At 33.9% G+C, this 72,089-nt stretch overlaps 1 protein-coding gene across 1 annotated transcript; it reads left to right on the forward strand.

Moving 5' to 3' along the window:
- The first annotated feature begins 2,307 nt into the window (after positions 1-2,307).
- Positions 2,308-47,435, forward strand: LOC123667420. The gene is made up of 20 exons (XM_045601323.1): positions 2,308-2,389; positions 13,027-13,159; positions 15,754-15,867; positions 18,465-18,550; positions 20,328-20,441; positions 21,500-21,621; positions 21,959-22,016; positions 27,085-27,236; positions 28,390-28,534; positions 29,751-29,881; positions 30,316-30,469; positions 30,931-31,025; positions 31,268-31,358; positions 31,833-31,946; positions 32,195-32,307; positions 32,821-32,998; positions 33,296-33,424; positions 33,497-33,583; positions 33,713-34,083; positions 46,968-47,435. Exons 1-20 carry the CDS (start codon positions 2,308-2,310, stop codon positions 47,433-47,435), a joined length of 2,937 nt encoding a protein of 978 aa, XP_045457279.1.
- Positions 47,436-72,089: the final 24,654 nt, after the last annotated feature.

Here is a 72,089-nt window from a genome sequence, read left to right on the forward strand (position 1 = left end):
ATGTGAGCCTCGGCTTACATGAGATTACAATTTACACGGCTTAAAAGGATTTTAGTCTTGAAAGGTGAATCTTTTTACGCGTTTACGGCTTTTTAATGAATACATTAAATTATCTGTTAAAATGGAGTTTTGTTTAGTTAAAGAGAAAGTTACTTTTTGTATTAATTTTTGAGAATTTTCTTGTGTTCTTAATTTCGAAAAAAAAAAGATAAATTCTTGCAGGAAATCTCGTATCCCTATGATTGTCCTCTGTTATAAAAATTCGGTTGACGGTTGACAAACACTTAAATTCGTGAAACGTAATAAAAGTAGTTGTATATTGGGTTGTTTTGTTTTATATGGAAGATAATTCTTAAGTCAAGCACACTCAATTCTAACTTTGATTTTACGCTTCAGCCTGTAATATCCCACTGCTGGGCATATGCCTCTTTCCCCATATAGGAGAAGGATCAGAGCTTAATCCACCACGCTGCTCCAATGCGGGTTGGCGATTATATCGGTGATTAACGATCTTATGAGTAACAATCGCTATCAGGTTTACATGATAACAACCGGGACCGACCGGGGTATAATATGCTCATTGAGGCACGGTGGGAAGACCCACAAGGATTGTACAAACACCCAGACCACGGCAAACATCTGTATGACCAATACAAATGTTTGTCATGTGCGGGGATCGAACCTTCAAGCGCCAGCTCACCAGCCACAAACCAGTGCTATGACCGTTGCGCCAACGGTTATTTAATTTATTGCGTCGATAATTTCTCGTATTAGAAGCCATATCACAACGGGGACCCATACTTATAAGGAAGGTAATAAATTTCCAATCACAGCGCCAGGTCTGTTTACAATCAAAACAAATTACGTTTGATTGATCATCTTCGAATTGGACCATCAATCATCGGATGTATCTCGATTTTTAAAGATAATGATCTCGTTAGCAGGATTTATCGATTGTAGTCGGAAGGTCTTAAGATCATATTTGCACCAATTGGTTCCCTTGTTTCTTCATCAATCAAAACTATTTGACAAAAGTTGTCAGAGTTATTTACGTAAAGGGATTTTAGGGATCAGAAATATCAGGGACTCCATTGTAAACCAGAAAAATATATCATAAAGAAAATAGAACATTACAGTAGCAGTTAGTAATGAAAGTGTTTTTTATATGGTTGATACCTGAAATAAATAAATTTGGATTTAAATTGGCCTAAGTTTTATCAAAGATTTATTTATCAACAACCACTAAAACAAGACTTAATTAAATTGAGTTTTTCCTAGTGTATTTATACTATAATTTTATTTGTCTTTCAATATTTTTATTTATATCACACTTATGTACCTAATGTCATCGTATATCCGTAGCATTCTCGATTTTGGTTCAAATTAGAAAAATGTTACTTGACTTTTGTTAGTAACCATAATTTATGTTCACCTTAAACATTTCTTTAGTTATATAGACATCATCCATTTACAATTAAATACACTGTTATATTACTAACCTATGATACACGATCACCACAAAGAGTCACTTTAAGAATGTTCAAAGAAAGATTGAAATTAAGCCAGTGGTTTTATTGTACAAAATAAAGATAGACGGATAGATAAGAATGATCCCGCTGCTTAATTTTTATTCTTTTAAATTATTCCATAAAGTTCCTCAATTTAAATTCCGAACACTTAAACCGCGGGCGGTCTTTAAATGACTTCATTCGAATGTCATTTGCGTTCTTTTCCTTCATTTACTAGCATAATGCGCTTTTTCATTGAAAGTATTTACATGTGGGATGTAAAGATTCTAAAAAAACGAGTGTGCTTCAGACCACACGACTGAAGTAAAACTTCTGCACGTTAGGCCTGCACTGTGTCTTAGATATACGAAACGTAACCGCCTATGGGAGAAAGAGAGACAGAAAATGTGTTCTCGCACCTCTCTCTTGCTCCGTTTGCCTCGCCCGATACATTTTTCGTAACGTTCTCGTCACGCATTCACCAGTTTACTTCCGTGCGTAAAGAAATTTTACTTTAAAAATAAAATTTTAATTTCGAATCAATAAAAATGAAACTGAAATTTGTGTGTGTGGGTCTTCCTGACAGGCCCGAGGGTCTGTCCGGGTACGGGCCTCGAGGTTGCCCTCTTTACTCGGGCTATCTTCACCGGAGCTTCACCTCCGGGGTCACATCATTTTGTCCCTATTGGGCCAGGGTCTCATTGCCCTTGGGGTCTTCGCCTTATTTTTTTTTAAACACTATCTATACCATCGGTTGGTCCATTTTGTAGGTATCTCCTTTATTTAGGTATACGACGGAATGTCCTCCCCCGCGTCGTCTAAATCGTCGCCACCGCTGTCCGCGCTGGGTCGGCTCGGCGGTAGTCGCAGGAGCTCGCGAGGTAGAGGACGCTCGCGAGGAACTGAAATTTGTAACGAAGAAATATTTAATTGACGAGTCGAACAATAGATGGCGTTACTAGTATTTCAATTTGATGCAAGAGCAATAAGATTGAATGTTGCACTATTAGAAGACATCATACCAAAGGAATGATTGAACAGTGAATTCTATTCTTTTAATAATTGTTTGTTAAGTGAAGTCTATCTGTCTGTCTGTCTGTTTGTTCAGACTAATCTGTGAAGTGGCTGGACCAATTTTGAGGGGACATTCACTGGCCGATAGCTAATGTATAACTGTAGTATAATATGTAGTAACTTAGGCCAGTTTTATTTCAGAAATTTATTTATTTTATAACTCTGTGAATCCAAAAATAACTTTTTTGTTAAATTCCACGCAAACGAAGTCGTGGGCACAGCTAGTAATTAAATAAATTATGAGTATCCCACATACATAAGCTACTTTTTATTACGAGATTACGTTCGTGAAGCCGTGAAGAGAAACAAGTTTGTCATATATTAATATGAAAGGACATTGGGAACAAAGTTGCCGTTGGGATTTTATTGTTCACAGTAGGGAGTAATTTTATGGTGATAAATAATATGGTCAGTCATTTTGAGTCCTTGTGGCGTTGGTTGTATTTATGCTTGTTTAATTTTTAATGTGTTGCAGGATATCTCAATAATTCGTTGTATTTTATTATCATTGATTTCATTCTTTGAATTGAATATGATTTTGTTTATAAGTGTTCTGTTGGACATGCATTCAAGATAAAAAATATAAATGTTAATGTAAAATATGAAAGGACGACCGCTCTGGTATAATGGTGCGAGTAGTTGCATAAAATACCGAAGGTTTGAGGGTTCGATTCTCGCTCGGGATGGATATTTGTATTAATACAAATATTTTTTTCCGGTTTGGATGTCTGTCTTTATGGGACTCCCCACCGTGCCTCGGAGAGCACGTTAAGCCGTCGGTCCCGGTTGTTATCATAAATATCTGATGGCGATCGTTACTTTTAGTAGGGAACATATCCGCCATCCCGCAGAGGAGCAGCGTGGTTGGATTAAGTTTCGATCCTTCTACATAGAAAAAGAGGGCTATGTCCGGCAGTTACATGTTACAGGCTATTTTATTTTAATACTATATTGCACAATGTATATCTACATAGATTACACGAAAGGCTATAAGTGTTATGTACCAACCAGCCTACAAGACGTAGAATGAAACGTAGAACGTATGTGAAATGACGTTTGTAGGAGTCCGAATGGAAAAAAATTAGTAAAATTGCTTTAAAATGGCAGAAAAAAATAATTGACATTCTAATAACCACAGAGCTTATACTTGTATTTGTTTTATCGAATACTTTCTTTTTGGTGGACAAAAGATTGTTTGTTTTGTTTTCAAAACAAAGGTAAACAATATTGCGTGGGTGTGGGCGTGGGCGTATGTGTGGTTATTCCTGTGTAATCGTAATAATTTATTGTTTGGCATTTTTATAAAATAATTTTTTTCAATTTTTTTTTTATCAAAAACACTTTGGAAATAAAGTATACTAATATCTATTTACGAAGCACTTCTAAAAAAATATTCTACACGTTCAAAAATCGAGTTTTAATTATTTGACAACATTGTGGAATGTCGTAAAGTTGTTACATTCGAAAATTATTTGAATATATATTATTACAATTACCTATATACCGTCCAACCGTTTATTTTCTTTTTGACAGCTCACGCCTATAAATTACATTTTTTTTCGGACTAATGTACCTACTATAAAATTCTACAGTAAAGTCATATTTTATTAACGGGTAGTGATTAGTAGTGAAGTGCCCCGTGTAAATCAAACAGTTCTTGAAATACAATAAATCGATCGTATGATAAAAATAATTTTACGCCATATAATTATTAATTATTGTTTCTATAAATTTATTGAAAAAAGGAAATAAAAATAGTATATATGACTCCAAGATTAATTATTTGGTTGGAATTTAGTTTTAAACCAAGAATAAAGGACAATAACTCATTAATAATATGTCATTTATTCATTTATTTTTTGAAATGAAACAAAACGACTAATAAACGAATCAATGATTAATATTTTTAACTAAAAATATTTCATTAAATCGATTGAAAATTCTTCTGCTATAAAATCGATTATTATTTCAGATCGAAATGGTAACGTGTGAGGGAGTCACTAATTTAAAATTTTCTTGAAGTGTCAAAAAGAACAACGAATGGACGGGATATAGCTACTAAACTAAAAAATAAAAAGTAACGAATGAACGGAGCTATATTTTCTAGTTCTTATATTAAGACCCTGTTTCACTGATTAATAGTTATTGCTTTTTTTCGAAACGACGTTATAAACAGATCATCATTACAGCCTATACAGTCCACTGCAGGACATAGGCCTCCACAAGTTTACGCCAAAAACAACGTGAACTCATGTGTTTTGCCCGTAGTCACCACGCTGGGCAGGCGGGTTGGTGACCGCAGTACTGGCTTTGTCGCACCGAAGACGCTGCTGCCCGTCTTTGGCCTGTGTATTTCAAAGCCAGCAGTTGGATGGTTATCCCGCCATCGGTCGGCTTCTTAAGTTCCAAGGTGGTTGTGGAACCTTGTTATCCCTTAGTCGCCTCTTACGACACCCACGGGAAGAGAGGGGGTGGCTAAATTCTTTAGTGCCGTAGCCACCCAGCACCCGTAGCCACCCAGCACCCGTAGCCACCCAGCACTATAAACAGATAAAAGTTTTTTATTATCCTTTTTTACCATAGAATTTTACTTTTATGAGATATTTAACCGACTTCCAAAAAAGGAGGAGGTTCTCAATTCGACTGTATTTTTTTTTTTTTTTTTTTATGTATGTTACATCAGAACTTTTGACCGGGTAGACCGATTTCGACAAATTTTGTTTTAATCTAAAGGTGGTGTGTGCCAATTGGTCCCATTTAAATTTATTTGAGATCTAACAACTACTTTTCGAGTTATATCTAATAATGCGTTTTTACTTGACGCTTTTTTCGTCAACCTACGTTGTATTATACCACATAACTTTCTACTGGATCTACCGATTTTGATAATTCTTTTTTTGCTGGAAAGAGGATATCCCTAGTTTGGTACCATGATAGGGAAACCAGGATCTGATGATGGGATCCTAGAGAAATCGAGGGAAACTCTCGAAAATCCGCAATAACTTTTTACTGGGTGTACCGATTTTGATAATTTTTAATTTAATCAAAAGCTGATGTTTATCATGTGGTCACATATAAATTTTATCGAGATCTGATAACTACTTTTTGAGTAATCTTTGATAACGCGTAGTTGCATGACTATTTTTTCGTCGATCTACGTTGTATTACTTGTCGATGTAATTGAAGTCGGTTTTTTTTTCGTTTGCGAGCAAACACAATTATTCTATCAACAAATATGAATCTAAAATTTTTAGTTTATTAATTGATGAAAAACAAGTCCTAATAGCCTATATACCTCTTGCTGTTACAGTCTGTTTGCAACTTATTTCCAGGATAATTTTTTTATCCAAAGCCGGTGAAACAGTTAAGGTCGATTCTTCTCACGAACTGTAAATGGTCGAACGTTCGAAGTGTTCGTTCCGGCTTCAGTGTGTGTGTGTGTCAGTACTTAATATATTATGTAGGTATAAAACTTATTTAAATGTCTTCATTTACTGGTTTCATTTAAGTTGTATTTAGTAAAAAGTTTTATAAATATGGCACTTACTGTAAACTAGAGGCTAGCGTTTACTGTTAAAAGGTTCATAAATTTTATTCCATATTGAGATTATTACGTACAGCTTTTTATTACAAAAAATGTTGGGAATAAAACGAATGTATAAGTTTCAAAATTAGTGTTTTTTGATTACCGATATATGAGTGTATTATAAAATGCTCTGAAATGTCTCTATTGCTCATTTCTCCTCCAATCTGTTGATTTTATAACAGGGTTGTACCAATATTAAACATTTGTATTATTAATTGTATAGTTATGATTGTATAATATAGTTTTTATCACATAAAACTTAATAGTATCCATTTAGAAACAAAACAAAAATTATTCTAAATCAACTAAAGCATGTCCTTATTTTTCTTATTTATTAATGAACTTTCAATGAAAAAAGTAATTCAACAAATGTTTTGAAATTAATAATCTAAGCTTATATAATTCTTAAAATATTTCATCAATATGTGTTCTTAATTTAAAAAAAATCGTAGTTTTGAATATATTTTTAACGTATTTATTTATGTGTGTGTACTTATACTAGCTGCGCCCGGCGGTTTCATACGCGTCAATTAAAAAAATAGCCTTTAGCCTTCCTCGGTAAATGGGCTATCCAAAACAAGAATAATTTTTCATATATAGATAGTTTATTATTATATTAGTATAGATTTTAATATAATTTGATCACAATGTCAACCCTGGGGACGCTAGTAACGAGCGGTCGTTATACCGACGTGAATTTATGACTCAGTCGTGATCACCGTTAAGGATCGAACAATTTAACGACAAAGGAAGCGGGCACCGCGACTCGGAATAAGGCCATATTTCTCGATGAAGCGATTGATAACTTTTTTGTATATCTTATTGATATGTAAGTTAAAGAGGATAAATTAACTTAAATACAACAGTCAGACACCACGGTCTTAAAGATGATACACGTTTTTTGAAGTTATACTTCTTTTGGCGCGTTAGGGAAAAATAATGAGTGATTTTAACGATGCGCGCGCACACCGTCACAAAAAACCGATAATCTGAAGTTAGCTAGTCAACAAAGAAGAAGTTAACAGCGTGAGCGTCAAAAAAAAAAACCGACATCCTGAAGTTGGCTAGTCAACAAAGAAGAAGTTAGCAACGTGAAGTTAGCTAGCCAATGAATGCGCGTGCACACGGTCACAAAAAACCGACAGACACCCTGAAGTTAGCTAGTTAACGAAAAAGAAGTTAGCAACGTGAAGTTAGATAGAAAATGAAGTATAACTTATTACGTGCGTACTGAGTACACACACACACACACACTTTTTTATATAACTATTCATGAAAATAAAATAAATATAATAGACAAATACATAGCTTAAACCCAGAATCAAGACTGACCAAATGCGCCAGGCGACAATAAGGCGCCACTACCTACTTAGGCCTAAAAGAGGGTAAATGAGTAAATGCTTACTGAGCGATTGACACGTTTTGTTTATTACAGTAGTCAGGTGTCCAGTTAGATTTACTTCTATGATTGAGGTTTGGAAAAACGCACTTAGAACAAACGCCCAGACTACGATATACATCTGAGTGCCTAGTGCGAGTTTTATTCACAGAAACATGACAGAAACGCGTTTATACGTGAAAATTATTTTGTATAGGAATTTAAACAGTGCAGCCTAGACGATAAAGAATAGAATACGATGCAATCGATACAGAGTCATCTAGCGGCAAACGCGAGAACTAGGTTGAAATACCGAATTTCCCATACAGAATGAAGTTAAAGTTTACGCCCGTTATTGCGAGACGGATTAAACAAAACTCGCACTAGGCACTCTGTATGTGATCTACGCAAATGTTTGTCGCGAGTAAGTAGTAGTGTAGCGGAATAGTTTCCGATCTTTTCTTACAGAAGCCGTTGTTCTTCAATATGATACAACCAGTTTTGTTTCAGTTCAGTTCCATATCAAATACCTATTCTGACATTTTTTTTAGTATTGATAAAAGCTTTTCTTTTGAAATTTTATACATTTGATGTCTTTCTTTTTATTTCGTTGACAGATGATAAGGACTTTAGCTTTTAGGATATCGCGTTACTTTTACTTTCGCTGTCTCTCTAGCTAATGGAACCGCTTCCTGAAATTTTTGAAAGCGAAGTGTGAGTGCTTGTAGATATCAATTTGTAAAGAGCGACTTAAAAAACAGTAAAATAATGACATTTTTCTTATAGTGTTTCAACAACAGTGTGAAACAACTTTTTCGCATTTTATCGCGGTTTATTAAGTTTTTAAATGTCCGACGCTTCGCATACTTTACAGCAACCATGGTTTCCCAACCGGCCCGTGCCAAAAACTTGTTTCATTATATATATTTTTTTTATATGTTTGGCTTCGATATTTTAACTTAATCATAAAATAAATGTAAATTAATGTCATATAACATACACACACGGTAATCTGTTCTTATGGTAAGCAACTTAATGCTTGTGTGTGTAAATATACATAGAAATAATACATATATAAATATATAAATACAAATATTACACACTTACTCAGGCATGAATCGAACCCGCAACCCGCCGAGCAGAAAGCAGGGCCACTACAAACCGCGCCAACAGGATAGTCAGGTTATTTAGTGTTGAGATGTGTACAATTTAGGTTTAGTATATGTATTTATAATAATTTAATTGTCTTAAGACGACAAGTTATTGGTCACAATACCGGTTGCTGAGTTAGCTATCATGGGTTCCGTCCCCGCTGATGACAAATAATATTATTAGCTGTTCATGTTTGTCGTGATCTTGGCGTTTCAGTTGTGTGTTTCCGGATTTTTGTTCCTAAGAAGGTCGTTTAATAATAAGTAGTTAATACGGTTCTAGATAAAATCGACAGTTTTTTTATAGAACCCAACTAGAAAAATCTATTAACCGTCCTGCTTGAGACATACATTACCAAGTCTGAAGGTCGGTTGTATTTACGACCCTCTAAACTTGGGGTCATAAAACATTTTTATTTCTCCACAAAGTTAATACTTATGTTGATTTAAACTTCTGTGTGACCAGATGTTTGGCATTGTTTTATAATAATTTTGTAACTCTGTGTAACATTGTGTAACTATAAGAGAGTTATTTAATGTATGTAGATAAATCTGTAACCCAGGGGTGTCGAATTCAATTTTGCAGAGGGCCATATATTAAATTTAGAATGTGAAGGCGGACCAGAATCAAAAAAAAAATGTATGCGCATTTTAAAACTTCCGTAGAGTAATCGAGTGAAGTAATGATTCTTTTTTCTGTGACACATTGCGATCGCGGGCCGTATCCTTGACATCCCTGATATAACCAAAATGTTAATTGTGTGTTCGTAGCTCTCGGTTTTAACTGATTTTAAAGTGGTAAGTTTTGTTTAGAATGTTTTGTTTATTTTTTGTGTATGCTTGTGGATGAGTTCGATCCTTTATGGTTTTAAAGGTGGTCTTAGTTTTTTTTTGTTTTGTAATTTTACTTAATTTTAAGAAACAATTTTTTTATTTTGGTTATACAATTTTGTTACAAAATATTAGTTTCAACATTATGTCGATAAAATAAGAATAAATATTATATTCACGAGTGATACCCTTTTTTGTAATAAATATTTAAATACTCTTTATTGTACACCAAATATAAACAAAGAAAGTAAAAAACATAAAAAAAAGTTTAAATATACAAAAGCATGCCTCTAGCCTTATCGCTAAAAGAACGATCTCTTCCGGACAACCTTTGGACAAAGGACAAAACAGCAAAAAAGCTGAAAATGTAAGCACTAATGATAAATAATTCATCAATTTTGTTTATTACAAAATATTTAGAATACTTTTTTTAAATTAAAGATAGGAAGATTAACAATCGCTCTGTCGTAGTGGTTAGCGGTATCGATTCGCGCTCGGGATGTATATTATATTTGTGCAAACATTTTTTTTCCGCTTTGGATGTTTGTTCTTGTGACTGTCTACACCGTGCTTCGGAGATATCCGCCTTAGTAGAGAACATAGCCGGCAACCCGCAGTCGAGCAGTGTGGTGGATTAAGCTACAATCCTTCTCCTACACGGAGAAAAGACCTATGTCAATGTGAATGTGACTTTTTATATAATTTATTTAAAATTTAATGCACACCTACCTATTAAAGCTTACAAAAGACGGGCTCAATTCTGCTCGCATTTTATTTTCTATTGTTCAATTCTCGTGTATAGATTTCTAAGATTCAAGTTTGGATTAACAACAGATCGGTAACACCTGGCGCGGGACGCATTCTTTGATTGTGATGAGAATTGTCGATAAATTTTCAAGTTGATTTAAATTGAGCTTAAGTCTATCATATTCGTAATAATAAATTAATTTAAATAATAAATAAATATAAGATTAAATAAATAAATACTGTTAAGACGACGTTCTGGACACATACCAACAAATAAATTTGCACACATAACGCGTAAAACAAAATTCCTGACAAATGTCCTGATTGTGACATTTATCAATGATGTAGGTTGCTGTTTGCACGTTTTGCTGGAGTGTGCAAAACCAGTCCCGCCTACAAAAGTGTAATAATAAGAATTGTAATTTGAGAATTTGCAATAGACAAGCCTTTCCGTTTTGGGAAGAGGCCAGAAAACTATGTGACCTATATCGTTTAATATGTAAAAACAGTACCCAATGTTGATTATGTATGCTTGATTGTATTCATTAATATATATCGTTAAGGTTATAGTGATCGTTACTGTTATATACTAAGGGGCGACATCGTCAAGTTGACAAAGTCCCTATAAAGAAAAAAAGAAAAAAACCCCAAAAAAGGAAAAAAAAGAAACCTTTGTCGGGGCTACAGAAATACATTAAGAAGAAAGACTAACGCCCAGACCACGATGAACATATGTACTAATGTGTAATGAACATATGTATGACTAAATCTTGTCTAATTTGAGGATTGAGGTGGCTATTGTTCATTTTTAATTATTACCAGATTAACACTAATGCGTTCTAATATCTAACTTATAGTGTAAAGATATATTTTTCAGACGAGAACACAACCAAACAATATAAAAAAAATGTGTGGCTATTTGTCGATCACAATTATTGAATTATATAGTGTCGATAAAAATCTATCGAGCTATTTCACATCACACCACTAAACCGGTCACGGTCTGACAATAAAATTGTACAAAAGCATTCCTCGGTCTCTACAAAATTGCAAAAAATGTTATTTGGACCACCAAATATGTGTTAACCGATTAAGTTGCATACAAAAATAGTAACTGAACTATTACAACTAATAAATAAGACTGGAAAATATTGAGGTCAAATTTTAAAGCAATATTTCCTTAATAGAGAGTCTTGTTATGAGGAATATCTTTTTTTAACAATATCTACACAATACACACACGGTCCTCTGTTCCTAAAGTAAGCAACTTAATGCTTGTGTTTATATGCAACAGCCGACTGGTGTAGCTACATTTTTTTTTCGATATACATACATATAAATAATACATATATAAAATAACACATATATATATATTACATCCAGACTCGGGGTGGGAATCGAACCCACAACCCTCGGAGTAGAAAGCAGGGTCACTACAAACTGCGCCAACGGGCTAGTCAAATATCTTTATAATATGTCATTAAACAAAATAAATCTATTATATTTCGCTACGTGAAAAGCAATTAAAAAAGAATATTATGTAATATTCTGTATATTAATATTTATAAAATTACTATCCTACGTGACATTGGTGATCATCCATACTCTTTTGGCACTATTAAAAGTCATTTAATCCCGGTTCCTAAATTCAAGAACTGAATCTGGTAAAAATGAATGAAATAATTTAATTACGTTCCATCGCCACCTGACAACGATAATCGCTATGAATGCTATTTTAATCTGTAGCGTGTAACCGTGACTGCTAGCGCTTTTGTGTTTGAAAAAAAACCTTACCTTTGGATTTTTTTTTAAATAGAATTTCAGCTTATCGATTTATTACTTTTTGTTATTCCGTACACAGAGGTTTTATAATTTCAAAGGAATTGAAATATTTAATGCATGATGTGTTAAATTAAATATAAAAGTTTTTGTGGAATGGATTTTTTTTAATTTATCTGTAAAAGAAGTTCGTATAGGAACATTTTTGTATACTCTTATTTGCGGTCACGTAGTTAAAGCTTATAATTCTTCAAGCGAATGAGAAATTCTAAATTGTTTTAAATTTTTTGAATTGTGTTAATAAAAGAATGTAGTAGGTAAACGAAAGTAGACAAACTTGTGTATAGTCGAAATGTAAGTTTGATATTAGATACAGACTAACCCTTTAACACATTTCATCTGATCCAATGACCCTGATTTCTGCTCCAAGTTTGTGTGTGTGATTCCTGTTCCGAGTTGAGCTGTAATATATTTAAATAATAAGAGATGATATTGCTAATTATAAATAGAATAATAAAAAATTTGAGATAGAATACGCTTGTAATATCCCACTGCTGCGCATAGGCCTAGGTAGGAGAAGGATCAGAGCTTAATCCATTCCGCTGCTCCAATGCGGTTCGGCGGATATATTCCCTACTATGAGTAACGATTGCTATCAGGTGTACATGATGACAACCGCAACCGACAGCTTAAGGTGCTTTCACATGCGGTGCGGTGGTTAGACCTACAAGGACTGCACAAACCCAGATCACGGCAAATATCGGTATGGCTTATACAAATGTTTGTAATGTGCGGGGATCGAATCCGCAACCGCCAGCGCAACAGCCACAAACCAGTGCTGTGACCGTTGCGCCAACGCGTCGTCAGTAAGATAGATTAAAGATTCTTAATACTAATTGGTTATGTTAAATATATTTATTTGTTTTAAAATTAGTAATGAGTTTAACGTTAAGTATTATATGTTTGTTACAGCGTCCATAGAGACGTTACACGCGGCAGTCGGCGGTGCTGTGGAACTACCCTGTGACGTCACACCCGCCCTTCCAGACGACAGTATGGCTCTGGTTATCTGGTACAAGCAAGGGCACGAAACCCCGATATACACGTGAGTATACACTGTTTATATTTTAATGTAATAAAATAACCGATATAGTTGTACCGCCTTCAGTACAACTCATAATATGACACGACTCGCTCGGCTTGACACGTGAATAAATAGCCTTTTAATCGACTTCAAGACAAGGGGAAGGTTCACAATTCGTATGTGTGCTTGTTGTGTTGTCTTATTTTAATGAAATCGAGATCAAATGAGTAATAATAATAATATAATAATAATACACTTTATTGTACACCAAAAAAAAGAAATAATACATATCAAAGAAAGAAAAAAAAATATTGACAATATATTCATTGTATTATTGAGTTATTCATAATAATATGACTTTAATTGATTATATTTTTACTGCATACGTTGTAGGTATTTACTTGTTGAGATAATTAAAAGTTGGGTTTTGTTACTTTAGGAGCAAACAATTATAAATATTTACTAAATACGGTAAGATTCAGCGTGCACCATACTACTGCTGGGCATAGGCCTCTTTTTCCATCTAGGAGAAGGATCTGAGTTAAATCGACCACGCTGCTCCACTGCGGGTGAGCGGATATATTTCCTACTATGAGTAATGAATGCTATCAGGTGTATATGTAAGCGGGATCAACAGAACGTGCTCTCCGAGGCACATGGGGGAGACCCACAAGGATAGACATCCAAACCGGATAGACATATTTTTACAACTACAATAATTGTGTTTGCTCGCAAACCAATAAAAACTGATTTCTTATTACATCGACAAGTAATAATTATAATAGTAAATAGACAAAAACTAGTCCAGGAAGTAAATATAAATATCAAAGACTTCTCAAAAACTAGAGTTAAAATCTCGATCAAATTTAAATGGGACTACAAGACAAGTATAGGCTTTCGAATAAACCAAAAATCATTAAAATCCGTATACAAAGTGAAAAGTTATGTGGTATAATAATATAAGTATATTATTACAAGGTGGACGACGAAAAATTTGTCAAGTAAATGCGCATTATTAGATATAACTCAAAAGCACTTGTTAGATCTCAATTAAATTTAAATTGGACCACATGACATGTAACACCTTTCAATAAAGAAAAAAAAAGTCAAAATCGGTCCACCAAAATCGGTCAAAATACAATCGAATTAAGAACCTTTTTTCTTTTTGGACGTTGGTTAATATCTATGCCGAGCAGGACTCGAACCCGCAAACCGCCGGTGCTTAGGCACTACATGGCACACGCACCACTGGGGTAAAGCAATTGTTTTCTTCCTTAAACGAATCAATAATTCTGTACACAAAAAGCCTTTTAAAGCATTTTAGATCGCCATTTTACAACACACAAAAATAAAAAACAACACACAAAGACAAAAATGTATGCCATTCTATTATAGTTGTATATTCAAATTAAAGTTATAATAATGTATTAGAACTATGACTATAAATAAATTTTATTGCTCGATCGCAACACGCTTACAAAGCGGCTATCGTTCGATTTTGAATATATTGACAATTTGTCAAATTAACACCATCAGGTATTGTGTCATGTTCGAAAAGTTCGTAGACACTGTTACAGTGAAATATTAACATTTTTCATATATCACTACATAGTATAAAACAAAGTCGCTTCCCGCTGTCTGTATGCTTAGATCTTTAAAACTACTCCACGGATTTGATGCGGTTTTCTTTAGTAAATATAGTGACTCCAGAGGAACGTTTATATGTATAATATGCATAATATAATATGCATATTTATGTATGCAATATAGTAGAGGAACACTGATAGTTTTAGAGGTTTCTAATGTGATGTCGTAAATAAACATATTTTTTGCGCATATTTTATATTCATTATATATTTTATATTTAGTATCAGCATTGACCCGTGCGAAGCCGGGGCGGGTCACTAGTAAATTATAAATAAAAATGTAAAAAAATAAAAATGAATTACTAACCTTGTTGCTAAACTAATAAGTAGATCTTATTAGTTTTCTAATACTTCGCTGAACGTTCTTATTGAATGGAAATTTAAGTAAATTGTTCAGATAGTTTGAAATTCGAGAAGTGTAACGATTATTTTCAACTGAGGTAGGGCACAGCAGGTAATATTCTGCTCAAAATCTGGAGCAGCCCGATTGGGGGTCTACCTCGACCTTACAGAAGATCACGGCTAAATAATACTGCTTTCAAGTAGTGTTGTGTTCCTGTGGTAAGAAAGGTGACCAGAGCTCGTAGGTTGGATTGGGGGTAGGGTCAGCTTATTATCGGGTGAGCCGTACGCTTGATTGCCGACCTAGTTATATGAATTGTTTTACTGGTCACCTAGTATTTAAATATAATTAATATTCCTTGCTAGTTCACGTACTAGCTTGTCGATTTTAACCCAGGAACTTTCTGTTTGTTCATTGTTTTCTAATGTTTACGCGAATTTCACCCATTATAATGAAACAACTTTTTCGGATTTTATCGTGGTTTATTGTTTTCTTATATGCTCGACGTTACGGATATTTTACAGCAACCATGGTCACGGGAAGACAGTCCAGAATCCGAAAAAGCTGTTTCATTATAATGTTTACAAGTAATTTAAATAATATTACTCATATTATTCTGTTACCAGTTACGACAAACGGGAGGGGGCGACGTCGCACTGGTCGCATCCCGTGACTCTGTCTACGCGTGCAGCTTTCCGAGCGGACGCAGAGCCAGCAGTGCTTTTACTCACCAGGCTTAGGTAAGATAATAATAATTTTAATCTATTATATCTGTACCGACGTCATACATTTTCCTCGCCGAGAAAATCGTCAGTAACTGTATAAATGTTTTATACTTTAAGAATTTTAATTTAATGATTTAAAGATATATAATACTTAATTATAATGCTAGATTGTTACAGCAATTAATTTTAATAAGGGTTAAATGGTAGTTAACCGGCTTCCAAAAAGAAAAGGTTCTCAATTTGATTGTTTTTTTTTTTAAATGTATGTTATTTCAGAACTTTTGGCTAGGTGGACCGATTTCGACATTCCATGTTTTTAATCGAAAGGTGCTGTGTGTCATTTGGTACCATTAAAATTTATTTGAGATTTAACAAGTACTTTTTGAGTTATATCTAATAATGCGTTTTTACTTGACTATTTTTTTTTTCGACCTACGTTGTATTTATACCGCATAACTTTTTACTGTATGTACTGATTTTGATGATTTTTAATTTAATCGAAAGCTGATGTTTCTCATGTGGTCACATTTAAATTTCATTGAGATCTGATTTCTATTTTTTGAGTAATCTTTGACAACGCGTATTCACTTGAGTATTTTTTCGTCTACTTACGTTGTATTACTTGTCGATGTAATTGAAGTCGGTTTTTTTCGTTTTCGAGCAAATACAATTATTTTGAAGTACAAGTTCTAAATTTTGACTTTTTACTGTTATTATTATACTTAGTTCTTACTGATGGTGTAAATAAACTAATTATGGCGACCGCCTGTGCATGCAAACATTTCTTTTTGTGTTTCTCAATCACCCAGACAAACCATGACAAACCACGAAACTAATGCGGATTTAATCGCAATCATTAGATTCACGAATCGTTAGATTTTACAATAAAAGAGTTCTAATCAGTTTTTTTACCAAAATTCCTTGAACACAACCTGAATTTCCAAACAGTTACATATGCAAGGGTAGTTTATGAAATCGTTTCGTAGAACTGCACCACTCCTATATTAGCTGATGGGTAACGGGTAAATGGCTTGGAATTCCTGAAATGTCTGAATTGTCTAATTATATTGAATGTTCCATGTTTTGACAGTCGTCGAGCACAGTAATAGTTTTATAATGGCTTTAGTTATTTGCTATTTTTGGCGCTTGATGGCGCAGTTTGGAATTTTTAACGACTTCAAAAAGATGAGATTCTCAATTTGACTATTTTCTTTTAATGTGTATTACCTCATAACTTAATTGCTGTGTGGCTGCGGCACCAAAGAATATAGCCACCCCCTCTCTTCCCGTGGGTATCGTAAGAGGCGACAAAGGGGTAACAAGGTTCCACTACCATCTTGGAACTTAAGAAGCCGACCGATGGCGGGATAACCATCTAACCGCTGGCTTTGAAACACACAGGCCGAAGACGGGCAGCAGCGTCTTCGGTGCGACAAAGCCAGCCCTGCGGTCACCAACCCGCCTGCCCAGCGTGGTGACTATGGGCAAAACACACGAGAGCTTGTGGAGGCCTATGTTCAGCAGTGGACTGCAATAGGCTGGAATAATGATGATGACCATAACTTTTGACTGCGTGGACCGATTTCGATGTTTCCTTATTTAATCGAAAGGTGGTGCTTGTCTTTATAATTAAACAATGATCTAACAAATACATTTTGATTTATCTCTAATAATGCGTTCTTATTTACCTGACTATTTTTTCGTCTATCTACGTTGTGTTGCTGGTCGATGTAATGGAAGTCTGTATTTTTATTTACGAGCCAACAAAATTATTTTTATAATAATAGGGAAGAAGTAAGTAAGCGTGTTAAATGCCACCATCGCCTATTCTGACTGCTTATATCTGCAAAAAAAAAATGGATGGATGGTCCTGATTTCTGCTGCGGCGGCTTTGATTCCCGCTCTCAATTTAAAAAATTTGAATCTATATCAACCGGCTGTCATCTAAAATGTGTATTAAGTTGCCTGCCTTAAGAACAGTCGGCGATATGTGTACGTTAAATATATTTATTTAAGTATTTATATTTATTGTAGGAACGCTCTTTAGCGATAAGACCGCCTTTTGGACAATTTTCTTCCATATTTTGTGTTACACGTATTGTTTCTGGTTGTACAATAAAGGATATTTGTATTTATATATTAATTTGTAATTTTAGACTACATTTCATTCAATTATACTAACATTAAATCAAGATAATTTCTGTACATTTTGATTAGATTCAAATATTAACTGAAGTAGGGCACAGCAGGAAATTTCCCGCTCAAAATATGGAGCAGCCTGACTGGGGTAGTACCTCGACCTTAAAGATAATCACAGCTAAATAATATTGCTTTCAATGAGTGTTTTGTCCTTTTGGTAAGTGTCCTTTTGGTAAGTAACGTGACTAGACCTCCTGGGGAGAATTGAGGATAGGGTGTTGCAGACGTCTGTGCGCTACGGTAATCGCTTGACCCCAAGTTATATATAAAAAATATATATTAAGTCATTTTACTTCTAAAATTTCCATAAAAATACGAAATATTTACGGATCTTCTGTAAAATTAAATTTAAGTTAAGTAAGTATATTTTAATATTCTATATTCAGAAAAAATTAAAAGAGTTTTGTTTTCAGGGCCGAAGACGAAGGTCAGTACAGATGTCGCGTGGACTTCATCAGATCACCAACGAAGAACACGAGGCTTAATCTTACAATACTTAGTAAGTACATTACTGAATTTGTAATCTTACTCTTCTAGTATCCTATGGACCTTACGCTTCAGCCTGTAATATTCCACTGCTAGGCATAGGCTTCTTTTCCCACGTAGGAGAAAGATCAGCACTTAAGCCACCACGCCGCTCCAATACGGGTTGGCGGATATATTCCCTACTATGAGTAACCATCGATATCAGGTGAACACTACGTACGATGTAGGTACGGTGTTTGTAAGGTACATATTTGTAATTAATTAAATTTGACTAACCCGTTGGCGCAGTTTGTGCTTTCTGTTCCGAGGTTTGTAGGTTCGATTCCTACCCCGAGTCTGAAGGTAATATAAATATTTATTTATATATGTATTATTTTTAAGTATATTTATCAATATATATATGTAGCTCTACCAGTCGGCTGTTACCCATAACACAAGCATTAAGTTGCTTAATTTAGGAACAGACGACCCTGTGTGTATTGTGTCGATGTTTATTTAACTTTATTTATTTATAATTGAATAAATACCATCAGAAATAAGACAAACTCTCACAATTTAAACGTTCCATTGTCACTCATAAACTTAGTTAAGATTTGGAGTGTGCCAGTTGAGTTTCTTAGTTATCATTACAGCCTATACAGTCCACTGCTGGACATAGGCCTCCACAAGTTTACGGCAAAAATAACGTGAGCTCATGTGTTTTGCCCATAGTCACCACGCTGGGCAGGCGGGTTGGTGACCGCAGTACTGGCTTTGTCGCACCGAAGACGCTGCTGCCCGTCTTCGGCCGGTGTATTTCAAAGCCAGCAGTTGGATGGTTATCCCGCCATCGATCGGCTTCTTAAGTTCCAAGGTGGTTGTGGAACCTTGTTATCCCTTAGTCGCCTCTTACGACACCCACGGGAAGAGAGGGGGTGGCTAAATTCTTTAGTGCCGTAGCCACACAGCACTTCTTTAATATTTTATATTATAACTTCTTAGTTATAATATAAAATATTAAATAAAACAACAACCGCTCAAATGTAGTGGCGTGTGTATGTGAGAAAAGATAAACAAAATAATTAGATGTTGCCTAGAATCTACACTTTATTAATTTTTAGAAACAAATTAAATTATTCAATTATAGTTCAGGTTTTATTTAATTGAAATATGTTTTATGAAAATGAAAAGATGGAATTTATATTTATTAATTTACTCGATTCATCAAATTCCAAATACACTTAAACGATTAATATAATTTAATTAATTTGTTTATGTTATTTAATTTTAATCCTTGTTTATTTCAAAGTCTCGAGAACATTCTCCTATATTTGGAATGAGGCTTATGGCAGCAGTGGAATGCTACAGGTTCAATTGTTATCTCTAGGCAGCCATGTTTTATCAGGCTTTTACATGTTTAACAGTTATTTTCATGTCCTAGTATTACCATATATATACAAAATTATCTATATAAATAAAAAAAATATCTCCAAAATGTATGTAATACTCATTAATTTCCTTACGTTAGTTCGTTGTAGTAATTTTTTCAGGAGACCCACTTAGGAATATTATAATTCGGACATAAGGCCTGTAAATATTAGGGATAACTCGAAAACTACTCGATTCAAAGCGGGAGGGTCTAAATTCGACTGTATTTTTTATGTAGGTATGCTACCAATTTCGACGATTCTTTATTATTCAGGAGCTGGTACTCGTAGTGTGGTCTCATTTACATTCGAGTGAGCTCTGAGAGGTTTTTTATTTATCTTTCATAATGCGTATATTAGTTTTAAGACAGTTCTTTTCTATAGTTCCACCTGAACGTCTACTGATCTTGGACCAGCGTGGAGAACAACTGGTGGGCGATGTTCTCGGGCCCTACGATGAGAGCACTGACGTCAACCTCACCTGCGTCGCTGTTGGAGGTCAGTAAACATTGCTAACTGTATTTGGATAAAATTTGGTAACATTTATTTTACGTTTTATTACAATTGTTTGTAAAAAACATCTTGACACTCTTTGGTTTGTCTACTATCACGACAAAAGTTGCATAAGTTTTGAAATGTATCATCTGATATTTTCCAACAGTCTCCAGCCCCTGGCATATGTCATACGCTTCTGTTGCAATTGCTGAAACGGTTGCTCTACGATTATTAGTTAATTTTGTTGTTTATTTGAGAATCTGTTTTAGATTTAAAAACGTAAATATAAAGGCCTTAGATATACTTATTATTACTAAACTTGTAAAACACATTTCATTTGTAATGTCCTATATCCATACATGTGTAAGTAATATAAAGTGTTTCAATTATATCAGTAATGTTTGACCTTTTCTAGTTGGCGTATGTATATTTTTTCGGGTAGGAGAATGATGGTATAAAATGGCTATTACAGTAATTACTTTACTATATTTAAATAGTCTAATAAATAAAGTTCGCAAAATAATCGTAATTACTAAAATTGATTAAAACGTAGTCAACCGAATACCTATTTGTGTGTGCACTACCGCCAAACCTCTTAGACTCTCTGTCATTTTCAAAATGTGGCCACCTAGCCAGTAATCGGTTTACGTTATGGACTTTAGCGTTTGTAAACCTACCTACATATATAAACATGTATATGTTTGTCGAAATAGCGTTATTCTTACTATCTTCATTCATCATGTAGGCGAACAGAGGGATAATCGAGCAATTCAACTACGACGTCAATACCACAATCTTCGTTTTAATGATTTTCACAAATTTCTTCTCAACCGTGCGACGCTTCGACGTCTTGTCGTCTTGACCGCTTAGCGCGACAGTGTTGCCAGCCTCAGGACGCTGCGCCAAACTTCCTTTTTTTTTGTTGAAGTAATCACTGTCTCATATGTATGTGTTTTTGAAATGTGTACTGCATTGTATAAGTTACTTAACTATAACTTTTCATTTCCTTGACTTTGTGTGTATTTAAACATATAATAATTTTTATGCGTATTTGTGTGTAGGTCGTCCAGCTGCTCGGGTATCGTGGTGGAAATCTCACGCCCTGCTCGCTAACTCGGAAGCAAGAACGAGCGTTTCCTTTACACTGCGACGTACGGACTACGACAGTGAAATTACATGCCAGGTACGTTCTAAGTAAATAAAATTGTAATTTTCCATTAAATATCATTAAAATTTTACACAATTATGGTTTTGTTCTTGATTTCAATTGTTTTGTATAGTTATATTTGCGAATCACTTCATAAGGTTACTTCAGTGTGTAGGCTCTCTCATTGTTGTATTTGCCGATTTAGACTTTAAGATTCTTTCAATTAATTACATTTCAATTTAAACATGGCGAAAAATATTAAAAAACAATAATCGTATAAAAATAAATAAATTAATAATTGCGTTTTCTATTACACAATAATATACATTACTTTTATGATCATAATATTATAATATTGTTTTGTTTTAAACAGGCCGTGACGGATCCCTCACTTCCACCAGTATCGAAAACACTGACGATCAAAGTCAACCGTACGTACATTTATTTTATTTTATTTATTTTTATATTTTATTGTACACCACAAATATATTACAAACAAAGCATACAGATAGTTACAGACAGTGAAGTACAATGGGCGGACGGTTGGCGGAAGAATGGCTAATTAGCCATTTCTTCCCGACAACCCAACAATAAAAAAGAAACTTATTATCAAAATTGGGTAGGTTTTCTACAATTTTCTACAATACAATTGCTAAGTTATATAAAGAGTCATTGTTTTCGTTGTTATCCAGAGCGCCACTCCTCACGTAACCCAAAAAGCAGAAATAAGTCAGAGGAATGCAAATAAATACTCAACACCAAAACAAACGTTTCGTCCACGTATATGCTTATAAAAATACTAGCGGACCCGGCAGACGTTGTCCTGCCCGGAAAACAGCTACCAAATTTGATTGCTTACATACCGATAGCAGCGCCACCTACCAGGTCCAATTGAGTTAAAAACTACCCTATCTCCCAAGTGGGACCAAATTACAGATGCTTACAAAATTTGATAAAAATTGGTTCAAAAGTTTCGGAATTTATCGCCGACATACATCGTGACAAGAAATTTTTATGTATATGATTTCTCATGATCAGGTTTCGAATTAGCGATCGCTAACAGCCTATGACCTCTACGCGAACCTGACGCCAAATTCAATTAATTCAATTTGGGAATATAATCAAATTAAATTAAAATTTTCTCAGAATATTTTAGATAATTGGGGTAGCAATTAATCTAATAAAATATAATTTTATGACTTTCCATCATCTAGAAGAGATTTCACGTTACATCATTATACAAATTAGATGCGAGCGCTGTTAAATATTAAAGTGATCGTGAATCCATTACTTTTAATTGAATTCTCATTAAAGATAATACATATATTGTAAGTACATTTTTATATAATATAGGTATAGATAATCTAAAATGAGTAGACTGAATAGTAAGATCCGTCCTGGATTTGCCTATAAATTAAATATATATACTATTATTATTTTATCTCTTACATATATATATATATATATATATACAAGTGATTTTTAGTTAAAATACCTGAATTATTTTTGGAATAAATACTTAATTAACGTATTTTGCAACATGACTATAACTATGACAAAAAAAGTTTTTGAATGCAAAGCGGAAACTATAGAATTTATACCAATACCAAAAGTAAGTATTTTTTAAAATTCTCACCTGTGAGTTTATTATTTTAGTTGATACGTGTCATTTATTAAAGAAAAACATACCTGCTAGAAATAGTTACATATAAGACATGACGTCCTCGGCTCGTTGGACCGACGATCTACGTAAGATTGTCGGTGTAGGCTGGATGAGGATTGCGGAAAACCGGGATGTCTAGCGCCAACTTGGAGAGGCCTATGTCCAGCAGTGGACTGCGATAGGCTGAACTCACTGATAGAAATAGTTACACATAAAATACCGATGAAAGGCTTAGTGAATGCTCTAATAAGATAGGAATGATAAGAAGAGAAAACATTTGTATCTGAAATAATTATGTATAATTAAGGCTTAGGGCATCCTGTCTAGGGGACTAGAGACGACCGAAGAAAAAAAACGAGCACTCGAAAGTTAAAGCAATTTCAATTCATTCTTTGTAGTTCACTTAAGGATAGGAAGGACGGGGAAAGATTGCTTAGGGCATCAAGTTACCGTAACCCGACACTGAGTAAGATACAGGTGGTTATAAGCAGCTATAAACATCTATAAAACGCCAAAAGAATCGTAACGGTATTGCTAATTCTTTCACCGCTAACCACGTAGTGTTTGTTACTCCAGGAGTTCTTTTTAGGAAGTTACCTTACTACAGGAATTCAATAATGTTTGAAAATAGTAATATTTGGGAACCCTTCCATATGAAACGCTGCAGAAACCACAAAAAGAAATATTTTTAAAGTAAATCTTCGTGAATGCGTGACAAGAGCGTTCTGAAAAGTGCGATCGGGCGAGGCGGACGGAGCAAGAGAGAGCGGTGCGAACACACATTTTTTTCTCTCTTTCTATCTTAGCCAGTTACGTTGCTATATCTATCTAAGAGAGTGCATGCCTATTGTTAAAGTTTTTTTTTTTAAATTAGATAACATACTGAAAGGACTAAAAGTTGCCGTACAAACTGATTTAAATATATATATATATATATATATATTTTTTTTTTTTTTTTTTTTAAATCAGTTTGTATTGTGTACATGAATTCGCTAGATATCAATAAAACATGCTTGAAATTAGGAATCTTAACAATGGTACAAAATTCTCAACTAACTTTTGATATTAAAAATACTGAAACCAAACTACAAGAGTCATACAACTTACTTATGATTATGAGAACACCCAACAAAGGGTCACGCATCGTATTCTAACTAGCGATGGAAAGAGAATACGGTACGACTAAACTAAAAAAAAAAACCATGGCTTAAGCCCGATCATTCATCAAAACGGCCTGATCATTGCAAAGCCCATCCACGGCCCGAATCTACTCCGAAGCTCGTAGGATCAATAGGGTGTGATTTATTATTGGCTAATCGAACAAAACTATCAGAGCATATCGCTTCTGACCGTAAGTGATATTTTCGTACTGGGTTTTTGCCGCTAGAGATTTGGCATATAAGCAAAAGTCGATAAAATCGGTTTTATTTCATTGTGTCACAATTATTTATAAGAGAACACCATACAAAACTTATAAATCAACCATATAATAATTATTATTGTTACGAAACTAAAATAAAATAAAAGTAAGTTGTCGTGTTTAGTTTACAAATAACTATTATTTTGACAACTACATATTTATATAGACTAGGCCGTTGGCGGAGTTTGTAGTGACCCTGCTTTGTGCTCCGAGGGTTGTGTTCGATTCCCACCCCGAGTCTGGGTGTACTATAAATATTTATTTATATATTAATATATGGATTATTTATAAGTATGTTTATCGAAAAAAAAAAATGTAGCTATACCAGTCAGCTGTTACCTATAACACAAGCATTAAGTTGCTTAGTGTATTGTGTAGATATTTATTTATTATTATTATATTCTAATATTATACATTACTAGCTGTGCCCGCGGCTTCGCCCGCGTTTAAATCAGTGAGTCACAAAGTTTTCCCGGCAAACTTCCAGTGAAACTCAAAATCTCATCAAAATTGGCTTAGTCGTTCCGTAAACCTTCCTCTTGAAGCCCTCTCTCCATTGGTAAAACCGCATGAAAAGCCGTTCAGTAAATTTTGAGGGAATCGATTACATACACGTTTGGGGCCTTATTGTTATAATACACTAACTGTTGCCCGCGACTACGTTCGCGTGGTTATGAAGATATGCATTACTATCAAGATGTTTAAGCAAATTATTTTTTTATTTCAGTCACTTGAAATGCTTATCACGCTGCATAATTTTTTAAGAGGCAAATTCAGTATAATTTATTAGTTATTTTTATAAAACCTCTCTATACACCACATTTTTAGTTTTATTTTCAGGCTGCAGTATAAATAATCTAGCAGGCGAACTTATAGCTGCTGTATATGTTTCATAAAAACTATCAACCCCAATCAAACGCCCTTAGCAGTGGAATATCAAAAAATCCGTTCTTAGCGGACGTTTACTAACTATAACCTACCTCCCTGCTAAATTTCATCTTTGTCCATCCTGGATGGATGGACCATCCAGCGGTTTTTGACTTGTCGTGATGAGTGAGTCAGTGACCTTTCTCTTTTATATATAAATATAGATTACGATGCATTATTTGGACTCCTTTTCACCATCCATAGAGCATACATTTTAAATTTCGTCTCTTACTTTAAAAACATAGGCCTTTCATACAAACTTCTGACCCCCGTTTTATCCTCTTAGGTGTCGAGTTTCGTAAAATTCGTTCTTAGCGAATGTTTACGTCCTATACTAAACCTACTTGCCAAATTTCAAGTATGTAGGTGTTATAGTTTCGGAGATTTCGTGACGAGTGAGTCAACCTAACATCCCCCGTTTTAACCCCAAAAGGGAGTTGGTTTTTAAAGATACATTATTTGGACATCTTCTCACCATCTATAGACCATACATTTTAAATTTCAAGTATCTTACTTCAAAAACATAGGACTTTCATACAAACTTCCAACCCCTGTTTTATCCATTTAGGGGTCGAGTTTCGTAAAATCCGTTCTCAGCGGATGTTTACGCACTATAAGGGACCTACCTGCCAAATTTCAAGTTTATAGTTGTTATATTTTCGGAGATATCGTGATGAGTGAGTCAACCTACCATCCCCCGTTTTAACCCTAAAAGGAAGTTGATTTCTAAAGATACATTATTCAGACACCTTTTCACCATCTTTAAAGCATACATTTTAAATTTCAAGTCTCTTACTTCAAAAACATAGGATTTTCATACAAACTTCCAACCCTCGTTTCACCCCCTTAGGGGTTAGGTTAGGTTAGGTTAGGAGTTAGGAGTTTCGTAAAATCCGTTCTTAGCTGATGTCTACGTCCTATAAGGAGCCTACCTGCCAAATTTCAAGTTTGTAGGTGTTATAGTTTCGGAGATTTCGTGATGAGTGACCTTTCGCTTTTATATATGTATAGATAGATAGATAGATAATAGTATAATGTTTGGGTCTGTGATTCAAATGTGAGTGTGATTCAAAAGTTGAAGAAATTTAATAAGATCGTCTCGTGGCGTACTTCTGTTCTTCGGGGAAGATAATTTTTTCAAATCTGGCGAAAAAAAAACGTTTCCGACCATGCCATATTTCAATAAAATTTTATAAAGAGATTGCTGTACTTATAGTATACATGTATAAAATTATTGTTTCACACGACTAAAGTAAAACTTCTTTGGCTCCTAGAGTAATATAAGAAATGTAACTCTTTCTCTTTCCATCTTCACTAACTTATGTCTCCCTCTTAACTCCCATTCGCGTCGCCGGATCCCACTTTTCGTAACGCTCTCGTCACGCATTCACCAGCTAACTCCCCGAGTTCAGTGTGCGTAAAGAAATTTTACTTGAATAAGCTTTCGTAAACTACCCTTCAAATACTAACAAAACGTTATTTTTCCCAGTACGTCCGCTTTGGGTGCGATTGTTAGGAGGTAAGCGTCCGCTGGTAGCAGGGAGACGTACAGAGCTAACGTGTCAAGCGGTAGGCGCGCGACCTCCCCCTAACATCTCATGGTGGAAGGGGGGAACCAAACTTACCACTGTTAAAGGAAATGTGAGTATTGTGCTTAATCTTGTAGAAAATTCTAGATTTTTTTTTGCTTTAGTTTAATAGTACTGTTAGTTATGAAATTTGATTACGTAATGTTAAGTGCATTTGATTAATTTTGACCAGAAATTTAACTTAGACTAATACTGTAGGTAATTAGAAATAATACAATGGTACAAAAGATCAATTTGCCTTTATTTTATATTTTTATATTGCTTTCTAATGTTTACACGAATTTTAATCATTATAATGAAACTATTGGATTTAATCGCGGTTTATTAGCTGAATCAAAATATTATTTACGACTCTGAGCGCCAAGTTTTTTTTTTCGCTAAAGATCACTACACAATATTTAATTACGATTAAAATCAAATGAAGCTGGTGAAATTCAGTAATTAGTTACAGCACTAGTGTTTAAAAAAAAAAGACAGAATGTAACTGTTTTTTGAGACGTTTCGTAATAATTAGAAATTGCATGCTATAAAGTTAGCACGAAAAGAATACTTCCAATATATTCTATCTAATTCTTTAACGCGCCAAAAAATGTATGTATTTTTTAAAAACACTATGTTATTAATAATTCTTTTATTGTTTCTTACAGTTTCGTACCAAGTAAAGTTCTAGGGTATTTGTCAAATATCTACTTCTTCTTCTTCTTCAAGTTAAAATGGCTTTCAATAGCGCCAAATGAGCACAGATGATTTCGCCAATGTCACGTAGAATGTCAAATGCCTAAACCGGCCTCTTATTTTGTGACGACTATAGTTATTGATATATGTATTAAAGACCTTACTATATAATTGTGTTATCAATGTAAATATTGTATTTTTTTAGTATGCTTAAGTAAATAAATAAAAAAAAACTAATATTTGTGTAATGTTCGTGTATTTAAGTGTTAAAATAAAAACAAATATCTATAAAGATGTAGGACATTAAAATACATGTATGAAAATTAGCTTTTTAGAAGAGATTTCTCTATACAATTTAGTTTTGTTGTTTAAGTATAGTTTTTATTATCTTTATTTACTTATTATTAATAAAAAAATAAAGTAAGTAACACAAGTCACCGTTACTATTAATTTTAAGTCCTTAAAAAACTTACGTGTATCATATAAATTTCGACCTTAATAAATATATAAATAATATTTCTCCTTTTTAGACTTCACCGGATGGAAACATCACCAGTAGTACACTAAGCTTCATACCCAGTATCGAGGACTCCGGTAGAGTGATTTCCTGCAGAGCAATGCAGCCAGGACTTTCATACCCCGTGCGAGAAGATGGCTTCCAGCTTGAAATACAACGTAAGAAATTTCAAGGATTCATTTGCTCATTTGGCTTAATTTCTTCCTTTTATATTATATTTTTTTTTTATCGTATTTGTTTTTTTTTTTGACATTTTTCGCTTAGCTAGTGTTTTCATTTAATGTTGTGTAAACCTGTTAACGATATTAGAAATGAACCTAAAATATAAATTACTATATCAATTTGTATTGGTTAAATAAATAAATAATACTAAAATAACGCGGACGATTTTGCCAATGTTACTTAAAAGGTGTGATTAACGCGATCGAAGTTATAAATTTCGCTAAATTGTAAACAATAATTTAGGCCATTATAAGCCATTTAGTTTCAAAACACTTCACCTAAAAAAAAGTTGAAGTTAGTAATATCCTAGTCGATTCCCATAAAGGAAATGGCAACTCATCACTGTCACTCAGCTTAGCCACGCTCCTTGACCAATTAAATCAAAGGAAATGGAAATTCCGTGTTCGTACTGACCAGTTGAAGTAAGCTACTCGGACTGTGTTTCAATGACAATTTTTAATTAGTGCATTATAATTTTACAACAGTCGGACCAAGAAGAAAAGGCGGCTCAAAGTTTGAAATTAAATTTGGACTTAGATCACAAATAATGGAAATTAGACAAAACTATCTTATAAAAAATAGAAAAGCTTTATGGTTGTAAATTCCGTTCATTGTGATATTGTAATTATGTCACTGTCGTCAACCGAGTGATAAATTTTAGCTATCTAATGCTCGCTATCTAATCTGTTGTTCCATAAATGTTTAGAGAGATTTACGAATTCGTTTGACTTAAATTCGTGACTAACTATAATTTTATATCTTGTAATTAGGCATTCCTACAATATCGATCGTGGATTTTGGCATTTGTGTAGATATTTCTTAAATAATGATTTTACGTATAGCTTACACTAATAGAAATAAAATACTGTTTGATAGTACGACCATCGTGGTCATCTGGTGTCATTGACCATCTGGTGGAAGACCACAATGGTCATGACATTTAATGGAAAGAATGGTAAATGAAGATGATTAATTTTTCTCTTTATTTTTTTTTAAAGAAATCACAATCCCTGATTTTGAGAAAAGAAAATCCCAAAAAGTTTTCCAGAAAAAAGTATGAAAAAGGAAACAAATAATACTCGTATATTTTCAACTGTAATCTCGCGGAAATATCAAACACATTATGACCTTATATCGTCTAAATTTTTGTAGATTTGCCAGTTGTCAAGTTAGAACTTGGTGCCAATTTGGACGCTTCAAAAGTTGTTGAAGAATCCGACGTTTATCTGGACTGTATGGTGCGCGCCAATCCTTGGCACACGCATGTCCACTTTACTCATAATGTAAGTATTAGGATTTTTTAGAGTTATTTTTATGCCTTTCTAGACTTAAAAACGATATTTATTTGTACTGTCTAAGATCATTCTAGTGACTATGAAGCTGAAAATTAAGTTGTTAATTAGACAGTATTATCCTCTGAAACTATCAGATCAACCGTATATTTTTTTTTCAAAACATCATTTTTAAGTTCATAGTCTAATAAATAATTTGTAAATGTTTATAATGTTCTTCTCTATAACTCTACGTCTAACAGTAGCCGGGCTGTAATCATAAATATCTGGCAATCTTACTTATGTCATTTTACTTAGATATATAATAAGCATATAGTTACATTACACATATGTTCCTTAATACCTAAGACAATTATAATTAATTTGTAAGCACAACTAATTGTTTTCTGAACATAAAAAATTTACATTAACTGATATGTGGCCAGGGTTCGACAGTTCGCGGCGGTAATGGCGTGGTTGTCGCCAACCAGAGCCTCGTGTTACAACGGGTATCGCGAAATGCAGCGGGTGCATATGTATGCGTTGCGCGTAACGTCTTAGGAGAGGGGTATAGCGAGCCACTCATGTTGGATGTCAAGTGTAAGTGTGATTTGGTTTTTGATTGTCGTCACTTAGAGGTGAGGTGGTTGTCGTCAAACAGAGCCTCGTGATACAAGTGAGTAGTGACGCGTGGTGAATGTGTATATGTGTGTTGTAATTTACACACAGACATACCCCAGGGGTACAATGAGCCGCTCGCGTTGGATATCAAGTGTCAGTGTGATGTATTGTGCAAAGCTTCGTTTTGTAGCGTGCGTCACGACATCCGTTGGGTGTGCTCGTAATGCCCTGGTGGTGGGGTACAGTAAGACGCTCGTGGTACGTAAAATGTAATTTTGTCGTATTGTTTGATGGTCATCACTTAGTGGCAAGATGGTCTCCAACCAGAGTCTCCTGCTCCAACGCAAGTTGCGATGTGCGTGGGTTAAAATTTTAAGTAATAAATAAAAACGTTCAGTGTGTCTAGCTCTTAAGATAAATAAAACGTTTGATGTTCACAGACAGACCTAGATGCAAGTCAGAGCATGCAGTGACCTTACGAGTGGGACGCGGGGAGACTGTTGAGATTGTTTGTGATCTTGATTCAAATCCGAAGGTACATACATATAACTCATTAAATCATACCACACATTAGTATACATTCCATTCCAAACCTATGTACGAAAAAATCAGTCAAATAAAAGCAGAAAGTAGAAAAAAAAATGTTTTCTTTTTTGGTTTTTCGTAAATAAAATACTTGATCCGTCTAATCCGCTTTAAGTTACTGAATTCTGTGGTTTTTACTAAATGGATTACAAGAATTCGATTCATATTATCGATTGTTTTTTTCCCCATCAGGGTCCAATTACATATCAGTGGTGGTTCAACAACACGACTCATTCCAAATTCGAGCTTAACACTTCGATCGCTCACGAATATGGTCGCTTTGGTAAGTGCAAATCCTTATTTACACACTAAAGTTATAAATAATAATAATATTTTAATTTGATCACAATTTATAGCAATAAAATTTACACTGCATAAAATTACATTCAATACTAAATTATGCAGTAATGGAATGCTTATAGTAGTGTGGCCAAACATAGATCTGCCACTCTGTATTATGCTGCAGCGCTTATTTTTAGTCAAGTCTAAAACGGACTGTTCTGTATCAGTTCTGAATTAAATAATAAAAACAATATTGTATTAATAATCTTAAAAAAAAAATGTATAAAAATTAATATTATAACTAAGCAATGAAGCATTCTAAAATTCCTCTACCTACTTATTTTCTCTTTGCCCGATGTTAATATTTATTGCCCAAACACTTGTTTTGTCATTTGTTTTTTAAACTATTACAAATCTTAAAGTAAAATGTAAAGTAATTCAGGTATACAAAACTCTTAACAACACCAATGTTTAGGTAGATACTTGTTTACGGTTAACACTTCGAGCGACTACGGCGCGGTGCAATGTGCCGGTACTAACTCAGTGGGTCGACAGAGCGAGAATTGCATGTTCCTAATTTTACCAGCCGGTTAGTATGGATTTGTTTCTTAAATATTGCTTGAGATTATTAGGATATGTCAAATGTTGTTTGAAAAAAAATTGTGTGTTTTGTTAGTATTTTACTAAGAAAATAATAAAAAGTAACCTGGAATTATTAATACCCGTACATATTATCTACGTTTAATATAATTACACAAATTTTTTGGTTATAATTTCTTTTTATACTTTATATACCTATATATATATTTTATACATAAATGATTTATTTTGCTCTAGAAAAACCATCTCCGGTCATAAACTGTGCTATTAGTAACGTAACCGAAGATTCATTGTTAGTAATTTGCGAGGCTGGTCATGACGGCGGTTTAAAGCAAGACTTTTTACTTGAGGTTAGTGATTAACACAATATACTATTTAGATTATTATATGATTGCTTTTTACACTTCCTTGGCGTTGAATAAAGTGTGCAAAATTCGTTCATACATTGCTGTTTTATTTATTTATCTATTTAACACTTTATTGCACATTTGAAATCACATAGGGAAATTGCAATATTATAACTTAAAAATATGCTACAGCGGTACAAATTCTAATAGTGATCTCTTACAGGCAACCTCCAAAAATAGAAAAAAAAAATGTTGAAATAAACAACGAAACTTAATTATTTTTCTAAACTACATATTATATACAGTACTCGTAAATAAAGTAAATTAAAATAAAATAATTCATTATACGTACAATAAGATATTTACATATACATTTAATATAAAAATAAATAATAAAATAAATGTACCTATGTAACATATAACAAATATTTTCAAATTGTTATATATGTATTTTTTATGAACATTTGCATATTTTTGTTTTAACTTCTTTTCTTAATAATATTATGATATCATCAGGTATTTGACCTAACAACAGGCACACTGCTCCGTAACATGAGCAGCGAAGAACCAAAGTTCGCTATGTGGGGTCTATATGGCGATATAGATGTGTCTGTGCGCGCGTATAACAGCAGGGGGTCAAGTGAGCCTGTGACGATATCGGCGAGCTTGATGAAGCATCCGCAGCAAGAGACGGGTTAACATTTTTATATTAGACTTTATTAATAAATTAAATCTTTCTCAATTCTTTACCTTATTTATACGTAGGAAAAGGCATATGCCCAGCAGTGGGATGTTACAGGCTGGATTGTCAATATTGAATTATAATTGTGTTTTTGGATGATCTTTGTGGTTTCATCGAAGGGGATAAAGGGTAAAAGTGCCACTCAGAAAAAGGAAAAATCAAGAATTGATGAGGATATTGCTTAAAATAACTTTGATTTTGAGATGTGAGATTTGTAATTTTTTTTAAGTATTTTATTTCATTTTATAGTCACTTTACCAGTCCGAGTGGAACTGTCGACAGTTTTAGCGACAGTACTTTGTACTGTTGGTGGCATCGCCGCTGTTACTATTGTGTTCGGTTTTGTCTTCTGCTGGAAACATTGTCACAGAAATAATGGTATTAACATAACTAATATTGTTATTTTTTTTTTATTTGTCCAGTATATAATTATGTTATGATATTTTGTAGATAAAAACGAAAAGAAATTAAAGAAAGATGAAATATTAAACACTCCTTTAAACTCTTCGAAGGAATGTGAAAGCATTGATAGTTTGGGTGAGTTAAAATCATTAAGGAATGAGTTTTTCGCTAAAAGGAAAACAATTTAGTCGTTACCAACTTTGGCAATTGTAAAATTACTCAGAATAGAATGTTTTTAGAGTTTTATTTGACTTTTTTTTTCAGACAAAAATCCAGACATAATACCAATAGAAAACAAAATTAATGACAATATTTCGAACAAATCGTCTACAGCAGACTACAGCTCAATAAGACCGTTACTCTCAAAGACAGAAGCTGATACATACGATATGAACTACGAGAGACATGACCACAACCAAACTTACAGCCAATATGTCCAATTACATCCATTGGATTTCCGAGTGCATCAGTATGGCTCAAATATGCCCAACGTTGGGTCAAATATGCCAAATATAAACAGCTTCAGACCAAACTTACGTCCAAATACAAATGTCGGTGGTTGCCGTGCACATGACAAATTTTACGTAAATTGGTTGAAGTATAAAAATTCATTACCGCTAAGTACTAACGGTTTGGTAAGTTTTCAGCACTTGAAAATATTTTTGAATTGCAGCAAAATGTGCGATAATTATTTTACTTTTTATTTGAGCTATTTAATAGTTAGTAACTCCATAAAGATATTGTTGAGGTAGCTTTACAAGTAATAACAAAACTAGAATATGTAAAAACATCTTATTAGTTGGAAATATATCTCGAATTTTAAGCTTAAGTAGCAAAACGACAAATATTTTTATTATTCTGTCAGTTCTTGAGACGAATTACTAGATTAGAGCACACAGCTAAAATATCCACCTTTTCAGCTTCCAACGGAGCAATGTGCACCTTCAGAACTTTACCCAACATCTGCCTATGGTACTATCAACAGGAGGCCTATTGTCTCAAGACAAAATCCAGACCTAGAGGCCTATGGGCCACACTCTTTGACAGAGTTCCATAGGGCTTCGCCCCCAGTGCGAGTCAATGCTGATAGCAGTGTTTATTTTAATAAGAGTTTGTTGCGAGGAACAGGTACAGGTGAGTTGTATAAACACTAATTCGAAATGATTCCGATTATTTTCTGTATATTTTTTTATTAATATTGTGTTTTATTTTAACAATTTATTCCTCGGTAACTTTTAACATCTTTAAGTTTAATTTTGGATTGGTTTTCATTCAGCTGTATAATTTTTTTAACTAAAAAGTTTTTGTATTTCTCTTCTAAAAATATAAATATTTTGGCCATCGTGTGTTTAATAATATCATATATTTCAATTTTTAATCACGTTTTTTCAAAATTCTGGATATCAATTATTCATACTGATTAAAAAAATTCACAGGAAGCTGTACACAATTAAACACGAGTTTACCGATTTTAAAAACCGATAAAAGCAACACGACACACACTGCCAGTGAGTCGGAATGCAGATGAGATATCACTGAAGACAGTTCACAACTAAAGACAAAGTTATAAATTAAAAAGTGACTAAAAAGTTTTTATTAAATAAAGTGTTAAATAAGCGTTTAAAAATTAATGTATGACCAGTGAATACGTAAGCGCATTTTAATAAGTTAATTCGTGTTAAAAAATAGTGAGTTGCCAGTGCAAAAAATCATGTGTAAAAAAATAAATAAATTTGTGTATATTTGTGTATTTTCAATCATACATACATACACAATATTTTTTGATTACTCTCTTTTGATTCCTACTAATAAAGTACATTATGTTAATATCCTATTTTTCATGTAATTAACTATACCTATAGAATGTTATGTGGATAAACATTTGTATAAATTTTGGATAGGTTAAATTGTTGATTATAATTGCAAGTATAATTTTAATTATTTTAAGTTTAAGTATCAAGACTGATATTTTAAATTACAATAATAATGTTAGATTTTCTTATATTTCAAATAAGCATTTATGCTTTTTATATTAATGTTTAAAAAATTGTAAATATACAAGGTGTTATTAAACTGGCGTCCTTCCATTTAACTGCGACATCAGAATGGATATTAGAACGTCAATATGTAATTTACTAAGCTATAATGCTTTAATAAAAATAATAAAATTAGTTTTAAATTTTTTTTATAAAATTATCGTCGTGTGTACGTTAGTGTCGTGTCAATGACCGAGTCATCTGAATTTTACAGTTGTTTGTTGGTTATGGCTAATTTCCCATGTCTTCTAAACATTTTTTTTTACAAATTTGCCCATTTTAAATTTACCCAATGAGCAGTACTTACAACGCCTTAAAATTTTTTTTCACGTATAAATCGGCTATGGTATACCTCCATGTGTCTATATGGCCATAAACGGAAGGACGCCAGTTTATGAGTTTAATATCACGCATAATTTCCACATTATTGTAAATAACCTAATTTTAACTAAAAAGTTGCCATTAAAAAATCTATGTCTGTTAAATAAATAACAAAAAAATATGTTCGGACTTTTTTTATAAAAAATCGGAATAGTATATACTTACGTAATAACGTTTTGTAAAAATGCCTTTTCTTTTAAGAATATGTAAAAGTACTAACCTGTTTAAAACAAAAAAAAAAACAATCGAAATATTAGCGCCAAAATGAGCCAACGTGCTACGTTAACGATAAAGAAAAGATCCCGTTTAAAAATAAAATAGAAGTAAATAATATTCCGATTAAAAGTAAACGACGTTTAAATAACACATATATAAGATGTTTAATTTAACAAGTATATTATAGACATGTTGTACATAATCAGTGGCGTAGCTAGGGGGACAAAGGCCCTGGTGCATAGGGAAAGAATCGGGCCCTCCTCCCCTCTTTCCGCGTTGTTTGAACTTGTATTGGCCTTTTTTTTTTTAATTTATTTTATTTTATTATTTTTTTTTTCAAAGCTGAGGTTAGAAGGCCCCCTGAGCTCCGGGGCCCTGGTGCACTGCACCACCTGGCCCTATGATAGCTACGCCACTGTACATAATATATTTATCAAGTTATGCTTTACTATTGAGAATTATTATAGATGTGACTTTTATAAGTATATGTTTTTGAAATAAAATGATAAATTTATGTTTGTATCATTTCTTAAAACAAGAATTATTTCAAGAACCTTTATAACTGTACTAGCTGACTTGGCAAACGTTGTCTTGCCGCTAAACGCTATTTAAAAATAGGGGTTGGTGGTAGAAGGGTGAAAATATAGGGTTGTATGTATTTTTCAACGCCAAATCATAATAAAATAAAAAATAAATAATTTATCTAAAAATTAAAAAAATATATTTAGGGGTGGACTAAAAATAGATGTTCGATTATCAGACCTACCCAATATGCACACAAAATTTCATGATAATCGGTCAAGCTGTTTCGGAGGAGTTTAACTACAAACACCGCGACACGAGAATTTTATATATTAGATGAGTGAGATTAGTACCACAAACGTCTACATGGCCGGTGCAAATACTTGTCATGTTCGGGGATCACACATACCCCGGTTTCGATTATTGTTCGGCATCAATTACTTGCTGAGACCATTATGCGTTGTCATAGCTATCAATGTTGCCAGAATAGTATGAGTGATTTCTCGCCAATGTCACCAATTGTCACGCCGCTTTCAACATAATGCGTCCCCAGGAACTCTAATACCGGAGTTCAAGATTGAGTTCGTATAGATGTACAGCAAGATATAACTTGCTGAGCCGTTCTTCAAAAATGATATGTATAGGATTATTTATGACCGGATTATATATTCTTCCGGAAAATTAATTTATGGGTACAACACTATTTGTATTATTATTTTTTTTGGTTAATTCATTATGGATTATGAAATCAACTCTCAGAGATGAAGCAATAAATATGAGCATGATAACAAATACTTCACAGTAAAAAATTAAATAATTTTTTTATTTATTATTAAATTTTATTTTTATATTAACGTTTATGTCGCAGTTCTTATTGAGTATCGGTTACTGTTCACAAAATAATTTACGGAGTAATTAATTATATTTCATAGAAATACTAATAAAGATATTGTATTCGAAAACGATATCGTTTTTATGGGCTATATAATTATCGCCAGCAATAATGCCTTTTTTTTATTACAGTTTACTTTCTCTAAAAAGCATGGTTGGGTATTTTATGGAACCTGATACGAATATTTTTTTTGATATGAAAGTTATAAAAATCAAAAATTAGGATTTTAAAGAAATGAAATTGTTTAGAATTTTCTAATGTGTGGGTAACACAAAAATAAAATCATACAAATTAAATGAGCGATGTTTAAAATAGTTCCTAAATCTGTAGGTTAGGAATGATTTTCGTAAGTTTTGAATATAAAAATTTTCTTTTCTCAAAATCGTTGGTCCTATCCAGCCAGTCTTGTAATGTTTGTAAGTATTTTTCTTTTTCATATTAATAATAAAGTCTGTCCAATGCGTTGTCGTTTTATTCTTTCTATAGTACATTTTCGATTCATTTTGCACTACACTCTGGTGTAGTGGTGCGTATAGTCCTTAAAAACACCGACGGTTACGGGTTCGATTCCCGGATTGCATATTTGTATTTGTATTAAAAAAAAATTGTGGTTTGGATGTCTGTTCTGGTGGGTCTTCCCACCGTTCCTAGGAGAGTTCGTTAGGCCGTCGGTCCCGGTTCTGATCATAAATATCTGATATCGTTGCTCATAGTGGGGAACAAATCTGCCAAAGAGGCCTGGGCCCAGCAGTGGGATGTTCAGGCTGAATCGTTGCACACTGAATATTTGTACGATATTCCCCTCATATTTGCAATGCAGTGACCATATTTGCTTCCATTCGTATTTGTTTTGCCTATTTCGAATATTCGCCAATATTTGAGTCTGTCGTTATTTCGAGCTTAAATTTTACATTCATTAATCAATGAATAGTAATCCTTTTGTTACCAAAGATAAAGATATTGCTATGTGCTTTAGGTAAATATGAGATAGTGAAATTTTTCAGACAAACCAAAGAGGAAGGAATTTTTGAGTTTATGTTAGCGAAATACTTATATCGCCCACAGCGATATCTACATGACCGCGTACAATATAGTATTTATTTTATATGTATAGTTTAAGTTATGATAATTCATTATTTGTATAATTTTTAAATAATCTTTATTTATACAAAATATTATACATATTTACAATTCAAAACTTAAGAACTAAATATTTACAGATAGTTTTTGTATAAATCATGTCCGCGCGGAATTGTGCCAAGAATGCTGGCAGCATTTCCCCGTTGAATCGCTATGCCAATTCTCTGGGCAAAAAATGCACCAGCCCTCTTGTCACCAGTGGAGGCAATAAGGCGAGGTGTTATCTCATTTAAAAAAAATTTTAGCACTGCTACTCCAAGGTCCAAGTAATTTATATTTATATTTATTTTTATTTTTGTATAATTATTGTAATATAATAATAATGAAATATTTCTTAACGATGAGTAATTTGCATTAAGTTATTAAAAATAGATAAAATGTTAATATTATACTAGTGGTCGCCCAGAGGTCGAAATTCGACCATAATTAAAGAATTAAATTAAAGAAAACAAAAAAAAAATATATGAAAATAAAGAACTTTTTTTTTAAATTTTTAACATGACTACAGACTGACAATCAATAAAAGAGTATAATATGCGTGTACCATGTCAAATACATGGTAGTGTATGTAATGTTTCTTTATTGATTTAGTATACTTTTATGCATAATTTAAAAAAAAGACATTAGCATTCTGCACTCCTTCTCTATATAAACTATACCTAAGTGTGCAAAATTACATACCCCTCCGTCCGCGCAATTTTCGTAAAAAGTGGCAGAGTTTTTGCTTCACGTATTAATTTATAGATATTCTAAATGACTCGTCATAAAATAATTTTGAGGGTGACATTAAATAACGAAATGTTGTATAAACCGATTCTAAGCCATATAAGATTGATTTTATATTTGTGAACTTAGTGATATTGATTACTACGTGAAAACTCTCTGTGGAATCTCTGAATATAACCCATAAAAGTAAAGATTGCTTCTCATTAATATAGATTGTCACATTTAGCATTGGTATCTAGTTATGCATGCACTCCAGCTCTTCGTCTTAGATTAGTAGGTAACTGTTCCGCTGCGGTGGACTCTGCCCAGCACACCCTCGAGGTGTGCTCGAGATGGGCGGCGCTACGTCGCGATCTGACGACAGTCCTCGGAGGGGACTTGTCACTGCCGAGCGTTATCACCGGTCGCTCGGTGACGACGAGTTCTGGAAGGCGATGGTCTCCTTCTGCGAAACAGTAATGTTCCAGAAGGAGAACGACGAGCGGATGAGAGAGGGGGCCGCCGACGAGGCCTCCGTCCGCAGGCGACGAACGGGGGTGCATAGGAGGCGCTACTTAATGCGTTTCCAGTAACGCCCCTGTGCCCATGTCGGGCCGGGATGGGAACCCGGTCCTGCTAGACATGGCGTCGTCGGGATTGTTCAGAGGTGAGTCGGACAGTCCCATGGAGGAGAAGTCTGGTCTTTTCGCCGAGGCCAGCCTGTCGCTGGAGGGATCCTGTTGCCTGCAGACCCGGGACCCTCCAATTAAAGCGGCTGAAGGCTCCCGCAGGGGTTTTGGTCGGTAGTGCACCCCCAAGTGCTAAGCCGACATACGGTCTAGGAATGCCTACCCGGGCATCCTGGATATCACCCGTAAATGGGTTACCCTGCAATATCAAAAAAAAAGGTAACTGTTCCGCTGACTTAGCATTGACACCGGGCAGTTCAAAGAATTAAGTACGGAGACAAACCATAGATATAAATTAATTCTTGGGTTTGTTTTGAAGAGACATGAATGTATTAATATATTTTACGGGAGTCAGAAATATAATAGCCTCCAAATCGGCAACATGTTTCTCGTTTCATTTTTTTGAAGTTTAAATATAAAATAGTTTTTAAAAACCCTTTTGGCCAAAGATAAATTTTGACTACCTAATGTTTGTTTGCTTACATAATTCAAAATTTAATAAATAAATCATTTTATACCTTCACTATTTTTTTATTTTATGTAACTAACACTTTATTATTAAAGCATGTACATAAGTGACGTAGTTCTCAGCTAACACCATAACAACAGTGATCGTACATCTCGTTGATGCCTTTGAAAGTTACGCTGCATTCTGTAGACAGTATTTATCCAGGCATTGTATATATACTACATGTTACTATGTACTTATGTTAAGTATATTCAAGCATTAGTTTGAACTTTCTTATAAATAGTATTAAATTTGCAATATATTCTTCTGTGGACCTTTCATCTTTCATTAAAGTTAATTTAAACAAACTTAAAGGAAGGAATTTTTTTATATCAATAATATTTTTAATAAAACTATTATCAATTTTCGAATTATTATAAATCAAAAATGATCACAAAGTAAGATTGTTCTTACGTATCGTGATCACTACGTCATTAAAGGAGGCTTGAACATCTGTTACGGAACCGGTGAGCGCACGTGACGTTATCCCACCCGCATAGACTTGAATGGAGTTGATGGAGTGACAAAGATTTAACTTGAATGAGTTTTTGGGGATTCATTTATTTCCCAAAGAATACATACTCTTCACTTACAAGTAAATATGAAGCTTAATATGGGTATATAATATTGCACAAAAATAATACTGCTTATGATTTGGAATAGGTGTGATAAAATGAACTTGTATAATTAGATGTTTAGATAATTTAGTTTTTAGTCGGTTTATTTTATTCTTAATCTATGTTTATATGTCTACACTAACCTTAATTCATTTTTAAAGAAATAAGATAAAAGTTAATACGGTAACCGAACGTAGGATTTGTTTGACTTCAAACTTTATCGTATCCTATCCGCCACCCGCAGTGGAGCAACGTGGTGGGTTAAGTTCCAATCTTCTGTTACGAGGAGCAAGAGGCCTATGGTAGGTGAGGTAAGGGCACAAAAGAAAATAAACTACTCAAAATCTGGAGCAGACAGACTGGGGAAGTACCTCGACCTTACAGAAGAAAGAAGATTACAGCTAAATAATAATGCTTTCAAGCAGTGTTGTGTTCCTGTGGTGAGTCCTTACTCAAACCAGGGCTCCTGAGTGGGGGTAGGGTCGGTAACGTGCTTGCAGTGTTTCTCGTGTTGCAGGCGTCTATAAGCTACGGTAACCGCTTACCATCACGTGAGCCGTACGCTTGTTTGCCGACCTATTCGTATAAAAAAGGGTACATCTAAAAAAAGAAAGGTTTGCCTGAGATGATCGCTATATCATTCATACCAATTAATAAAGCTTCCTAATTAACTATTTTGAATGAGATAATCGACCTAAACGCTCGTTCACGTAGTACTTAATTTCTTTGAAGGCATTTTTGTTGAAAGTAGTAATAATTAAACTACTTGAAGTATAATGGGTTTTTATTACCATAATGTGAAAGAGAAGAATTTAAATTAAGCTAACTTTTTTATTTTAGTCATGCCAGTATAGACGGTGTCCTTTGCAAAGCAAGTTCTAAATTACAACGCCATCTACCGTAACCTATACTGTACTTTATGTAGAGTTGAGTTTGTACGACCAAACCCACTAGATGGAGCTATGAGATACACGAATATGGTACAGTAAGCAGTAAACGAATGTGTAAGGTCCATACTAACCAAAGTTATCATATTTTTATTTTTAAAAACATATTGAATATCCAATAATTTCACTTTTATTTTATAAGTATTCCGACCAAGCCATTTATATCTAAATTAATGAACACAGTTGGTAAGTTTCGCAAATTTTTGAAACATGAATGCGAATTTTATGTTAAGTTAAAACTTTTAGACGGTGCGTAAGGTCACACCATTGAAAAAACCTAGTCGATAATTATTACTACAATATTGTAATATTAAGCGATCCATAATCTCAATATATTCTAGACTTAGTATTAAGTATTTTTATAGTTTGGAAATCAAACAGAATATCATCATAAAACTTGAAGACACGTTTCATTACACTAAAGTTACTGAAGTAAACAATCGTAAAGTAGGATATGCTTTGCATTATTGACAAACTTCGTTAGTTTATCGACAGTATGGCGTGAGTAGACTTGTGCTCTACGTATATCGTAGCTTTAATACTGTAGTTTTAATACTCTGAGTGTTACGTCAAAGATGTAGAGCTACGAACTTCACCTACTTCTATACAAAGCAATAACAGTTTAAACAGTGTAAACAGTTTGACTGTTTTGTTTGTGTTATTATTATAAAAGAGAGGATTATTATAAATACATAGGTTTTATTTATTGATATAATTTCCGATTATAATTTAAATTTAATTCATTGTACTCACGACTACTACGATAGCAACATTCAAAAGACACAAAAAGTTGATAAAAGAAGAAACAATATAAAAATAAAAAGAAGACTAATTACTTCAACATTCGTATATTTAGGACTTTGAGTAAAATTTATTGGTCCTAAATTAGAGTTAGACTTAAAAGTTTTGTGAACGGTGTGGCTTTGACGTTTGATGAATGTGTATGTGACCCTAATGTGGTTTTGTCAAATATATGTTCTCGTATACTTATAAGATATCTTTAAATAAAGTATTTTGATGTTATTTAATTAATTACATGAAATTATTATTTCCGAGGACTTTATTATAACAAAAATAAACATTTTTTTTTTGGATTTTATCGTAGTTATTTTAAGTTTTTTAAATGGCCGACGTTTCGGATACATTACAGCGACATGGTCACGGGACTCCACTGGACTCCTGTAAGTAATTTTATAGTTGTGCTGTAAAGTGTGTTCAATTTACTGTCGGCAAAAGAAATTGTGTACACTAAATGATTTGTATCTACTGTATTTTATAACGACAGATGATTATTTTATTTTAAAAATGTGCGATGCTATGTGTCGTCCTAATATCAATATTTCTAAACAAATGTTTGAATTTGTATAATATTAAACAACAATCACAATATGGGCTAAGATTAAGCGATTTACTAAAAATATATTTTTTTAGAGCAATAAAATAATAATAATAAATCATACTACGCAAAATAAAAATACATCAAAATACAATATTTAAGTAAATATAATTACTCATTTAATAATATCCAACAGAGTCAATATTACTGCATGAAGAAACGCGAACACGGAAGCCATTAAAGTAAAATTATTAACGATGTTGGTAGAGTTAACGAATCGTCCTTGATTACACAATCTCTTCCTAATTTGTATAACAAGACACGCGGAAACGATTGACTGATAAGAAAAGTATATCTACAAGTATATAGATAAAATGAATAGGAGAAATTTATGTACCAACATTACATCCAACTGACTGACTGATTGACTCCATAGTTTGAAGTTTTTTATTACAGTCAGGATATATATGTACCTACATTAGTTTTTTTTTTTATGTCACGAGGTCGGTAAACAAGCGTACGGTTCACGTGATGGTAAGCGATTACCGTAGCTTATAGACGCCTGCAACACCAGAAGCATCGCAAGCGCGTTGCCGACCCAATCCCCAATCCCCCCAGGAGCTCTGGTCACCTTACTCACCAACAGGAACACAATACTTCTTGAAAACAGTATTATTTTGCTGTGATCTTCTGTAAGGTCGAGGTACTACCCCAGTCGGGCTGCTCCATGTTTTGAGCAGGAAATTCCTGCTGTGCTCTACCTCAGTTAAAAGTTAGTTATACCCGTGCGAACAATTCGCACTAAATAAGAATATACATGAGTTGATTTGAAATTGAACAAAAAATGTAGCGACCATCAATCCTGTCGACGTTGTTTCAATATTAAAACGTCATATAAATAATTTTAATAATTAATTAATTTACAAAAACAAAAGTAATAATAATTAATAATAATATTTAATATAAAATAATATAAATATTTAATTTTAGTTACTGATACCGGTAGAGAAAGTAATTATCTATAAACTGATATATAATTGATGTGGAGTAATTGTGAGGTTTTTTTCTAAAAAGGGAGGCAAACATCTTAACCTTAGCATATTAATATATATGACATATCTTCTATAATATAAAAATGAGTCGCTGAATGTGTTGCTAAGTGCAAAACTCGAGAAAGGTTGGACCGATTTCGCTAATTCTTTTTTTAAAATATTCCTTGAAGTACGAGGATGGTTCTTACGGAGAGAAAAATTCTAAAAAAAAATAATAATAATAAAATGAAAGAATCGACTGTTAGGCGATACGAAGTTCGCCGGGTCAGCTAGTCTTGTATATAAAATTCTCGTGTCACAATGTTAGTTACCATACTCCCCCGAAATGGCTTGACCGATTTTTATGATTTTTTTTTGTGCATATCGGGTAGGTCTGAGAATCGGCCAACATTTATTTTTCAGTTATATGGAGTACCAATTAAATTGTTTTTTTTTTTTTGACGCGCCCAATAGGAGATCCACCAACTCCCGTGGGTAGACTCGCTAACCTAATATTGAGTTGTAATTTAACTGTATGTTCCATGAAGGAGAAGTCCGGCTTTTTCGCCGAGGCCAGCCTGTCGCTAGAGGGATCCTGTTGCTTGCAGATCCGATACCCTCCAATTAAAGCGACTGAAGGCTCCTGTAGGGGTTTAGTCGGTATTGTGCCAAGTGCTGAGACCAACATACTGCCTAACCCGGGATGTTACCCGTAAATGGGTTCCCCTGCGATACCAAAAAAAAGTAACAATGTTATAAGATGTTTATTTATTATTAATAATTATTTACTGAAGTTTATGTGATTTTTTTCCATAGGGATACACGTCGGTAGTTAAGGACCCCGAGATCGAAAAAGGCTACCTTTTAATCCCGAAAATGTGGTTCCTTATAGATTATGAAAAATCGTTACATGTGCGACTGTACGTCATTGTATCACTTTTGTATAAAAGTATATGTATATGTATATTTAGACTGAAAATCATATGCACAGGTATACTACTTCATCATTTATTGATGAAGAACTTTGCATCAGTTCAAATCGAAAATAAATATTTAGATGTCTCTGCTGAAACTCCTACAGTACAAGTTACAATTAATTTTGTATCTTATTGCAGAGAGTGGAACAAATTCTAAATGGCGTAGTTAACAATTTTAGTTAACAATTTATTTCTTAGTAAATGGATTTATACGATAAATTAAACAAGCCATTTTCAAATTGTGTACAATGAAAATAATATTTTAATACAGTACAAATATTAAGCGACTAAAACGCTTATTTCGTTAACACTAAGAGCTATTTTTCAAACAACACTAGACGCAAGAAAATGAAATTCATAATTTACTCTTGTACACTTCTAAAATATCTAGAGCATGAAAATGTCCAGAGAAGTGGAAACGGTAATTTCGATTGAACCAAACTATATGGTCGGCTTGAATTCAGACAATTATTTTTTATACATTTATATCGAAACTATATATACAAAAAAACTATATATACATTTCTATAGAACGTTATAACGTTATTTCCATCAAGTTAAGTGACCAAAAAGACTATTTTTTTAAAGTAAAACAGTAAAATTTTGTACCAGAAAGTGTCTGTCGTTAGAAATTTATTTCATTATTTTGAAAGCACCATACATCTAAAATAAATAATGCAACGTTAAAAATTAATAAAATGTCAGATGAAATGTCTTTTAAACTTATTTCATTGCTGCAATAGTTTGCAAATTCTGAATTGTGAACAATAAAACGCAGTTGGTCACAATACGGACGGTCTGATCGTGAGTACCTTTATTCATCATTACAGCCTATACAGTCTACTGCTGGACGTAGGCCTCCACAAGTTTACGCCAAAAATAACGTGAACTCATGTGTTTTGCCCATAGTCACCACGCTGGGCAGGCGGGTTGTTGACCGCAGTATTGGCTTTGTCGCACCGAAGACGCTGCTGACCTTTATTCGAATGCTGGGAAAGCTGTATTTTATAGTATTTTATTAGGTTCTTTACGTTGTAAGGATTGTATTGTAGATTATCTTCAGCTAGTTTCGATCTTAAACCAACATTGATAATGTTTCGAAATCAATAGTAAATTAAATACAATTCGTTTTAAATTATGTAACTAGCTGATTCCACAGACCTAGTCTATTTTGCGAGATGTCAAAGACATAAAGAATACTATATCGTTATTTTTTTCTGAAATGTTTCATTCCCTAAAAAGCTTCTACGATGTGTTAAATCTATATAAATAAAAATGAATATTGCTAAGCGCATAATTCGAGAATGGCTCGACCAATTCGGCTAATTTATTTTTTGTATGTTCCTTAAAGCCCATGGAAGGTACAAGTATACATACTACAAAAAAATACTATTTGTTTTTGACAGAACAAAGTTTGTCCTGCTAGCTAGTAATATTAATATAAAAAATGATTAAATATACGAGTAGTACTAAGCTGGATCAAGTTGCAAGTTTGAAATTATTTCAATCGTTACGTCATTAGAGGTTGTTAAAATCTCTGGTGGCGGCGATTCGGCCCTGCCTGCGTGAATGGGTTGAAAGGAGACACGGTGCGGTGTCGTTCCACTTGGCACAGGTATTGACTGGGCATGGCTGCTTCGGCCGCTACCTGTGCCGAGTGCTGGGGCGGGAGCCAACGTCGAAGTGTCATCACTGCGACGTCGGCGCCGAGAACACGGCGGAGCACACGCGCGCGGACTGTCCAGCGTGGAGTGAAGAGCGTGCCGCCTTATCGGCAGTTGTTGGGCTGGATCTCTCGCTGTCGGCTTTAATTAGGGCTATGGTCGACAGTGAGGAAAAATGGATAGCAGTTTCCTCCTTCTGCAATTCCATTATGCTGCAGAAGGAAGCGGCAGAATGGGAGCGAGAACAAGATCCAAACTCGCTCCTAATTCGTCGCGGAAGGCGCAGTCAGCGACGCAGGGCCTACCTGGCCAATCTGCCGCCGTAACGCCGGACTAGTGGACGATAGGTCGGGGTATGTATCGTCCTCATTGCACATTGCTCCTGAGAAGGGGGGCCACCTTTGTTTTCAAGGGAGCCTCTCAGGAGTTACGAATCGCGTCGAGCTTGTAAGGCAATCGCTAGCGGTATCGCGAAAGTGCAACTGCGTCCCAGTGATTCCGCCCAGGCGTGTCGAAGGAACACCCCAGAGGTTTTAGTCCGTGCGACTCGGACATACCCTCCAGCTGCCCCGGGCTGTAGGCATCCGTTAGGGACTTCCTCTGGGTAAAAAAAAAGAAAAAAAAAAGGGTTGTTAAAATCTCTACATAATAGAATTGACAGATTTCGTATTTTTAAATCCAGTATATACTTGTAGTATCGACAAATATCATTTTTAATATAGTTGGGGAAACATTGTTATTAACAATGATTTCATTATTAATTAGAAACCATAATAAAAATAAATTCAATAATCGTAACAGTGTGGAACTCGTGAATGTACGTCACCATTCGTTTGACCAAAAATTTTTATTACTATAATTTATGTTATTATATTTGACGAAAGTTATAAATAAAAAAAGTAATAAATAAAATTACATATGATTCAATTTACATCAATAAATAAAGAGTTATTAAAAATTTAGTATTTTGTGATATTGAGACGACCACGCAAACGAGAAGTGTCCCGTATTTTGAATCGCTACTTAAAGGCGGCGCGTCGATCACCCCACTACTCTAACAGCTGACAATAATTGACAACTGAGAGTGTTGTCATTATCTGAATACACCCACGTCAAACACTTGACGTTCCGTATTCACTGCGACATATATTTATGTTATGTTATTGTAATAACATGGGATCATGCTTTTAAAATAACAATAAAATGAGGAAATCAAAAAATATACATACCTATCTAATGTAATTTTTCGGTTTGTGGATTCACGAATTTTTTGCAGCATTTTTCGTATTCGTTGTAACCAACATCTGCATCAAAGTCAATCTGTTATTCTAAAAACTACTACTTTTACTTTTTATTTATTATCGTATCCAATGTTAGTATAAAATCTTTTTTTGAATAACACGAGGACACATCAAGATATATAATACTCTGACCCGTGATATTAAGCTATATGGCAACATCTGTTGGACATTTTAAGGGTTCGAATTGAATCTAGGGTTCGAGAAACAATAATTTGGGAAGATTATGGGGTTTGTATAAACTAAAATGTTAAACGCAGTTGGTATTTGTTGATCTACTGCTTTAGTTCTACTCTGAAACTTTATTTGTTGCCAATTATTATTTTACAAAAATATCATTTTTAATATAGTTTTAAATTTTATTTAAACTTTTCGAGCATATGTATAAAATCCTGAATAGCGCTCTCTGTTTCCAGCTTCATTGAAGCCACAAATTGCCAAAAGACTTTCATAATCCAGTCAAATTATTTGGCATCTGTTGAGTACGTACCTAATCATATTAGTGTTTCAGTACATGTTGCAACATATTTGACTATTCTCTACTGTGTCCTGTATGTCAACAATCTCTCTACGTAGTTTAAAGTCAAAGCCTCGTAAGTCAAACACGGACTACGCGTTCACTGTTTCTCCCTGCAATCACAGGTACACGTTAGTACGAAGCGCATCTTCGTGAACATTGCAAACAGTGTTAACAATATTATAGAGTTTTATTAAAATTTCAAATATACTAAATTTGTATATGTGACATATTGAGTGTAACTGCTTATTTATTAGAATGAACAGTTCGTAGATGTCTAATGACTAATTACTCTGATATCATTACTCGAATTAGATATTCGTTTACAGCACTTAGTTGACAGCGAGAGGAATGTGTTTGAACGTCTGTCGAGTTCAATTTAATGATTTATGTAAGATCGTTCTTTGTAGACAAGCGTCTTGAATTGCTCTCAATATCTACGACCTTATTAAATTTTAATTTAACTGCTGTTTATTTAATGCTTTCAAATGTTTTAATGCTTATTATGTCGCTTAGCTTCTTCTTTCTTAGCTTCTTAAATGAAAGATCTTAAAAGTGCTCACTAAGTACTTTATTCGTGCGTATTTACATACGTTTACATTCAATAAACGATATTAGAAAAACACTTTTATTAATAAATTAAGAAAGTAAACTTTTTATGAATAAAATAATTTTATTTTGAATTTTTATTTATAATAAATATGTTGTTGCAAATCTACATTGTGCATTGGTACAAAGTTTTACAAAGTCGATGTTACTCGTATAAAACTTTCGATTAGCCCGTTGGCGTTTTTCAGTTCGTAGTGGCCCTGCTGTTCTATATATATATATACCTATATATGTACATGATTATTTTAAATATTATATATATTTACTATTTAGTTACCTATATCAGTCGGCTGTTACCTATAACATTAAGTTGCTTATCAAAGGAACAGACGACCGTGTGTGTACGTCATAAGATATACCTATTTTTATTAGGCGATTAAAATGGTTATTACCTTTTTTAAGGTTTTTCAGCAGTGGAATATCTTACTTAGCAACTTTTACAATCTAAGTTCAACTTTACAAGTCAATTACTATTTTATACAGAATAATTACACTTATCATGAAATTTTGCTTCATAAACTTTTTTATAAAGCTCGTACTTATGTGAGCGGAAAGAGAGCAGTAAACTCATAATGTTTCATTTTGAATGATTATTGCTTATTATTATAATCTCGATGTAGATTAGTTGCAGAAACATTGTTATCGCAGTAGCCAGTAAAATAACCGTCAAGTTCGAGTTGTTCTTTGTATACGAGTAGTGTTCCGTAATGGTGACAAACACAATTACTATATCCATAGATGTTACGAAAAATATGTTTTTTTTTCGTGTGTGGATATGTCAAATGTATGAAAATTAGCATAAATTTATTACACTGTTAATTAGATTGATGTTACAATAGTAGTTATAAGATGACGCCGCGTTGGCGGAATGGTCACAGCACTGGTCTGGGTGTTTGTGCAGTCATTGTGGGTCTCCGCATCGTGCCTCGGAGAGCATGTTAAGCCGTCGGTCCCGGTTGTAATCATGTACACCTGATAGCGGTTGTTGCCCATAGTAAGGAATATATCTTTTTGTACTATTATATTTTTAGTAATTTTGTACTATATATATATATACATACGACCTTGACATGTAAGACCGCCTATACACTAACAGCCCTGGTTTTGTCTTGGTGGAGTGATTTGATGGATTTTTTTACATATTTTTTTTTATCAAACCTTAAAACAAAGAAAAAAAGAATACTAAACATCCCTGATTCTGTTTAAATTTTATAGCAATAAAAATTACTCTGAAAACATCTTGTCTGAGATGTTGTTGAAACCTAAAAATGTTTTCATCAAATTACTTTAATTGCAACCGTCGTTAACTTTTATGGCGAATATTGTAGGTGATCGTGTAATTTGTATAAGTTAAATATATTTTCTCAAACAAGCGCTCTGGTGTAGTGGTGCGTGTGCCATGTGAATCGACTAGAACTTTAAGTGGTAAAGTTCCGGAGATGACAGACACTGCTTCCTCTGAAACTGTGCGGAAGGCACTGGCTACTCGTAAGGCGCCCCGACGGTACACCGGTCCAGCCTTTCTCCATGACTCCTGGGTGTATAGTGCGTCCGCCCAAATGGATACCCCATATGTGAGCACTGATTTGACCACTGAAGACAGTAGTAGCCTCCTACTCTGCTTTGGGCCTCCGATGTTAGGCATCAGCCGTGCCAGGCTAGCTACCAGTGTTGATGATTTGGCACTCACGTGTTCGACTTGTTGCTTAAAGTTGAGTCGGGCATCAACCATCACTCCCAGATATCGGTTGCGATGTGATTTCTTGCTCGCCGACTTTCAGCGTAATCGTTTCCACCACTTTCCTTCTGGTAATTAGAACAGCTTCAGTTTTCTGTTTAGCCAGTTGCAGGTTCATTGACTCCATCCACCGGTCAATTTGCTCGAAGGTGATACCGAAAATATTGTTAATCTCATCAAGGTGCTTGGTGACGATCACCACGGCTACGTCGTCCGCATACGCTACAAGTTTGACGCTTCTTGGAAACGGTAGTCTCAGGAGCCCGTCATACATGACGTTCCACAGCAGTGGGCCAAGAACCGAACCCTGTGGCACACCTCCAGTGATACGATACTCTCTTGGGCCGTCCTTCGTGTCGTACCTTAGGAGTCTATTCGTGAAGTAGCTTGCTACGATTCTGCGAAGATATCCTGGGACACTTTTTTCGACGAGGGCTCGCATAATGCAGTCCCAGTTGGCAGAGTTGAAAGCGTTTCTGATGTCTAATGCGGCTACCAGGCAATACTTCTTCGTACTACCCTTCTATCTGGTACCTGCGATTGCCTTCTTGGCCGTGTCAACTACCAGCTTGATCGCGTCCAGAGTTGATCGTCCTTTCCGAAACCCATACGGGTTGTCGGCCGGAAGTGGATCGACAACTGCTTCTATTCTTTGATGTACAATAGCCTCGAATATCTTACCGGCTGTATCTAACATACAAAGTGGGCGGTATGATGACCGTTCTTCCGGCGGCCTTTTCCCCTTAGGGAGAAGCACTAGTCGTTGCTGTTTTCACTTCCGAGGAAAAGTGTATGTATGTATGTACGTGTGTGTGTTTACCAACTTTCTTTATTTCTTTTTTGTAAGTGCAATAAAGAATATAATATAATATGTGTGTGTGTGTGTGTGCGTGTGTGTGTGTGTGTGTGTGTATGACACATTTTTGCACAACACGAAATGAGTTTTTAACCTATTATACTTAACCTTTATTTAAATTTGTATTTCAGTTAAACTCTACGCCCTGCACTTACTTCACTGTCTCGGTTGTACAAAAATTTGCGGATAATTGTCATAATTCTAATAATTATCGTAATGAACGGTGTTTATTATGATAATCTGTTTGCGCTGTTAATTCGCCGTGCATAACGACGTTAACTAACCAATTTATGATATACACAATATCGAACTAGTAGCTTTGTTACAAGCGCTTTTGAAATAAAAAAAAATATTCTTTTAATATCCCTAAATCAGCCAATAATCTGATGAGCTCTATAGTTTGATTATATTAACGAAAAATATAGGCCACAGTAATCGCTTGCTATTCAATGTAGGTACAGTAATATTTTTTCACTTTAGTGGGTGAAAAAATTGATAACAATGCAAATTAACCTCTAAGAATATGTCACATTCTTCCTCTAATGTAATTTAACCCACTATACGCACTAAGCGATTCGCTGGTACATTCTTGGTGGAACTCTCTACCAAGGTCTGTTTTTCCGGATAGCTACAATCTGGGGGTCTTTAAGGCGCGAGTGAATAGGCTACTTCTAGGTAAGCGTGCTCCACCCTAGACCACATTCTCACTTAACATCAGATCCTATCTAATTATATAAAAAAAAAAAAATATTGAATAGTTAAAATATTAAGCTAAATAAACTACGGTTAATCATTATTTCATTAAATTGAGATAATTAAAACGTTCAATGATCACAATTAAGAGGTATAAGAAAGCGGCTAAAACGAACTCATTTCCGTTTTATTATTTAATCACGTTGTAGGAACCACGTTATTCACTGCAGTGAATATTAATTCCTCCTTTAGAGTCTGACTACTACTGACTGCATTAAATTTATTTTTGTCTTTCTTTTCTAAAACCAGACCCCCAATTTTCTGTCCGCCAACCCGCAGTGGAGCGGCGTGGTGGATTAATCTCCAATCCTTCTCCTACACGGAGAAATAGACCTATGCCTAGCGGTGGGATGTTACAGGCTGAAAGCTTTCCCTTTCTAGTTAAAAGTTAAAGACATTTTAGAAGCTAGCACATTTACAAATTTAGTGAATTTCTACCATTGTAATTTACTTTGTGGTCGAAAGTTGCTAAGTCTCTACAAATTAATAATAGTAGTAGTATGTAATCTCAAAACTAAGTTTAATTTTCTCTCATATCCAAACTAGTGTAAAACTGTAAACTTATACGACATTGTTTCAGCGTTAACGCAGCTGTCGTGTCTGGTGTAACTTCTTGTTTTTTTTTCTTTATAGAATAATGAGTATAGAATAATGATCTTGTATACAATAAATACTTGTGTAGCATAGAAAATGGGAATATATTTTTTCTGTCTATTAGAGAACAATAAATATAAGTCATTAAACAATAACCCGAAGACAGAGTTGTTTACTGTTTATCTTCACACTTACTGTTATATACATTTGTTTTTACAACTAGGTCGACCAACAAGCGGCTCACCTGATGGTAAGCAATTATCGTAGTTTATATACCTGCAACACCAGAAGCATCGCAAGCGCCTTGCCAAATCTTCCCCCTATCCCCCCAGGAGCTCTGGTCACCTTACTCATCACATGAACACAACACTGCTTGAAAGCGGTATTATTTAGCTGCGAACTTCTTATGGAGCAGCCCGACTGGGGTAGTACCTTGACCTTACAGAAGACCACAGCTAAATAATGCTAAATAATACTGTTTTCAAGCAGTATTGTGTTCCTGTTGGTGAGTAAGGTGACCAGAGCTCCTGGGGGGGATTGGGAATTGGGTCGGCAACGCGCTTGCGATGCTTCTGGTGTTGCAGGCGTCTATTAAGCTACGGTAATCTCTTACCATCAGGTGAGCCGTACGCTTGTTTGCCGAACTAGTGACATAAAAAAAATAAGGTCGAGGTACTTCCCCAGTAGGGCTGCTACAGATTTTCAGCAGGATATTTTCTGCTGTGCCCTACCTCAGTTAAAAGGTGACCCCACCAAAAAACTTGATGAAATCCATAAAAAGTTCAGAACAAACAAAGAAGAGCCCTTTATCCGCCGAACCGCCGAACCGCCGAACACATTCTCATTCACATCAGTTCAGACGTTTCTTGAGGGTCATAAGATGAATAGTCCCTACTAAGTGTTTCTTATTGATACCATAAATTTCCTGTTTTCAATCTCAAATAAAAAATAAAAGACAAATGAAATCTATATTTATATGTGTGTGTTGAAGATAGTATTTGAAACAATTTGCTATCTTCTATATCTCTAATCTTTAGCTATATCTGTATCTATATTTGACAAGCTCATTGGCTTAGATTGTAGTGGCGCTCCTTTCTGCTCCACGGGTTGCTAGTTGAATTCCCGCTTTAGTTTGGGTGTAATATTTGTATTTATTTGTATATTTATTATTTCTATGTATATTTATAAAAAAATAATTATATCAGTCGGCTGCTTGCTTGCTTACCATAGGAACAGATGATCGTGTGTGTGTCTGAAATATTTATATATTATTATTATTTACTAGCTGCCGCCTGCGACGTCGTCTGCGTGAACGCTATACAGCACCAAAATTACCTTCGATTATAGCTTTTAAAATAACACTTATTTATCCGTTTTTTCTTTACATTTCATATCTACAGAAAAATCTCATAGATGGCGCTGCTTTAAAATTGTCTTGTCTACTTATATTCATTTAATTATGTTTATCGGCTTAGTTACTTATATTGCATGATTTTTATAGTCTGAAGCTAGCTTATATAGCATGGTTAATTAACATAATAACAACAACATCCAAAAATGCGTCGTTAGATTACATGTTGTTACAGAATGCGTTGAAGAAATAAAAGTTCACTGCTCGTTCCCGGGAGGTGATAGCATGATAATATGTAGCCTATATGTTGACCCGACTTCTTAATAATATTCGTGCCAAATTTGAAGTAAATCCATGCGGTACTTTTTGAGTTTATCCCGGACATACATACAGACAAACAGACAAACAGACAAAAATTCTAAAAACCATATTTTTGACTTCGGTATCGATTGTAATCACACCCCAAGTATTTTTAAAAAAAAAATATTCAAAGTACAGTTTTGACTTTCCTACCATTTTATTATATGTATAGATTTATTGTATACACAAGTATATGTTCTCTTAAAACTTAAAAATGGTAGTAAATGTCCTAATGTTGTTCCTCCTATAAAACTTTGTAGTGTGTCTTTAGATAAAGTTTGAAATATCTAGGACATATCGTTACAGACAGCCTTAAAGGCAATGAAGACATTGAGAGAGAATGAAGGGCACTCGGTCAGAGCAAACATGCTAAGATTGCGCTTTTCTAAACTTATTGTAGATCTTTATATTTGCGTAGTCTATGGGCTAACTGTACCAAAAGGTCTAAAGTCACCTACGTACTCAATATAATAGTGCATTACTGCCATTGTTGCCGTCGCGCTACTGTAGCACATCCGCGATGTTTGCACTGGCGGGGGTCGATAGTTTTAATGAAATAATCCGGAAAAAGATGGCGTCATTACTAAACAGAATGCGCGGCAGCGACTACAGTGTGCTGAGAGAGATTTACAATAGTGGGGACTGTCACTAATCTGCCATATGGTTAGGAGGACTATGTTCCGCTTAGTACTAAATTATTGATCGTTAAATAAACTACAAATATATGTAGATATAAGTTTTTCTGTTATTTTCTTCTAACTATTTTTAAGCGACTTCAAAAAAAGGAGTAGGTTACTCAATTCGACCGTATATTTTTTTTAATGAATGTTCGGGGATAACTCCGTTGTTTATGAACCGATTTTGATAATTTTTTTTTTGTTGGAAAGGAGATATCCCTAATTTGGTACCATGATAAGGAAACCAGGATCTGATGATGGGATCTCAGAGAAATCGAGGGAAACTCTCGAAAATCCGCTTACTTTTTACTAGGTGTACTGATTTTAATGATTTTTAATTAAACCGAAAGCTGATGTTTATCATGTAGTCACATTTAAATTTCATAGAGATCTGATTACAACTTTTGGAGTAATCTTTGATAATGCATATTTACTTGACTATATTTTCGTCTACCTACGTTGTATTACTTGTCGATATAATTGGAGTCGGTTTTTCTTCGTTTGCCTGCAAACACAATTATTATATGGATTCAAGTTGTCCGAAACAAACTATTTTTATTTTATTACTTATGAAGTTACACAATAACAAATAGTTAATGAAATAAAGTAGAGCTCATTTATATTGTTATTAAACTTTTGAACAGTCTCTATTTATTAAACCCTTAGAAGGGCCATGACGTGACCTCTAGTCGCCTTAAGGATCTCTCGACCCCTACATGCGTCGTTATATTGCTCGGAGTATACGACAAATCGCGTGCCAAAGAAATATTACTGAAACGTAAGACCATGATTTAGAATATCATACCTAGGTTGTGCTACCAATCCACTGTTAAATCAATACGTCACAGTAAAATATACTTTATTAAATTCTACACCTTTTTTTGGTAAAATTTAATTTAACAAAAACCATCTTTCTCCTCAATTCACATATCTCATGGCTTATTTAAAACGAAGCATAATATATTCTCCTGTACTATAAAAATGAAAAAAATAATAACCTATAATCACCAAAAATATGCAAAATTTCGTAAAAATTAAACAAAATACGGAATATGTTAATACAGACATTTGTATAGATGTTAGTTGCGGTCTGGGCGTTTGTGCTTGTGTATTGTGTTTGTTTCCGGACCCCCAACAGGAGAAAATCTTACTGGGGGCTGTTGAGTGTGAAGCGTTTATTACTATTTATTATTTTAGGATCTCCAAAAATCAATCGCGGTTAACTGTTATCTCGACGATCATCCCCACCGATCTCCTTCGTGTCTTCTCCATTTTACGTTACATTGTTAAAATTATTCATCTCATTTGAACTGATGAAACTTCACTAATTGAAATGAATGAATAGATGAATAAGTACTAAATATCTACGTACACAAAAAATGTTATAAGCATGTTCTCTCAAATTCATCACATATTTGTGTTAGTAATTATAGTTAATAATATCGCGTAATTGTCCGTCAAATTAATCAATTACAGCTTCAATAAGCGATAACATAATTTCACTCGCCATTACCTGACTGAATCAACCATTGAATTAATAAGTTAATACCGTAAACACAACGGTGATCTGTACTTCTGTAGTATTAAATTAAGCTTATTATTAACCAATTAAGACCAAATTTGCTATGACGGAGATATACGCTTCAGCATGTAATATCCCACTACTAGGCATAGGCCTCTTTCCCCATGTGGGAGAAGGATCAGAGCTTAATCCATCACGCTGCTCTAATGCTCCAATGCGGGTTGGCGGATATATTCCCTACTATGAGTAGCGATCGCTATCAGGTGTACACGATAACAACCGAGACCGACGGCTTAAAGTGCTCTCCGAGGCACGGTGGGGAGACCCACAAGGACTGCACAAACACCCGAACCCGCAACCGCCAGCGCAATAAGAACAATTCATGGCTTTGACCGTGTTATGAATGGTAGTCTATGTACAAGTGAAACGTCACTGTCATTACTGGTCTGTCACAGGAAACTTAAGACGTACACGTCCTTAGTCATATCAGCTAATTATATTAAGTCTTAAATAATATAAAGTTATATTTGTCCAACACCGGAGTTTCATTAAACACAACCAAATATCTAACATGGTGTCAGAATTGAAAAAATTCTTATTCTGTCATAAATAATTTAACATTTTTTTTTTTACTAAACAGGACTCCGAAGTCCTTGGGAAGGATGCGAACCTTAACCCGCCTGCCGGTTTCCAGATGTGCACCTCTCACATTTATTTCGCAGCATATGACATTCCTCACCTTGACACATGAGCTTGTTTAAATAAAAGAACATAAAACATTAGCGAGTAATGTTTTTATCTTCTCAAAACGTATTTCTTATTGTTTTACTAGCTTCCCGCCCTGGCTTCGCACGGGTATTTGACAAAAATTTCCAATCCCAATTTTTTTTAAAAATAACTTCTTTCCTTTTCGTTTCGAAATCGCTTGTTTCGCTGTTCAAATCGAACTAACTCTGGCGGGCGATACCGGGCTCTTATATATTCAGAGAGCTAGGCTCTAGGATATTCGAGAAAGTTTGAGAATATTTTCTTTCTCACACCTGCTAGAATGTTCTCGACATTATCGTCCGCCGTAACAATAGGTTCTGCAGCTGTAGTATACGTAGTAAGGCGCAAAATTTAAAAAATTAAATTAAAAAAAAATTCAGAACTAATTTGAATAACTAAAATTATGTCGCTATAACTCCAAAATATAAGTTAGCTACTGCTGTATAAATACATAAAATTTAATAACTTTATTATAGTAACAAATGTAATTTAAGACTTTATTGAAACTGGAATTTTAAATTTCGCGCCATTACTACACATGCTGCAATTGCTCGCAGCGCCTTTCGAATGCAACCCAAATAATCGTTGTTCTGAATGAAGTTCAAATACTCGACAACAGATGGCGCCACTACACTTAATTTCCAAGTTGAAGGGTTGGAAAAACCCTTATGTCTTTAAAAACACGCCCTGTAGGTTAAAACTATATAAAGATAAAGGCGTATCACACTATATAAGTCCCTTTATCGTGCCGGGACTCCTTTTTAAGTTTTATCGTCACGCACATTTTATCAACTTAGTTTTATTATATATAATGATAATGATATATAACACTTCACATGGGCGTGCACATACATAGTATAGCCACAAATACTGTTACAATTACAAAATATCACATTTGAATTTGGAATATATATATTTAATTAAAATATACTTTTCAATTACATTCTGTTATTTTACATCAAAATGTTATAATGATGCTCCAATACATATTGTAGTCTTTTGTTTCGTAACGATATTTTCACACTCACTGATATGTTGAAATGGAAATTACACCTTATTCATACAATAACAAGGCATATTTATCTATAAACTCGTATCTTATAATTCGACTAAGTAAGAAGTTTTCATTCACGTGTGTAAGTAGGTAAATCGTAGCTGAAGTCACGATTGTATCGGCAGTCTTTGTTTTCAAAACTTTTCTCCTCACAGTAATGAGCTGAGACGTACTCTCGAAACAAACGAATCTTTAGCCTTTTAACGTCAGAAACTTGAGGCATTTTAGTCATATAGTTTAAAAGAAATTATTGATTAAAATGGCTATTGAACAAAGATTATTAAATCAATAATGAATTATTATATTATTATAATATTATTAATTTAATTAAAATTAGTCTTTATTACCAATAACCAATATTTTATATCAGTAACATTTTAAAACCGTGTATTATTTAACATTAATTTAATAGCTATATTAATAATATCAATAATATCTAAATAAATAGCTATATTTACCAGATAAATTACATTAAATTAAAAAAAAATCCTTAAGTATATTATATATACATAATATAATAACTAAAAAATATTATTAAAAGGAGTCCCTTTAGGCAAGGTTCCGAAGATACTGGCAGCGTTCCCCCTTTGAATAGCTAGACTAAATCTTTATTTATGTATTATTTAATTTAAGTTAAAAAAAAAATAATGAATACAATTAATAATTACATAATTTTATTTTATTATACATTATACATATTTACAATTCACAACTTAAGAACTAAATATTTACAAATAGTTTTGGTATAAATCATGTCCGCGTGGAATTGTGCTAAGAATGCTGGCAGTATTTCCCCATTGAATTGGATTTTGGGATTTAATTTTCGAATTTTTGGACTTAATTGATACTTGAATTCGATATGGTGATATGATATAACGCCTGAAATGGTAAATATTTTTTAAAATTTCTTAAAACCTTTAAATAAAACGTAGAAATAAAACAATAGGAATAATTATTGAATTCATGAATACGTAAATATTAAAAACAATAGTACTACGACTACGATTCAAGCACAAATATACGTGTATACGAATTCAGGTCTAAAAAAAACTTCTGCGCTCCTCATAAATGTCTCCTCATTTTTTTTAATTATTTATTAGTATTGATCATAAGTAACTACTTACATAATTTTTTATATAAAAAATGTAACAATCCTTACGTTAAGCCTTGCCTACAATGATGTTAATTATTAGCTTTTGAGGAGGTTGGCTATAACACATCACCGGACCTAACGGAGGACAGCTACATCGAAATAATTTCACAAAGCCACAACCAAAATAGATATTATTATTTTGGTAAAATTTTTAGATAAAGTACAAACACATTCTTGTAAAGATTTAACTGAAAAAAAAGCTACGAGTGCTCCTTAAAGTTGTATATCTCAATACATAAATTAAAAAAAAAAATACAAGAATAGCTTCTAAATATTTTAGTTTATTTTTGGTACAGAGCTTGTTATTTATTATTTAAATGCGTTATAACAATCTTGATCTGTAGACACTATTAGAAATATGTGTTTGTTACAAACCCTTTTTGTCAAAGATAATAATTATTTTCTTTGCTTTTATTTAATTTAATTTCTTTTTTAACCGACTTCAAAAAAAGGAGGAGGTTACTCAATTCGACATTTTTTTTTTGTATGTTCGAGGGTAACTCCGTCGTTTATGAATCGATTTTGATAATTCTTTTTTTGTTGAAAAGGAGATATCCCTCGTTTGGTACCATGATAAGGAAACCAGGATCTGATGATGGGATCCCACACAAATCGAGGGAAACTCTCGGAAATCCGCATAACTCTTTACTGGGTGTACCGATTTTGATGATTTGTAATTTAATCGAAAGCCGATGTTTATAAGGTGGTCACATTTAAATTTCATCGAGATCTGATTACAACTTTTGGAGTAATCTTTGATAATGCGTATTTACTTGACAATTTTTTTGTCTACCTACGTTGTATTACTTGTCGATATAATTGAAGTCGGTTTTTCTTCGGTTGCCTGCAAACACAATTATTTAGCTTTGAACATTTCCAAAACGATATCCATAACTATGATTAAATGGATTTAGATAGACACGCCCTAATGGACTTATAAATCTAGATAATCGTAGCGCGTGAAAAGGAAAATAAAAATAAGATACCTTGTGAAGCCCTTTAACAAAAGAACAGGATATTGGCAACAGAGAAAAATTCTTATTGAAAAAAGAAACGCCAGAATAGAACCGTATCATCAAGACAGCAAGCATTTGATCTAAATAACATAAGAAAAAATTTCCTACGATATGAAGTAGCTATTGGTATAAATGTTTTAACTGACTTCCAAAAAAGGAGGAAGTAATCAATTCGACTATATTTTTTAATGTATTAGCTCAGAAATTTTTACTGGGTGGATCGATTTTGATGATTTATTTGTTTGACAGCTGATGCTTGTTTTGTAGTTCCATAATTTGATCGAGTCTGCAGGCGAACTTCACGCTACTTCTTCTTCTTGAATTTTTCGATAATTTAATTTACCCCTGATACATGCTTATACGTTAAATGGGTTTATTTAAGTTGGATACTAAATTTTATTGGAACGAAGATTTGGAACGAAGTTCCTTACGGCAGGTTTGACATTTGGCTGGGCACCGAACTGAGAAAAATGTGAAACTAAAACCGTCAGAAAAATATATAACGGCAGTGACGTAATATCAGTCACACAACTGTATAATATGACGTATGTAAAACCGAACTCATTTAACATTAACGCTATAAATGTTTGGCGTTTTTTGGTAAAATAATGAATTGAAATAGCTATCGTTGGGGTGTAGTGTCTATTTGTATATTCCTTTTTTTAGAAGTCTTCTAAATGGTAAACAAATATGGCGCAAGTACGGAAGTCGACCACAGAAAATTAGACAGTGTAATAGTAAAGTGACACAAAGAGCAAATGCTAATAAGCCATAGATTCTCATCTATGGCTTATTTGTAAGATTAATTTTATATTCAAATTTTGTTGAAATTATTTCAAAACGTGATAATATATTTAATGTTTTTGTTAATAATTAGCAGAGGTATAGAATTATGAAAAAAAATAAATAAATAATTGAGCATCTTTATAAAAGGCAAAGTTATTTTACGAGTATATTAAATGGGATAGCGTTAAAAGTGTTCAGAGTGAAATTGATATTCAGAAATATTCATAATATAAAATAAAACCTTTACAAAAACACTACTATAAAAGACCAAACAACAAAATTAAAAAAAAAAAATCAAGAACTAGAAAATATATATAAAATTAAACATTTTTTTTTTCAAATTGTGGTTCTTCTATACTATCCGAAGGAACTTCGTACCTATCTGGTGTCCCATGACACCACATAGTTTTTTTACGTTTAAATGTGTTGAATTATGGTACATATAGATGGTGTTTATACATTTTCAAAAAAAGATATAAGTTTGGTATAGGCTCAAATCGTCGTTAAGCCCTTAAACAACATATTAGCTAATGTCCTACTTTAAGTCCAACATAACGTATTGCAGTTTGTTTATGCCCTTTCATTTTACAAATCAGAAGGCACTTTTTGTGTGATCGCTTTGTTATCAAATTGTTACAGCTCCCTACACATTCCCTTTGTTCAAAATTGGTATATTATTCCAGCTTTGTAATCCAAGTAGACCTTTTCCTTATTTATTAAATATCTTTCTTAAATATTCCAAGCTCCTTCATCCTTTTGTTAGCTCCTCTCGATCCACTTTATACTACACCCTTTAAAGCCCTCACTTACAAGGTTCCCGTCTTAACAGACTTAGGGTTTGTAAAAGGCGCTTTTATATATGTATTGTATGTGACCACATAAGTTTCAAACGATTGTACATCAAAATTGGTCAAATCACCTTCTTACTTATACGAATACTTCCAAACTCTCCCCCTCCAGTTGTGTTGGTGCTGCCAGTACTTAACTGTTTATCACAACGAATGGCGTTTGTTACATAAGTAAATTTTTATTTATTTTTATTTATTTATTTATTAGATCACCAACAAAATACACACTAAAAACATTGCAGTTACATAAATAGTGCAATAAAAAAAAAAAAGCAAGTGGTATCTTAATTAAAGGTGATAACAACATTGACAATATTTGGTAACAAACAACAAAAAAAATGAATAACGTTGAGTTCCAGATAAAAAATAAAAATAAAACAATTACAACACAAAATTACAAAATTAAATTCTAAGAAAAATTACATAAAGTTTACCCAAAATAACAAAAAATAAGAAAAATTAAACAAAAACTAAAACTAATCAATAATCAAGCAAGATATAAAACAAAAAATGAAACAAAAAACTTAAAAAGAAAAAAAATATATAAGCAAAAATTGACGAAATCTAGGTTAATAAAAATTATCAATAATTAACATTTATGACTGCTCAAAATACGCATGATTTCTCTCTTAAATTTAAATACATTGGAATTAAATATGTCAATTTCATTACTCCTACTTATAATACCATAGGACCTCATTATCCTGTTTAGCGGGGAATTATGGCCCAGGTTTGTCTTAGAAGAATGTACTGAGAAAATCATACGTTTACTCATTCGCAAAGACTTGGATGGTGCTGTGATTAGTATCTTTGATAACAATTCTGGACAATCCAGAATGCCATTAATTAATTTGAACAGGAACATGTTGTCCAACAAGCATCTTCGATCGGCAAGAGTATTCATTTTAAAATGCGCTAATCTTTGTGTGTAAGACGGAATTTTTTTAGCTAGGCCGTATTTAAAAACGAGATGCCACATAAATCGCTTTTGAACGCTTTCCAGTCTCTTGACATAAATGTTATAGTGTGGGTTCCAGACTACACTCGTATATTCAAGCCCACTACGCACCAGAGCGTTAAACAAGGTAATTATAGTGTTAGGGTTTTTAAAGTCGTTACAATTACGCAGAATGAAGCCCAGGTTCTTGAATCCCTTTCTACAGATGGAGTCAATGTGTGAGTGGAAGCGCAATTTTTTGTCTAAGATAATGCCTAGATCACGAATCTCACTACATTCCTGAAGGGTAATATTTTTTATTTTATAAGACCTCTGAGGAACAGACTTGAGTCTATTGAAACTGACCAAATGGCACTTGCTTATATTGAGACTCATATTATTACAATTGCACCAAGAGCTCAAGCGATTTAGATCTCCCTGAAGTAGTGATATATCGTTTGGGTTGGAAATTGTGCGGAAAAATTTCAGGTCATCAGCGAACAAATAAAATTTGGAATGTTGGAAGCAAGTGGAAATGTCATTTATAAAGACATTAAACAATATAGGACCCAGATGGGATCCTTGGGGTACCCCTGAAAATGCCTTGAATGGTTGAGATTCATATCCATTAATTACTACAACACATTCCCTATTGCATAGATAAGATTTGAACCAGTTGAGCAAAGATCCCAGAATTCCATAACATGACAACTTTTTGAGAAGTATGGAGTGGGAAACTCTATCAAACGCCTTACTAAAGTCCGTATAAATTACATCAACAAAATGGCAAGAATCAACTGCATTTGAGACATTGTCTATAAAAGATATCAAATTTGTAGATGTAGATCTACTAGTGCAAAAACCATGTTGAAAAGGACAGATGGACTGTTTTAAATGCCATTGCAACAAGGGACACAGAATCTTTTCGAAGATCTTTGCAAAAACTGCAAGAATAGCGATGGGTCTATAATTACTAACCAACTCTGTACTTCCATTCTTTAATAGTGGGACAATTCTAGCCTTCTTCCAAACTGTCGGAAAAGTTCCGGTGGATAGAGATGTATTATAAATAATAGAAAGCGGATAAGAAAGAGCAGAGGCGCAATTTTTAACAAATATAGCGGGTATACCATCTGCACCTGCACCCTTGTAAGGGTCCATTCTTTTTATCACATTGTGCACTGTATCAGGGGTTACGTGTACACTGCTTAAAAAATTATTAGAAAAGCTCGCTTCAGAAGAAAAAGAACTTTCAGTGTCATTGCTATCATTACAAAATACTGAAGAAAATTGATCAGCAAAAAGGTTACAGATGTCGGGACCATTATTAGCTGTTTTATCATTAAGGGTCATTTGGGCTGGATACATGCTGCTATTCTGTTTTTTACTTTTGTAGAAAGACCAGAAAAACTTTGGGTTTGATCGTAATAGAGATTCAAGCCGTTCTTTATAATCTTTATAACAAGACGATTGGAGTTTTAAACATCTTTTCCTCAGTAAGTTGAACGTCAGTTGGTCTAATGGATTACTGTTATATCTACGCAGTTTCAACCGAAGTTTATATTTTTCCCTCAGAGAGATCCTCAAGGCACGAGAATACCAAATTGGATATTTATTGTTAGAAGGTTTACGTTTAGGTACATATTTTAAAATAATGCCATGCAATATATCATAAAAAGTGGAGGTCATGTCGTCCACCGAGGGACAATCACTCAAAGCTTCATTCCAACGAACGTGATCAAGTTCAGTGATTATACCTTCATAGTCGGCTTTGAAAAAACAAAAGCGAGCATCTGTATTATGGGTTAAATTCTTTGATGAACTAAAGGGCAAAAACAACTGTAAAGGAGGATGATGAGAATCAATTATCGATAGTGGCGCAGTATTAACTTTTAAATCAATGACAGTAGTATTACACATAACTAAATCCAAACATTTATTATTATTATTAAGAACATTATTATATTGAGAAAGTGAATTTAATGACATAAAATCTATCAATTTAGTATACATTACACTAGTGTTGTTAGAACCGCCATTGACATCTAGAGGCCACGTCATATTACCTAGGTTGAAATCTCCAGCAATCAATACACTGTTTAAGTGATAGTCAACCAGCACACGATTCGAATTGTCGATGAATTCGTCGAGAACATGCCTTTGGACAGGAGGAGGAAGATAAACCGCGCATATCAATAAATTACTTTTAACGCCGCTTCCATTTAATATTTCCACCGAGATCCAAATATCTTCACACTTCGATTCGCATGCCGAGAGACGTTTACTATTAAAATTGGTAGATATAGCTACAAGGACGCCTCCACCGTTTTTATTAGAATGGAACCCGGAAGTTTCTCGATCCCTTCTGTACACCACATAACGGTTATCGAATAATTCCGAATCGAAAATGCTGTCGTTCAACCAAGTTTCCGTTAAGATTACAACATCGAAGTCATTACACACCAAATTACCAAAGAACTCATTTGTTTTAGTTCTTAAGCCCCTAACATTTTGATAATATACTTTAAGAGAATCGAATTCAGAAGCTTAAAACTAAATCGTTATACAATTATAGTTATTATTTCAATTCAAGCTCTTTAAGGTTATAATGTCTTGGATTAGTATAAATTTAGTACCTTCAGATTTGCGCATGAATATTCTGCCATTACGCACCCAAACGTATCTATAAGAAAGTTCCTTAGCCCTAAGACGTGCAGCGGCATGTAGGGCTTTGTTTTCCGGAGTAAGATTTTCCACAATGTAAATTGAGGCTCTTTTCTCATCAGCGATACCTAAGTGACTAGTATTTAACTTATCCTTAGGGTTCTTTTTGTTAAAAGTAATTGCTGCTCCTAAGAAAGTGTCTCTCAAACGGGGATTACTAAAACGAACAAGAATTGAGCGCGGCCTAGGGTTACTGCTATTCATTTTAGCTATGCGAGAACAGTAATATATATCTTCATCCCTAAGCGGGCAGTTAATCGTTTTACCTAGTTGTTGAACCAAGTTAAGAATTTTTTCGCTGCGATGCTCAGGAACGCAATGGATCTCTATATTACACGCGCGAGACTGCTGATCTATTTGCCTGAATCGGTGTGTTAGCTCACGAGTAGAGGTTCGGAGAATTTCATTTTCTTTTTGCAAATCAATAATATATTTATTATGTGCTTCGAGCTCCTTCTTAATTAAATCATATTCCGTACTCAAAAAACTCAGCGACTGGTCGAATGCAGAAATTTGGTTTTTTATTTCAATTAACTGATTATTAAGAGCTGAACGTAACTCGTCTCGTATGATTTCACGAATACTATCCGCGGATATACAACTGCAGTTAGAGACAGAGGACTTTGACTTAGCACGCACTGTTACATTTTCATACAATTGAGTATTGTTAATAGGAGACACTGTAGGACGGACTGGTGTGTGAGTGTTGTCTTTCTTAGGTTCCTTGCAGCGACACGACGGACATATCCAGGTAGCTTTATATGAATCCGAAAACGTTCTCAATTTGTCAGCTGATATATTAAGACAACTAAAATGGTATTTGTCAACACAACGTGAACATTGGATTCCATCATCTGCTTTTAAATTTTCCGTACAACCAGAACATTTATTCGAAGTCATCTTTTATAGATATTAAATATTGTAAACAAAATACCTAAAACCTAAATTCATATGATCGTCCTGACTCCGTGTGTATACTCGTATATTACGATATAGATACGATATAATATGACCTATGCTATATCACCATTCCAGCCTATTGCAGTCCACTGCTGCGGACATAGGCCTCCACAAGTTCGCGCCAAAAATGCGCGAACTCACGTGTGTTGCCCATAGTCACCACGCTGGGCAGGCGGGTTGGTCACCGCAGGGCTGGCTTTGTCGTACTTAAGACCTATGCTATAATCTTTTACTTATACTCTTATTTAAAAAAAAAAAACATTCCTTCAAAAATGACATGAAATGTTTAAAGATATACTAACAATATTTTCTAAAAAAAATCTCCCATAATACAATTAAAAGTTTCTGAATTCCTCGAACAAATTTCTCTCTACTTTATTGGACATGTATGTGGTGTGTACATAAGTCAGGATATTTATATCAACGTGTCAGTACTACGTGACATTTCATTTGTTTGGATTTAATTACACATACATAGAACATTGTGTGATGTGAATTATTTATAATATTCACTATCGTATTATATTACTTGTTTGATAGAGTTTGTCTATTAAAATAAGCCGTATGATATGTATATTTATTTATTAATTTACAGAAAAAATGTGTCTAAATAAACAAGCTACTCATTGTATTGTAATAATTGTAATTATCATTTAAATTTAGATTATTACTGCAAATCTTTCTTTATTTTTCCACAACTAAAAAATGTTGATACGTTAAAAAATGACTCTAAAATTACATAAAGAAAATATATGTACCCTGCGCGCGTTGCTACGATTTTTATATTTTATTTTTTTGGTCGTACCAACTCAGAAACCTTTGCTGGCTCATGCACAACATTTTGCTGAAGATCGTAACATAATCAAATGCATAGTTTACGATTCTATTAAGGACATACAGACAAACATTAATTTATATATATATAGATATACACTAATGCAATTAAAAAAGGAAATTTCGGTGGTAACCCTATTAAAAGAAACAAAATACAAGTATTTATTAAAATTGTATTACTGGTATATGTAAGAAGTTACTAATATATATAGGACGAGTTAGTACTCTTACAAAGCTACGAATGTAAATTGTCCGATCAGCTGAACCCATAGAGCAACACGGAGGGGAGTGGCCATTGCGTTTGTTACCGATACAAAAGTTTCTGACATTTTTTGCGGGGGGAAATTACACACATGCACACTTTATCTAATTCCCACACAAAAATAATCGTCTGTCACTACGAAACTCACACATACTAAATTAAAATCACACTTACATTTTTCACACACACATAGATACATTCTATGTCATTACAGTATAATGACACGCCGCAACTACACTGAAAAGTTGCTAACAGCCGTGGTTGTAACAACTGTCGATATGCATTATCGATAAATTCAACTACTCCGTTAGGGAAATAATGTTTTTAAAGTGATACAAAGGTAAGATATTATTATAAAAATAGACTTAATTTATTATATACTACAAATCAAACATCTTCATGTAAAATAAACGATTATAAAGAGTAAAGATTTGATTGTTTGTTTGTTAGCATTGAATAGGCTCCGAAACTATTGGACCGATTCAAAAAATTATTTCATCGTTGAGAAGCTACATTATCCTTGAGCGACATAGGTTATACTATATTTTTAAAAATATTAGGGATCTTTACTAAAACTCCAATAATGTAACCCAAGGGATAAAAAAATATCCTAAAAAATTCCTTACATTGCGTACGCTGCAAAAACTAATGATAATAGAAATACAAAATGTAGTAAGACTTTGTAGAATACATCATTATCTACTATAATTGTATTTGCTCGCAAACGAAAAAAAAACTGACTTGAATTAAATCGACAAGTAATACAATATATGTAATATATACGCGTTATCAAAGGTTACTCAAAAGGATGTTATCAGATCTCGATGAAATTTAAGCGCAACCACATGATAAACATCAGCTTTCTATTAAATTAAAAATTATCAAAATTGGTACACCCAGTCAAAAGTTCTGAAGTAACATACATAAAAAATACACTCGAATTGAGACCCTCCTCCCTTTTTGGAAGTCGGTTAAAAAGTGTCGCGACAGCATATGTCTAACTATTATAATTATGTCACAATACGTTTGGTGCAACGTTGTTGTGCCAAACAATGCCAGTCTACAATAAACGATTTAAAATTAACCCACATTTTGAGGAGTTGATGATGTACACTGTGATGTCAACGAATCAGGAATAGGGAGCGTAGCACTAATGGCATCATAAGATGATAGCCTGTCATCTGCTAGATTGAATGATTTGTTGATGACTCTGAAAGGATGGATTTAACATTGTTAATTTTCAAAGTTGACAAATCTAAGTTTCGTTTCACTACTATGACAAAGGTGAACCATATCTTGATTACCTTGTACATGAGACAAAAAAAAAAAAAAATACGGGACAAAAACAGTGTGGCGTTAGTGTTGGTTTGGTGCCCTCGACTAATCCTTCTATTGTTCGCCAACACTTGAAAGTTAGTGGTATTGATATGATCTGAACAAATTACACTATTTTTTGTGGGCGTCCAGGTCTGTCTGTTATTACAATTTTTTTCCATGTATCCCTTAAATTTGGATTTTCAGAAAACCTGCCAAATTTTTATATAAAACATTATGGTCGAAGTTCACATTAAGTAATTCTAGTAAAATGTATTAATACTCGTAATACGCTTATTATATTTAATTTAATGCAATTTTATTAATAAACTATGTTTATTAAAAAAAGCTAGCAATATTATATTATAAATAAATCAAGATCTCAAAAATGTCTGTCACCTCTTTTGCCTTTGCCGTTTTTATCGATAACTATCTACAAACAAACCGGTAACAACACTATCGCTCGGCGACAGTGACTTCTCGGAAATAGACTCTGATCAGTCGCTCGACCGATCCGCATATTGTATGAGGGCGAGCGGCCTATGTTGGTAAACAAATCGAGTCAACACGACCGATAATATTTGTAATTTTTAAGTTTAAAAAAGGTTTAAAAGTAGTATACAAGTAATAATGTGATTAAAAAATACTTACGTATGAAAGGTAACGCTATGTTTTAGTAAATTTGACGTGGCAGATCTTTTTTTGAAGCAAAAAACAGAACAATTTGGCATTTTTTGAAGGACGTTGATTCAATCGCGCAACTAGATTTAGTCTAGTGATCAGTGCGGCTGCAACTAGTTTTATTGTACGCATATGGCCATTTGGCCTTATACCTTGACAGAGGGGAACGCCTGTACATGGCTACTCCCCTCCGTGTTGCTCTTTGGCTGAACCATAAGACGGCTACCCGTTTATTAATTAGTTAGAAATTCATTTGCAAGGTCAAAGAGATTAAAAGCTGTAGAAAGTAACCAAAACCAAACAGTTAAAAAAAGAGAGAAATTAAAAAGTTTAACGCAAAGTTTGCTTGTACTTTCATTGTAGGACAAAAAACGGATATATTTAATTTAGAAATTTATTTTTAACTTATCTATATAAATAAAATGAATGTTCCTGAGTGCATTACTCGGGAATGGCTCGACCAATTCGGCTAATTAATTTTTTGTGTGTTTTTTAAGGCCCACGAAAGGTTTTAATACAAAAAAAAATATATATATATTTAAAAAATTAAAAAATAATTACTATTAACTTTTGACAGAACGAAGTCGGTCCGGGCAGCTAGTAAGGAAAAAAAAAAGAGGCGTTTTCTTTACCCGTGAACGGATGGTTGTTTTATCACAAGTAACCGAGACCTTGTGTGTGTGTTGTGGTATCATAAAAACATCAAATATTTTGAAAAAGTACAAATGTCTGCTTCGATCAGTTTATTTCGGGCTTAGGAAAGGAAACTAAGTTACGTCACCACTGCAACAGAGCTGTTTTACTTTAACAATAAATTCAGTTTAACAAGAGCACTATAATTTTTTTTTTTTTTTCTTAAAACACCGCAGCTAATTAAAACTAAGCACAGGCACAACAGAGCGCATCACTACAGGTACGTGCGGCGGACGCCAGGAACAAGCTGCACTTAATTAATTCATCGCTTGTAGGACACACGGGGACCTACAGTAATTATGTGTTCACAGGACGAGTTTGAGTTTAACTTTATGATAAACCAAATATTTAGTTAGGAAAAAAAAACATAAAAATGAATATAATATATATAGGTACTACTGCAATAAAAAAAAAACGAATGTACTTTAGATCACACTTCACTTCACCCACTTCACTTCAGCCTCTGTGACCGCTGCGCTGGCTTTGTCGCACCGAATACGCTGCTGCTCGTCTTCGGGCTGTGTATTTCAAAGCCAGCATTTGGATGGTTATCTCGCCATCGGTCGGCTTTACAAGTTCCAAGGTGGTAGTGGAACTGTGTTATCTCTTAGTCGCCTCTTACAACACCAACGGGAAGAGAGGGGGTGGCTATATTCTTTATTGCCGTAGCAACAT

The sequence above is a fragment of the Melitaea cinxia genome, chromosome 28 (genome assembly GCF_905220565.1).
Source record: "Melitaea cinxia chromosome 28, ilMelCinx1.1, whole genome shotgun sequence".
Classification (NCBI taxonomy): domain Eukaryota; kingdom Metazoa; phylum Arthropoda; class Insecta; order Lepidoptera; family Nymphalidae; genus Melitaea; species Melitaea cinxia.

Excerpts from the sequence above, each read along its gene's own strand:
- LOC123667420 (XM_045601323.1), top strand. The coding sequence starts at position 2,308 with ATGTCCTCCCCCGCGTCGTCTAAATCGTCGCCACCGCTGTCCGCGCTG. Across the intron at positions 15,868-18,464 it reads CTTTTACTCACCAGGCTTAG|GGCCGAAGACGAAGGTCAGT; the intron begins GTAAGATAATAA and ends TTTTGTTTTCAG. Across the intron at positions 28,535-29,750 it reads CTTCCAGCTTGAAATACAAC|ATTTGCCAGTTGTCAAGTTA; the intron begins GTAAGAAATTTC and ends AAATTTTTGTAG.